This window comes from Salmo trutta, unplaced genomic scaffold (genome assembly GCF_901001165.1).
Source record: "Salmo trutta unplaced genomic scaffold, fSalTru1.1, whole genome shotgun sequence".
In the NCBI taxonomy this organism is placed as follows: Eukaryota; Metazoa; Chordata; class Actinopteri; order Salmoniformes; family Salmonidae; genus Salmo; species Salmo trutta.
In genome coordinates, this window is record NW_021822993.1 from 1 (window position 1) to 70,798 (window position 70,798).

The window sequence follows — 70,798 nt, forward strand, 5'->3', positions numbered from 1 at the left end:
GGAACCTCAAACTGAAGCTCCACTCTTTCGAATCGCACAAGGATGAAATCTTCCAGGTAATACTCCATAAATAGTAAACAATCTCAATCCCTCTGAATCAAGAGTTGGGAGTCTGGATAAGTTACCAGGCTTTGTTGGTGTCCCATTCAACTTGTTTTTATTTAACCAGGGTAGTCGCATTGATTTACATCTCTTTTTCAAGTGTTGGTGTCCCTCGTAGACGTTGTGCTGAGCTGGAGTTTATTGCACTGACAGTGCTTTACTGACTTCTTGGCAGGTGCAATGGTCCCCTCACAACGAAACCATTCTGGCTTCCAGCGGCACAGATAGAAGGCTCAACGTATGGGATCTCAGGTAAAGACTGACGAATGCAGAGCACGTTAACTGGACTAGCCTTTTTGGTTAGTTTGCTCATCTGAATTGCGAATTGCCGGGGGGGTTCCTCAACACTGTAGTCTGATAGGATGATAATGTTGTAGTTGAAATGGTTTTGTCTTGTTGGTCCCCAGTAAAATCGGAGAGGAACAGTCTGCTGAAGATGCAGAGGACGGACCTCCAGAACTCCTGGTGAGGGATAGACACATCATCCACAATTATAACCTTTATGTCCTTAGTAAAGTTGCAAAAATCTGTCAACTTTCCTGAAAATTACCTGGATTTCCAGCCTATTCTTTCAGAATTCCAGGAATCTTCCAACTGGGATTTCTGGGAAACCCGGGACATTTTTGGGAAAGTTGAGTTTTGCAACCCTACCCCTAAGCTTTTAAATAAACAGCAATAGGAGAGTAGCCAATGGGACAGGTGGCCTGTAGGGAGGTTATATTTTGGCATATTACTCATCCTGCGGACTTGTTTTATCTTGTCAGTTCATCCATGGAGGACACACAGCGAAGATTTCTGATTTCACATGGAACCCCAACGAGCCATGGGTCATCTGCTCCGTCTCCGAGGATAACATCATGCAGGTTTGGCAAATGGTGCGTACGCTGTCGTCGAGAAATAAAGTACCACGTTTGCTTCAGCACTAACAAAACTTAACCCTGGTGGTTTTATAACTTTTGTCTACCTTTTTTTGTTGAAAGCTAATTCAATAAGTCTGTGTTGATCCCATTAATCAGTTAGTAATTGTAAATCCTTTAACTGTGAACTGATGTAACAATTTCCTTCTCTAGGCTGAGAACATCTATAATGATGAGGAGCCTGACACCCCTGCTTCAGAGCTGGAGGGTCAAGGGTCGTAACTGCCTACTCCACCCCACCTTACCCCGGCCCAACTCACCACCTGGTGTCTCTCCTCTTGTACAGTATTTCACATTGTAGCCTCCATCTCTACCTGACAGACATTCTGTTTCCCATATAGAAGCTTTCTTCTGGGTTTGGTATATTGATCAAGCAGCCCTTACAGGTACAAAGGGCTGGTTTCCTGAACAGATTAAGCGTAGTCCTGAACTTAAAACATGTTCAATGGATGTGCTTCTTGGTCCAAGACTAGGCACTCTTTGTCCAGGAAACTGGCCCAAAGTGTATAGAAGTTGTTTATAAAAGGATAATCTGAGTGACATGCCACTGAACCATGCAGGTGGACAGTCTTCAACAAATGCACTTGGTAAAGCAGGGGATCTTTTCCACCTGTCTAAATAAGGATTTCCTTTGGTATTGTTTCTGCTTTGATTGAGGCAAGTGACTAAATCATTTTGAACCTTGGATTTTTGTTTTGTGCATAAATTGCAATAAAGTACTTTTGTAACTTTTAAATTAAGTGCGTTAATTTGTTTTCTATAATCGCCTAAAATGTCAACCCATTTACGGTGTATATTTGCCTGACCAACTGAATTATTCCACTGTGCTGTTCACTACATACGTCAGTCTGAGACGACGTCAAAGTTAGCGATTAGATCGTCAATGACTTTTTAAAACGCCACTTTACTGTATTCTGGCTCTGGTTCCAGGAACCAATGGGCTGGACCAATGAGAACGGTTAGAATGTGTCTGCATTACTCAGCCACTCATTGTGGAGAAAACTAATGTGTTTGGCCAGAGCAAGGAGGAGTCTGGGAAGCCACGCAAGGTTGTGTGTGTATACTGCCTAGAAATTAATTTAAACACTTCACAATACAGAACAATTTAAACATAGCAAACTAGGAAATGTAAAATGACAACCAAGTTAGAAATTCTACAAATAGTTTATTGAAAAGCGAGAGACGGGACTATAAGAACATTTCACAATCTTGTAAAGGGGAATGTGGGCTCAAAGCTTTCTGAACATTAACTAGCTCTGCTTTCACAGTTCTCACCTGCAGAGGTAGATGTCTTTACATAACCTGAGTTTAACTGACGGGCATCCACAATAGCCTGAGTGCCAGTCTGTGCTTTTTGCCTACTTCATTGCTGTCAGTCAAGCCAAACATTAGCATGACAATGAGTTGGCATAATAGCCCAAGCAGATGGACTCAGGCTACATCCAACTGGCCTGGACCACATCAATCCTATAGCGTCACAGATTACACAGTAAAGTATTGAACTTGATTTAGACTTGAGGGGGTTAAGATACAGAACCCACCCCCAAACTGTGGCTTGGCCCCATCTTAACATTCACATTTACAACTTCAGGGGCTATGCTCTGAATTAAATCCTTATGACATACCAAGTTCACAAGAAAACAAGTGTGAGCTGGTGATATGTGAGGTTTCTAGATAGGTGATCGGGCCAGTAGGGGAACCTGGGTAGTGTTTTAGGGCATGCATCTGATCACAGATTAAATATTTTGCAGCTGGAAACAGTTTCTTATTGGAGCAGGTTTAAGTTATTGAACCCAGTTTAAATTTGTTTTCTTGTTTGATGCCTAATGAACACAACCCTGACCTGGTGCCCAAAACCACCACCATTCTCATTACAAGAGATTGGCAACATGGGTGACATTCAGGTACATTATCTACATTCATAGTACTCCACACATTTTCACATTGTCGGCAAGTATCTCCGATGCCAAATAAGTTCTTATTGAACGTTCGCATCGTGTTGTAATGTTTGAATTACATACGTTCCATTTGTAAAAAAATTTAGCAAATCACGTTTTTCCAGTATAAAGTATTTAAGATGACAAGGCACCTATAAATCCATGTATTTTTTTTGCTTCCAGAAATAAAACCAATGTCTGTCAAAAAACACCAGCATAAGGAATAGAAAGAAGCCTATTTGGAGCCCAAGGAACATTATGTCCCATATAAATGTATGTTCACTGGTCTGGAACACAACCCTAAGTTACCAAGCAGACACAGTTCCTGAAGGCCCACAGTGTCTGCAGTAAAGTGCCTCACTGACTTCTCCAACCAAATGATCACACAGAAGTAAAATGACATTGTGAGCCCTTAGCCATTGGGTAAATTGAACCGAATGACCTCTCTCCATCATGTGGAGGTATCAGTTTTAAGGTGAGCTGGAGAACCATTTGGCCCTTGGAGTATTGGACTGATAGCCTGGTCCCAGGTCTATTGTGCTGTTTGCCAACTCTTATGGTCAAGTTGGACCAGACAGCACACAGATCTAGGGCCAGGCTACTGGAATTACAAGCCTGTAGGTACAGCAGCATCAGAACCAGGGGTCCTCCTGCAGAAACGGGAACCTACAATGACTGAACGTGCCGTCTGTTGACTGGATAGCATCTTGGTCAAAGCTGAACGGATTTAACCCTTTAGACTTAGTCGCTTATGTTAAAAGGACAGGGATGTTCCTTTTCAATTCCCAGGTGCTTCAAAAAGGAGACTTGACTGAAACTAAACACCAGTGCTGAGGTATTAGAAAGCCAGGAGATTCCATCATGACAACCCAACCACTGAAATGGCCCAGCCATAGAAATACAAGTCAACCAATCATGTTACATTGACTTGAATGGGAATTCCCATTCTAGTAAATCTATGGACCCTGCTCTGAGATAAACATTGTATGTCTGCAACTCTTCTACTATACAATGCTCTGCTAGTTCTGTTCCTAGACAGAGACAAGATTCAGTTAGTCACAACGATGCAACAAGGCTACTTCAATATAGCAATATGCATATGATACAATTTAAATCCCACTACAATATCAGTTCAAAAGAGATTTCATCTGAACACTGTTAAGAGTTCCAAAAGAGATTTAATCTGACTACAATTCCACAGCTCCAAAATATAGATTTTTCAATGGAAGAAAACAGCAAAGAGACGGTGCCAGACTGTAGAGGAAATTGGGAGACGGGAGACAGAAAAAGTATAATTTTAGTCCAACTGGAAAGCTGCTGACCAACAGCCCTGTGACTGACCACGGGAAAGCTGCTGACCAACAGCCCTGTGACTGACCAACAGCCCTGTGACTGACCAACAGCCCTGGACTGACCACGGGAAAGCTGCTGACCAACAGCCCTGTGACTGACCAACAGCCCTGTGATGACCACAGGAAAGCTGCTGACCAACAGCCCTGTGACTGACCAACAGCCGTGACTGACCACGGGAAAGCTGCTGACCAACAGCCCTGTGACTGACCAACAGCCCTGTGACTGACCACAGGCAAGCTGCTGACCAACAGCCCTGTGACTGACCAACAGCCCTGTGACTGACCACGGGAAAGCTGCTGACCAACAGCCCTGTGACTGACCACGGGAAAGCTGCTGACCAACAGCCCTGTGACTGACCAACAGCCCTGTGACTGACCACGGGAAAGCTGCTGACCAACAGCCCTGTGACTGACCAACAGCCCTGTGACTGACCACGGGAAAGCTGCTGACCAACAGCCCTGTGACTGACCACGGGACAGCTGCTGACCAACAGCCCTGTGACTGACCAACAGCCCTGTGACTGACCACGGGAAAGCTGCTGACCAACAGCCCTGTGACTGACCACGGGAAAGCTGCTGACCAACAGCCCTGTGACTGACCAACAGCATGAAGACAATCATCTAAGAAAATACAAATGTGGTAGAAAAGGGGGGAGCCTAGTGCTCAACACAAAGCCCATTTTTACAATGTACAGTCAGGGCAAAAAGTATTATATTCATTGTTAATAATGCAGTCATTTAATCTTAATTATAACTTTAACACAAAAAAGATATACTGTATTCAAATATACCCCAAAAAGGCAGAGGGGGTTAGTGGCTCAGTTGTCAAGTTGCTCTGTGGTGGAGGACTCTATCTCCAGTTCAGGGGTAGTAGGGGGCTGCGTCTCTTCCCCCCTCCCAGGCGGAGCCATCTCATCCTGGGTAGACTCCTGGCTGGGGGGGGTCTGGAGGTCCCGTCCCCTCTTCCTCCTCGGGAGTTGACTGTAGGTCTCCCAGTTTGGTGGTGAGGTCGTCCCTCTCCTTCTGCAAAGCCCGGCACAGCTTCTCCAAGCACTCCAGCTTCCCATGCAGGCCCTTGTAATGTTTGTCCCGCAGTGTCTTCTGGAGAGGACAAACAGCAAACGACATTCAACATCAGATATTCTACAATTAAGTGACATCATTCATTGAGATACTTTGTGAAATTTTACAGTACAAAATATTCTTACATTTCTGCTACTATTAGTAAATGATAACGTAAGATGGCCCTTTGGAAGAGTTCTCATCTCACCTCCTCAGCCATCTGTAGCAGAGCCTGGTTGTTGGTCTCCCACTTCGTTCTCCACAGAGACGTCTCCTTCTCCAGCTTCTTGATCTTCTTGGTCATCTGGAGAACAGAAGATCAGAGCTATAGGTCTACAGACCTAAACCCTTCCAGCTAGAGAGGTCTACAGACCTAAACCCTTCCAGCTAGAGAGAGGTCTACAGACCTAAACCCTTCCAGCTAGAGGGAGGTCTACAGACCTAAACCCTTCCAGCTAGAGGGAGGTCTACAGACCTAAACCCTTCCAGCTAGAGGGAGGTCTACAGACCTAAACCCTTCCAGCTAGAGAGAGAGAGAGAGGTCTACAGACCTAAACCCTTCCAGCTAGAGAGAGAGAGAGAGATCTACAGACCTAAACCCTTCCAGCTAGAGAGAGAGAGAGAGAGAGAGGTCTACAGACCTAAACCCTTCCAGCTAGAGAGAGAGAGAGAGAGAGAGGTCTACAGACCTAAACCCTTCCAGCTAGAGAGAGAGAGAGAGAGAGAGAGAGGTCTACAGACCTAAACCCTTCCAGCTAGAGAGGAGAGAGAGAGAGAGAGAGGTCTACAGACCTAAACCCTTCCTAGAGAGAGAGAGAGAGAGGTCTACAGACCTAAACCCTTCCAGCTAGAGAGAGAGAGAGAGAGAGAGAGGTCTACAGACCTAAACCCTTCCAGCTAGAGGGAGGTCTACAGACCTAAACCCTTCCAGCTAGAGGGAGGTCTACAGACCTAAACCCTTCCAGCTAGAGAGAGGTCTACAGACCTAAACCCTTCCAGCTAGAGAGAGAGAGAGAGAGGTCTACAGACCTAAACCCTTCCAGCTAGAGAGAGAGAGAGAGAGAGAGGTCTACAGACCTAAACCCTTCCAGCTAGAGGGAGGTCTACAGACCTAAACCCTTCCAGCTAGAGAGAGAGAGGTCTACAGACCTAAACCCTTCCAGCTAGAGAGAGAGAGGTCTACAGACCTAAACCCTTCCAGCTAGAGAGAGAGAGGGCTACAGACCTAAACCCTTCCAGCTAGAGAGAGAGAGAGGTCTACAGACCTAAACCCTTCCAGCTAGAGAGAGAGAGAGGTCTACAGACCTAAACCCTTCCAGCTAGAGAGAGAGAGGTCTACAGACCTAAACCCTTCCAGCTAGAGAGAGAGAGAGGTCTACAGACCTAAACCCTTCCAGCTAGAGAGAGAGAGAGAGGTCTACAGACCTAAACCCTTCCAGCGAGAGAGAGAGAGAGGTCTACAGACCTAAACCCTTCCAGCTAGAGAGAGAGAGAGGTCTACAGACCTAAACCCTTCCAGCTAGAGAGAGAGAGGTCTACAGACCTAAACCCTTCCAGCTAGAGAGAGAGAGAGAGGTCTACAGACCTAAACCCTTCCAGCTAGAGAGAGAGAGAGGTCTACAGACCTAAACCCTTCCAGCTAGAGAGAGAGAGGTCTACAGACCTAAACCCTTCCAGCTAGAGAGAGAGAGAGAGAGGTCTACAGACCTAAACCCTTCCAGCTAGAGAGAGAGAGAGAGAGATCTACAGACCTAAACCCTTCCAGCTAGAGAGAGAGAGAGAGAGAGAGAGAGAGAGGTCTACAGACCTAAACCCTTCCAGCTATATACCAAAGAAACACGGGTGTTTCATGTTAAATGTTCAGTTCCAAACCTTCTCCATCTCCTGTCTGAAGGTAGGAACACCTCGTGCTTTAGCCAGAGTGGTCTGAAACTCCTCAAACTTGGTCCATGTACAAAGATAGCTAAAAATCACAAAACACATTAACATACAGTCACCCCTCCATATATAAACAACACATTAACATACAGTCACCCTCCATATATACACATAACATAGTCACCCTCCATATATAAAACACATTAACATACAGTCACCCTCCATATATAAACACACATTAACATACAGTCACCCTCCATATATCCACATTAACATACAGTCACCCTCCATAATATACACATTAACATACAGTCCACCCTCCCTATATACACATTAACCCTCCATTATATACACACACACACACACACACACATTAACTTAGTCACCCGCAACATATATATACACATTAACATACATAGTCACCCTCCACATAAACACACATTCACCCTCCATATAGAGGGTGAATGTATGTTTGTGTGTTTATATACACTCATCCCTTCACATATACACACATTAACGTAGTCACCCTCCACACACATTCACATACAGTCACCATCCATATACAGTTGAAGTCAGAAGTTTACATACACTTAGGTTGGAGTCATTAAAACTCGTTTTTCAACCACTCCCCAAATTCTTGTTAACAAACTATAGTTTTGGCAAGTCGGTTAGGACATCTACTTTGTGCATGACACAAGTAATTTTCCAACAGTTGTTGACAGACAGATTATTTCACTTATAATTCACTGTATCACAATTCCAGTGGGTCAGAAGTTTACATACACTAAGTTGACTGTGCCTTAAACATCTTGGAAAACTCCAGAAAATGATGTCATGGCTTTTGAAGCTTCTGATAGGCTAATTGACATCATTTGAGTCAATTGGAGGTGTACCTGGGATGTATTTCAAGGCCTACCTTCAAACTCAGTGCCTCTTTGCATGACATCATGGGAAAAATCAAAAGAAATCAGCCAAGACCTCAGAATTTTTTTTTGTAGGCCTCCAAAAGTCTGGTTCATCATTGGGAGCAATTTCCAAACGCCTGAAGGTACCACGTTCAGCTGTACAAAAAAATAGTACGCAAGATTAAACACCATGGGACCACGCAGCCATCATACCGCTCAGGAAGGAGACGCGTTCTGTCTCCTAGAGATGAATGCACTTTGTTGCGAAAAGTGCAAATCAATCCCAGAACAACTGCAAAGGACCTTGTTTCCTCCAACATCTTCACAGGTACAAAAGTATCTATATCCACAGTAAAACGAGTCCTATATCGACATAACCTGAAAGGCCTCTCAGCAAGGAAGAAGCCACTGCTCCAAAACCGCCATAAAAAAGCCAGACTACGGTTTGCAACTGCACATAGGGACAAAGATAGTACTTTTTGGAGAAATGTCCCCTGGTCTGATGAAACAAAAATAGAACCGTTTGGAGGAAAAGGGGGAAGCTTGCAAGCCGAAGAAACACCATCCCAACCATGAAGCACGGGGGTGGCAGCATCATGTTGTGGGGTGCTTTGCTGCAGGTGGGACTGGTGCACTTCACAAAATAGATGGAATCATGGAGGGAAAACTGTGTGTATATATATTGAAGCAACGTCTCAAGACATCAGTCAGGAAGTTAAAGCTTGGTCGCAAATGGGTTTACCAAATAGACAATGACCCAAGCATACTCCCAAAGTTGTGGCAAAATGGCTTAAGGACAACAAAGTCAAGGTATTAGAGTGGCCATCACAAAGCCCTGACCTCAATCCCATAGACAATTTGTGGGGCAGAACTGAAAAGCGTGTGCGAGCAAGGAGGCCTACAAACCTGACTCAGTTACAAACAGCTCTGTCAGGAGGAATGGGCCAAATTCACCCCAACTTATTGTGGGACGTTTGACCTAAGTTAAACAATTTAAAAGCAATGCTACCAAATACTAATTGAGTGTATGTAACTTCTGACCCACTGGGAATGTGATGAAAGAAATAAAAGCTTAAATAAATCCTTCTCTACTCTCTGACATTTCACATTCTTAAAATAAAGTGGTGATCCTAACTGACCTAAGACAGGGAATTTTTACTAGGATTAATTGTCAGGAATTGTGAAAAACTGAGTTTAAATGTATTTGGCTAAGGTGTATGTAATCTTCCAACTTCAACTGTATATACACATTCACCATACAGTCACCCTCCATATAAACATTCACATAGTCACCCTCCATATAAACACATTCACATAGTCACCCTCCATATAAACACATTCACATAGTCACCCTCCATATAAACACACATTCACCCTCCATATAAACACACATTCACATAGTCACCCTCCATATAAACACATTCACCCTCCATATAAACACATTCACCCTCCATATAAACACATTCACATACAGTCACCCTCCATATAAACACACATTAACATACAGTCACCCTCCATATAAACACACATTAACATACAGTCACCCTCCATATAAACACACATTAACCCTCCATATAAACACACATTAACATACAGTCACCCTCCATATAAACACATTAACATACAGTCACCCTCCATATAAACACATTCACATACAGTCACCCATATAAACACACATTCACATACAGTCACCCTCATATAAACACACATTCACATACAGTCACCCTCCATATAAACACACATTCACATACAGTCACCCTCCATATAAACACACATTCACATACAGTCACCCTCCATATAAACACACATTAACATACAGTCACCCTCCATATAAACACACATTAACATACAGTCACCCTCCATATAAACACACATTAACATACAGTCACCCTCCTATAAACACACATTAACCCTCCATAAACACACATTAACATACAGTCACCCTCCATATAAACACACATTCACATACAGTCACCCTCCATATAAACACACATTCACATACAGTCACCCTCCATATAAACACACATTAACCCTCCATATAAACACACATTAACATACAGTCACCCTCCATATAAACACACATTCACATACAGTCACCCTCCATATAAACACACATTCACATACAGTCACCCTCCATATAAACACACATTCATATACAGTCACCCTCCATATAAACACACATTCACCCTCCATATAAACACACATTCACCCTCCATATAAACACACATTCACATACAGTCACCCTCCATATAAACACATTCACCCTCCATATAAACACATTCACATACAGTCACCCTCCATATAAACACATTCACATACAGTCACCCTCCATAAACACATTCACCCTCCATATAAAACACATTCACCCTCCATATAAACACATTCACCCTCCATATAAACACATTCACCTCCCATTAATACAAACATTCACATACAGTCACCCCTCCATATAAACACATTCACATACAGTCACCCCTCCATATAAACACATTCACATTAACAGTCACACCTCCCATATAAACACATTCACATACAGCACCCTCCATATAAACACATTCACATACAGTCACCCTCCATAGTAAACACATTCACATACAGTCACCCTCCATATAAACACATTCACATACAGTCACCCTCCATATAAACACATTCAATACAGTCACCCTCCATATAAACACATTCACATACAGTCACCCTCCATATAAACCCATTCACATACAGTCACCCTCCATATAAAACACATTCACATACAGTCACCCCTCCATATAAAACACATTCACATTACAGTCACCCTCCATATAAACACATTCACATACAGTCACCCTCCATATAAACACATTCACATACAGGTCACCCTCCATATAACACATTCACATACAGTCACCCTCCATATAAACATTCCATACAGTCACCCTCCATATAACACAGTTCACATACAGTCACCCCCATAGAAACACATTCACATACAGTCAACCCTCCATATAAACACATTAACATACAGTCACCCTCCATATAAACACATTCACATACAGTCACCCTCCATCTAAACACATTCACATACAGTCACCCTCATTAAACACATTCACCCTCCATATAATACACATTCACTACAGTCACCCAGTCCATTATAAAAACACATTCACATACAGTCACCCTCCATATAACACATTAACATACAGTCACCCTCCATATAAACACATTACATACAGGTCACCCTCCATATAAACACATTAACATACAGTCACCCTCCATATAAACACATTCACAATACAGTCACCCTCCATATAAACACATTAACATACAGTCACCCTCCATAATAACCACATTCACCCTCCATATAAACACATTCACCCTCCATATACAGCTCACCCTCCATATAACACATTCACATACAGTCACCCTCCATATAAACACATTCATACATACAGTCACCCTCCATATAAACCATTCACATACAGTCACCCTCCATATAAACACATTAACATACAGTCACCCTCCATATAAACACATTCACATACAGTCACCCTCCATATAAACACATTCACATACAGTCACCCTCCATATAAACACATTCACATACAGTCACCCTCCATATAAACACATTCACCCTCCATATAAACACATTCACATACAGTCACCCTCCATATAAACACATTCACATACAGTCACCCTCCATATAAACACATTAACATACAGTCACCCTCCATATAAACACATTAACTACAGTCACCCTCCATATAAACACATTAACATACAGTCACCCTCCATATAAACACATTCACATACAGTCACCCTCCATATAAACACATTAACATACAGTCACCCTCCATATAAACACATTCACCCTCCATATAAACACATTCACCCTCCATATAAAACACATTCACCCTCCATATAAACACATTCACATACAGTCAACCCTCCATATAAACACATTCACATACAGTCACCCTCCATATAAACACATTAACATACAGTCCACCCCTCATATAAACACATTAACATACAGTCACCCTCCATATAAACACATTCACATACAGTCACCCTCCATATAAACACATTCACCCTCCATATAAACACATTCACATACAGTCACCCTCCATATAAACACATTCACCCTCCATATAAACACATTCACATACAGTCACCCTCCATATAAACACATTAACATACAGTCACCCTCCATATAAACACATTCACATACAGTCACCCTCCATATAAACACATTAACATACAGTCACCCTCCATATAAACACATTCACATACAGTCACCCTCCATATAAAACATTAACATACAGTCACCCTCCATATAAACTGACTGCCAGAACAGGGAAGGAAAAGGCAGCTAGTTACCTGCTGTTTGAGCTGAGTCTCCTGTTCCTTCAACAGCTCACACTCATGTCTCCACTCTGTGGCGTCTTTCAGGAGCTGAACAGGAGACGGAAATGGTCACAACTTCTGACAAACAAACAACCAATACAATCAATGAGTCAATGCAAACAGACAACGGTCACTCACTTCCAGTTATTACAGAGAGAAACAAATAGTGTCCTGGGTTGTGTTCATTAGGCACCTGGACCTCATTTTAAGTTGCAATGGGAAAATGTTTTCAGTTGTGTGCCCTATGGAACACAGCCCTCCAGTTATTTGTAGCTAGCTAGAGCAACAGAATAATAACCCATGGCCTTGGGACTCACAAAGTCTCTCTCTCTCTGCTGCTTCCCCTCCAACTCTCTCATCAGCTCAGCTGTCCCTCTGGAGCTTGGCATCCACCAACTGCTGCTGCTTCTCCTTGTGCTTGAACACCTTGTCAATGTGCTGGGAACAGAGACAGGACAGAGCAGAACACCTTGTCAATGTGCTGGGAACAGAGACAGGGCAGAGGCAGAACACCTTGTCAATGTGCTGGGAACAGAGACAGGGCAGAGCAGAACACCTTGTCAATGTGCTGGGAAACAGAGACAGGGCAGAGCAGAACACCTTGTCAATGTGCTGGGAACAGAGACAGGGCAGAGCAGAACACCTTGTCAATGTGCTGGGAACAGAGACAGGGCAGAACACCTTGTCAATGTGCTGGGAACAGAGACAGGGCAGAGCAGAACACCTTGTCAATGTGCTGGGAACAGAGACAGGGCAGAACACCTTGTCATGGTGCTGGGAACAGAGACAGGCAGAGCAGAACACCGTGTCAATGTGCTGGGAACAGAGACAGGGCAGAGCAGAACACCTTGTCAATGTGCTGGGAACAGAGACAGGACAGAGCAGAACACCCTTGTCAATGTGCTGGGAACAGAGACAGGGCAGAGCAGAACACCTTGTCAATGTGCTGGAACAGAGACAGGGCAGAGCAGAACACCTTGTCAATGTGCTGGGAACAGAGACAGGGCAGGAGCAGAACACCTTGTCAATGTGCTGGGAACAGAGACAGGGCAGAGCAGAACACCTTGTCAATGTGCTGGGAACAGAGACAGGGCAGAGCAGAACACCTTGTCAATGTGCTGGGAACAGAGACAGGGCAGAGCAGAACACCTTGTCAATGTGCTGGGAACAGAGACAGGGCAGAACACCTTGTCAATGTGCTGGGAACAGAGACAGGGCAGAGCAGAACACCTTGTCAATGTGCTGGGAACAGAGACAGGACGAACACCTTGTCAATGTGCTGGGAACAGAGACAGGGCAGAGCAGACACCTTGTCAATGTGCTGGGAACAGAGACAGGACAGAACACCATGTCAATGTGCTGGGAACAGAGACAGGACAGAACACCTTGTCAATGTGCTGGGAACAGAGGACAGGACAGAGCAGAACACCTTGCCAATGTGCTGGGAACAGAGGACAGGACAGACACCTTGTCAATGTGCTGGGAACAGAGACAGGACAGAGCAGAACACCTTGTCAATGTGCTGGGAACAGAGACAGGACAGAGCAGAACACCTTGTCAATGTGCTGGGAACAGAGACAAGACAGAACACCTTGTCAATGTGCTGGGAACAGAGACAGGACAGAGCAGAACACCTTGTCAATGTGCTGGGAACAGAGACAGGACAGAACACCTTGTCAATGTGCTGGGAACAGAGACAGGACAGAACACCTTGTCAATGTGCTGGGGAACAGAGACAGGACAGACACACCTTGTCAATGTGCTGGGAACAGAGACAGGACAGAGCAGAACACCTTGTCAATGTGCTGGGAACAGAGACAGGACAGAACACCTTGTCAATGTGCTGGGAACAGAGACAGGGCAGAGCAGAACACCTTGTCAATGTGCTGGGAACAGAGACAGGGCAGAGCAGAACACCATGTCAATGTGCTGGGAACAGAGACAGGACAGAACACCTTGTCAATGTGCTGGGAACAGAGACAGGGCAGAGCAGAACACCTTGTCAATGTGCTGGGAACAGAGGACAGGGCAGAGCAGAGGACAGACCAGAGATAAAGCTAGATGGAACTTTTTCTATGCGACAGTCAGATTTCCAGAGGCTCTTAAATGCATTTAACATGCTGAAAAATACACCTAGTAAAAAGATCCATCGGGGCAATTCCAAACTAAATCCCACTAAAAGTGTTGAAACATGCAGTAATCGTCTAATCAAAGTACCAATCAGACTGCTCCTACATGTTGTAGGTTGGCGTCTGCCATAGGCACCTGACTAAAGAGACCTCAGGGGTAGAGAGAGAGATAGAGGGTGGGGGGGTAGAGAGAGAGATAGAGGTGGGGGGGGTAGAGAGAGAGAGATAGAGGGTGGGGGGGGTAGAGAGAGAGAGAGATAGAGGGTGGGGGGGACAGAGAATGGGAAGAATAGACAGAGTGTGTGCATGTGAAGACAAAGACAGAGGGTAGAAAGAGGTACCCATCTCGTCCTCCTACCTCCTCCCTGAGCTCGTACTGTTTGATGAGCTTCTTGAGTTTCTGGGCCAGCTCCATGTTCTCCTGGCGCAGCTTGGAGTTGTGGGTGTTGTGCTGCTCCATCTGTACCTCGATCTGGTTCAGCGTCATCTGGAAGTGAAGGGTGGCCTCCTTCCGACGCTCCTCATACTCTCTGGACCGTTGCGTGTTGTCATCCTGACATGAGATACGCAAAACGTTCAATTCGCAAAAAAATGGTAACAGGGACAAGGTCAATTCTGTTTTCAATTCATGAATTCTATTGAAATTTAATTCATGAATAAAAAATATTTTCTATGAAGAGTTCACACTTCCGGAATTGACTGAATTTAAACCTAAATCGAACCCAACCCTGAAAGGTACTGGTACTCCCTGTATGTAGCTCCATTCTTGTGGATTCTATTATATCCTCGTGTTAGTTACCATTTTATTTTTGCAACTCTGCATCGTTGGGAAAGGTCCGTAAGCAAGCATTTCACTGTAAAGTCTACACCAGTTGTATTCAGCGCATGTGATGTATAAAATGTGATTTGATACAAGCATAGAGATCCTATGATTCTATATGTAGTTCAATGAGTACACAGGCTTACAGTAGCCACTAACTGATTTGCTGTGTGACAGACTCTCCTCACTACCTACCTTGAGGGTCTTATTGTGTCTCTGCAGTTCCCTACAGAGGCTCTCCAGCTTGCTGCGTGCCAGGATGGCCTTGCTGTGTTCACTCTGCAGGTGGATCTTCTCTTTGACCATCTGGGACTGCTTCTTCTGCAGCACCTTCACCTGCTTCTGCATACTGCGGCTCTCCTCCAGCTGTCAATCAATCAATCAATCAATCAATCAAGCTGTCACAGGACACAAAGGCATAGTAGTACTCAAAACACCATTTGAACAGGGATTCAAATGAGACCTGGTTAGTGTTCATTACGCATGAAATGGAAGAAAACTGAATTGGTGTAATTAGAAATTCTCGTTTTGCTTTCCGTTGCAAAATAGTTTTGCTACGGTGTGCCCTAATAAATACAACCCGGGGCATACAAACTCAAAACACAAACAGGGATGAACATGTTAGCTGATCAACTAGCAGTGGCCCACTGCAATTTATGAAATACTGTTAAGTCTTACATGAAAATAATCCCTTAAAGCAGCATAGACATGTGGAGGCTTCCAGCGCTTACCGAATCCGCATACTTCTTGCACAAAGCGGCCAGCTTCTCCTCTGGGGAGGCTAGTGTGGTCAGGGCTTGCATCAGTAGGAGAACCTCTTTTCCTGTTACAAAACAACACAAGTGAAGAGATCAGCCACTTGTCATGGTTGAAGAGGAAGGGACATTCTCAATAACTTGGCTAAAATCACCATGACAGCATGCAGTGGTTTCCATATATTACCTCACACGCTTTAGACAGGCAACGACAGTCTTGTGTTAACCTACCCAATCCCTTTTGGTCCTTGATCTTGCCACCACCACCGCCTGGGTCCAGCTCAGCATTGTTGGGGTCCAGGGGCAGTCCTCTCTCCCTGGAGTCTCCCCTCTCACCTCCTCACTGCAGCAGCTACTGACCAGCTCAAACATCCCCAGGTGCTCCTGGCTACCTGGGCTGTCCAGCTCTGGAGGGGAGCTGCTACCAGATCCCCCCACTAGCCCCCGAGTCGCCACCATCCATTCCACAGAACCCTGTGGCCTCCATGATATTGGTCCCAAACTGGAAAAGAGGAAAAGTTAACTCGGTGAAATAGCTGTGGTCGTATCCACCTGACTATTTGAGTACACCTGACCATGTGAGTAAGCATTGATTCAATTCGTTAACAGAAGCGGTTCATACTTGATCATTCACTGATCTTGTCAGTGGTGTGTAACGTATTTCAATAGCCTCAACAACACTTGTAAACATTGACAGTAATGAGACAGCAAGTTAGCAAACCACATGCTGTCCTCCGTTTTACATCTATGGTCTGGACTCTAGCAAGGCAAGACAGGTCCTCACCTTTAACTCTGATCTGACCAAGGGTCACTAAGTTCAGATCATTCTAATAACTAGGTAGCATTGGCAGTAGTGGTAACTATAGTTATTAATATATTAATGAAACACTGGACCACAGTTCCCTCAACAATCAAGAAGGGATGGAATCCTTTAAGAAGATAGTTGAGGATTACCACGTGCTAGACCTAACAGCACCAACAGAAGATAGTTGAGGATTACCACGTGCTAGACCTAACAGCACCAACAGAAGATAGTTGAGGATTACCACGTGCTAGACCTAACAGCACCAACAGAAGATAGTTGAGGATTACCACGTGCTAGACCTAACAGCACCAACAGAAGATAGTTGAGGATTACCACGTGCTAGACCTAACAGCACCAACAGAAGGACTCGCCATATAAATCAGCACAGAAACTCCTCAATTCCCTTGATTTAGTTAACTACCTAGATAACCCGGACACCGAAGATAAAATAATTATCCGACTGTCCACAGGTGAAGGATGTAGCTTAAACAACCGCTGTTGCAGTTACACTCGTACGTTAGTTCAATCAATTTAGACACCCAAACAAGTAAACTTGCCACACAGTAGTGGCAATAAAACTAGCTACCTAACGTTGGCTAGTTTTGATATATTATTAGCAGGCACTAGCTAGCCAATGTGTTAGCTAATAACCTCCAAACAATTTAAAGTGACTTTAACTACCTAGATAATAGCTATACTGAAAGTAAAACATTGCGCCAAGTATCGGCTACGCTAAAGCTAATGGATGTAGCTAGCGAGCCACATATCTAAATAATATAGTTAGCATAGCTATAACGTTAGTCACAGTAACCTTTGGTACGCTAGCTAGCTTTGACACGAGCTAGCTGTAGGTTAGCTTGTTAGCTGAGTACAAATCCAACGTTGACATTCAACTCAACAAAAATGGTGCACTAAAGTGTTACTATCAAGTATTGATTTGATGTATGGATTATTGAACGTAGTATAGAAAGCAAATACCACCAAGCAATAATTAGCAAACTGTTTGGGTTTGGCAGGTGCGTGAGTCCACACTGTGCTAACTTATGCTATGCTAACAACCTGTCACTGGCAAACTATGCTATGGACTTCCTTAGTAAATAAAACATGTTTTAACACTTGGCGTTCTCTTTTGTTTGACTGTAACATGTTACAATCATTTAGAAATACAGACATCACTTTTGTAGGGTCAGTGAAACACAGAAAAGGGCGTAAAAGTACCACACTGTACCTGTTTGTTTTTACTGTTTAAATCGACCCTGTCTCTGGCATCGGAGTGTGTCGCTATGATGTGACGCAATATATAATGACGGGGAGGGGCTGCTTGACCCTATTGTCATGTTGCATAAACAAGACCAAAACAAAACCCTTCCCTATACAGCCCTTTAGATATTACAATCTGTCTGTATTTTTCATCAAGGAAAGACATTTAGACAATGGGAAAGAAGTATATTATTAGGGAAAAACTGAAGACAGGATTTGAGAAGCACAGAAACAAGTATTATTTGGATAGATGTACACATCCCAACTGTGAAGGAATTCCAGAAAAAGAAAAGAGCAGAAAAGAGAAAAAATAACAATATGCAATATGTCAGTTGCCTCCTCGCCCATAAACGTTCACAGCTAAAATGTCAGCCAGCCACTAAACTGTACAGACAGAAAATTTATATTATACAGTATTTCAACACCTGACCACCTCCAGATCAGAATATACCCCATAGATGTACCCATTCTAGTGTGCTGAAACAAACAGTTTATGGTTTGTATGCAGCGGTTCCCTTCATTTCTATACCATTCTATTTCTATGGTCTAGACTAGACTAGACACTGTCATGGTTTCTGATCCTTCATGGTGCTCTCTCATATCAGAGATACTAGACTGAAGCAAGATGGGTCGGTCATCACTCTACTCATCCGACTGAAGCATCTTCTCGATCTCTTTATCCCAGTTGTCATCTCTGTTGTCTGCCTCCGTCACTACCTCATACTCCTGTAACTCTGCCTGGAGTTCCTTCTCCCAGTCCGCTGTCTCCTCTGAACAAATAACAGCATTATGAGAACAATGCTACAGACTGAAGAGAAAAGAGCTAAACATGTCATTCACTCTCCTCTAATTCAACATCCAGCTCTACCACCTGAGCCATTATATTAAATCCAAGCCCTTTCCAGGTTCCAGTGAAATCAACCAATAGAACTCTGGAGTTCTTGCTGGTTGTTTGTTACTCTAGATATGATCTAATAGTTCTAGAACTGACCCCCTGGAGTTCTTGCTGGTTGTTTGTTACTCTAGATATGATCTAATAGTTCTAGAACTGACCCTCTGGAGTTCTTGCTGGTTGTTTGTTACTCTAGATATGATCTAATAGTTCTAGAACTGACCCTCTGGAGTTCTTGCTGGTTGTTTGTTACTCTAGATATGATCTAATAGTTCTAGAACTGACCCTCTGGAGTTGCAGCGTCCTCCTTCTTGTCCAGCACCAGCTGTTCCATCTCCTTCCTCAGGTCTTCATGGTCGATGTTACAGGAGTCAAAGGCATCGCTCACAAACTCGGAGACCCCAGGGCTGGTGGAGATCTCATTCTCCTCTTCCTCCTGCTGTTTAACAACATTAAAAGAGAATCCAGACCATTTCATACATTTGACTTGATATTTACACAGTATTTCAGTGGTCTATATATAGACATGTACAGAATTATTCAAAGGGACTGACTTTTCTTCAGAAAAACAAAACATTGACTCACCTCTCCACTCTTGGGAATGTCACTAATGGATACTGGAGGTGTTTTTGGTCTGATGGTATTTTCTGCATGATAACAATAACATGAAACAGAAGTTAGGCTATAAACTGTTGCTTGACAGTAGTTCACCAATTGCTCTGCTTTGCCCATAACACCAATGCAATGTTTTTAGTTAAGGACTTGTCAGGATCACACAAACTGAATTCCGACCAACCATAGAACAGAATAGAGTACCTGTGAGGCTGACACCCTCCGGGCTGATGGTCTTCTGCTCCTCTCTGTTGTCTACAGCCTGCTGCTGTGCTGCCAGGGCAGTGAGCTGGGCCGACTGCTTTATCAGAGACACACGGTAGAAGTAGTTCCTCCAGAACACATCCTCCTTCACTCTAAACATACAGAGCATTGAATATGTAAGTAACATACACATATACTTAAGCCTGATTGAGCGATAGCTCACCATTCTTTTTCACTTGAACGCAGCAATCTGGCTGGTTCTAAGAGGCTTCTCAATGGACAGGACTGGCATCAACCAACATCAGCCAACAGGCCAACTTTATGCCTGCAATCTCTATCTGTAAATAACTCTGGGTTGAAGTGCAGTAATGGATTTGTAATGCATTAGATTTGTAATGGCTGTCTGCTGACTGTTTGGGGACCAGGTCGAAGCGCATCCTGTTCAGTAGCTCATCTTCCTGCAGCATCACCATGGCGATAGGATACATCTGCTCAGAGTCGAACTGGAACTGAACTCCAGCTGGTGGATCTCTCAGGAAGTTCCTCCTGTCCTGGAATAACAGATCAATAAAGTTGTTGAATTTAAATCAAATTGAAAAAGGTACAATCAACACAATGCACTCTGACAGTGATGAGATCCAATTGGATGGAATCAAATCACAAACTCTAAGTGCACTATGTGGACAGACAATGTTAGAAATGCTACTAACAGCGGACAAAGCCAGGATCTGTTGCTGAATGGTCTCCTCCTCACTGTAGCCAACCCATGGTGGTACAGCTGTGTCTGGAAGGGAACAAGAACAAACCACTTTAATTCCACCATGGATGGATGGATAACTATGATCATGTTTACTGGTATATCATCTCAAGATAGCTAAACAGACTGGCAACCAGACTAACGTTCTACTCTGTCATGTATCACCAGTATCCCTGCACATTGATATGGTGCTGGTACTGGCCTGTAGAGTACATTCTCCTGTGGGTTTTATTTATTGTGTTACCTGACCTGACTTAGCATCTGTTCTGTTCTCTTTTTTTTTTTAAGAACCTATTCTGGATTTGTCACTTTTCTATTTACCTTGATATTGAATAGGCATTGTTGAGAAAGAGCTTGTAAGTAAGTATTTCACTTGACTGTTTACACCTGTTGTGTCCTGTGCTTATAGTTTAACAAAACGAATCATGAAAACTATTTAGTAAACTGAAATAAAGGAATTAGCCAACCCGTTAGAAAAACTAAAGCTATAGTGAAATGATACTTTAAATGGCTGTAGCCATACTGAGTGGTAAGGCTAAAGCAAATGACTGTAGACGAAAGTCGAGGAGTGAAGTCGGGGTAGGTGCATCTGCGACAGCCAAAAGTCAGACACTAATGTGGTTTTCCAACAACAAGGCATGTCGGCGCTAGTCGGATAATTTCCCCCCCAGAATGACTAACAAAAGTGATCCGCTCTAACGCGGCCACTGAAATGAGCACGACGCAAGACTGGTCTCACACCGTCACCCAGAGTATCTGCGCTTCACACCGCTACAACACGGTAGCTACGGGACCAAAACAGCAGACTTTTAACCTCGCTTCAACTCTCCTGGTTGTTGCGGAAATTGACCCACTACTACTGTTTACTTTGTGCATCTACGTCAGGGGTGTCAAACTCATTCCATGGAGGGTCTAGTGTCTGCAGGCTTTTGGTTTTTCCTTTCAATTAAGACCTAGACAACCAGGTGAGGGGAGTTTCTTACTAAATCAGTGACCATAATTCATCAATCAAGTACAAGAGCGAAAACCCGCAGACACTCGGCCCTCCATGTGATGAGTTGGATACATATGATCTACGTCAGGCATTCCCAAACGGGGTACACCAAATAAAAACGTGGTTCACATTTTTTTTTAAGTGTTTTGTTGAATTGAACATATTTGAACAGTGAATGTATCTTTTCCAACGGAGCTAAACATATTGGTTAAGTTTTTCTCGCCCGAGTAGCCTCGTTTCACTGCCCAAAATAAAATTAAACCATCTAGTGTTCCGCGAAATAACAACAATGTCAAATAATTAACATCCTATCACATTAACCGTTACTCTCTCGCAGGAATTCCACTAACCTCCGTATGTAGCTGCTGCTCATTCCGTTTGCTCGAAAATGGATAAATGGTTAAAAAAGGTAATGCCCGCGTCCATAGAGACACTACCATCAGTACTACACAAGTTGTTCTGCTTCCACGAGCACGTCCAATGCTAGCATCAGTAATTCTACATGTTGTTAGACCAGCTGGCATGGACACTGATAGTTGTGAATCTGATGCAGCTGAAGAGCTACTGCCCTTATCCAGGAAAGCACCGGACAGGGACGTTGGACCATCGAAGAGACGCAAATATGATAACTACATTGATTTGGGGTTTACTTATATTGGGAGTAGTGCCTTTCCTCAGCCAAAGTGTGTTATATGTGCAAAAGTACTATCTCACAACTCATTGAAACCTTCACTCTTGCGCAGACATTTAGAAACAAAACAAGCCAATTTGAAAAATAAGCCACGGGAGTTTTTTTGAGCGGGAATTAAGACGACTTTCGAGTAGTAAGACATGTATAAAAGCAACAGATACCATTAATAAGAAGGGGCTAGAAGCATCTTATATGGTGAGCTACCGAGTGGCTAGGACAGGCAAGCCCCTTACTATTGTGGAGGACTTAATTCTTCCTGCTGCCGTGGATATGTCTGGGACAATGCTGGGTGAAAAGGCCCAAAAAACTATACAGACAATGTCTTCATCAAACAACACTGTTTCACGCATCAGTGCCATGGCAGGAGATGTTTTGAAACAATTACTGCTTTGCATACAAGCCAGTGAATTCAATGTGTTACAGCTGGATGAGTCAACAGACGTGACGGGCCTGGCACAGCTCCTGGTATATGTCCGTTACGTTTATGGGGGGTCAATTAAGGAAGACATCCTCTTCTGCAAACCACTGGAAACCAGGACAACAGGAGAGGATATTTGTAAAGTACTGGACAGCTTTGTGACATCAAATGGACTTTGGTGGTCAAGATGTGTTGTCATCTGTACTGATGGCGCAAAAGCCATGTCAGGGAGACATAGTTGAGTGGTAACGCACGTCCACCGAGAGGCTCTTGCTGCCAAGGGAATGCCTGACAGCGTGAAAGATGTTTTGGACACTACAGTGAAAATGGTTAACTTTGTTAAAGCAGGCCCCTGAACTCTTGTATTTTCTGCAATATGCAATGATATGGGCAGCGACCATGTAACACTTTTACAACATACAGAAGTGCGCTAGTTATCAAGGGGCAAAGTATTGACACATTTTAATAGAGAGACGAGCTTAAAGTTTTCTTTACTGACCATAATTTTCACTTGTCTGACCGCTTGCATGATGACGAGTTTCTCACACGACTGGCCTATCTGGGTGATGTTTTTTCTCACCTGAATCTAGGATTACAGGGACTCTCTGCAACTATATTCAATGTGCGGGACAAAATTGAGGCTATGATTAAGAAGTTGGAGCTCTTCTCTGTCTGCATTAACAAGGACAAAACACAGGTCTTTCCATCATTGTATGATTTTTTTGTGTGCAAATGAACTCAAGCTTACGGGACAATGTAAAATGTGATATAGCGAAGCACCTGAGTTGGGTGTGCAATTACACAGGTACTTTCCTGAAACGGACGACACAAACAACTGGATTCGTTATCCCTTTCATGCCCTGCCTCCAGTCCACTTACCGATATCTGAACAAGAACGTCATCGAAATTGGAACAAGCGGTTCTGTGAAAATGTAATTTAATCAGAAGCCACTGCCAGATTTCTGGTTTGGGCTGCGCTCAGAGTATCCTGCCTTGGCAAATTGTGCTGTTATGCCCTTTGCAACCACGTACCTATGTGAGAGTGGATTCTCGGCCTTCACTAGCATGAAAACTAAATACTGGCACAGACTGTGTTGAAAATGGTTAAAAACTAAGGCTCTCTCCAATACAACCCAACATTGCAGAGTTATGTGCATCCTTTCAAGCACATCCTTCTCATTAACCTGTGGTGAGTTATTCACAATTTCGATGAACAAATAAGGTTTTATATGTGAGATGGTTAGATAAAGAGCAACATTATTATTATTATTATTATTATATTATTATTTGTGCCCTGGTCCTATAAGAGCTCTTTGTCACTTCCCACGAGTCGGATTGTGACAAACTCACTCACACCCATTCTTATGTTTAATAAATGTATAGTGTGTGTGTGGCAGGCTTACAATGATGGCAAAAAACAACATTTGAGAGTGTGCTGACCCTGGTGCTAGAGGGGGTACGCAGCTGGAGGTTGAATGTTTGAAGGGGTACGGGACTATACAAAGTTTGGGAACCACTGATCTACGTCATCTCGCTGAGTCCTCCTTTAAACCTATTACTGCCCTCCCAGTGGCAGGAAGTGACATCCTCAAAATCAAAACAACTATACAACACATAAAAAGGCTACAAGCCTCCCATGCATAGGCTACTGTCTGTCCCTAACACTAAAACTAAATAATATGAAAACATAAAACATTAACCTAATAAAAATGAAACAAGTGGATCTGAAAACTTAAACTAAACCGAATGTCAAATAAAAATCTGAAAATGAATAGAAATAGAAACTAATATAAAAACACTAAACAATAATAACCTTGCTGTGCACGTGACAAATGTTGATCTGAGGACACAGAGTACAAGGAGTGGAAGGTAAGCTAATCTCTAGTGGGTATGATGTTATGTCTCCACACTGACCTGATTTCTTAGCTTTCTTTTCTTGGACAAATTTGTCCTGTTCTTTTTTGAAGTCCCCCAAAATAGTCTGGAAAACAGAAACACAGGCATGTGATGTTACAAGACAGAAACCTCAAAGCTTCCAGAAATCAGCGGTTTTGAGCGAACACCAGAGAGGGTGTTGTATAGCAACCTACACTAAAACATCCTCCTTGTCAAACAGAATTCAGGAAAGTGGAGCATGCCATGCACCTTGTCAAAAATTCCATCTATGTTCCCTTCTTCCACGCTCTTCTTGATGGTGTGTGCAGTCTCTGCCACAGAGTTGGAGATCTTCTTGGTGGCATTGCTGGCAAAGTTGAATATTAAGCCTGTATATGTAACAAGGATATAAAATCTGGATCACTTTCTCAGCTTCAGATGGCATTGTTTGCCTGCCAAAACTTGAATGACAATGTATTGTTGTCTCTTAGGCCTACATAATCATTATTAGTCTGTTAACCACTTCCACATGAATATAAATGAAAACCATCTATAATGTTCCTTACCACCGAATCCTTTAGCTTGCTGAGAGATGAGTTGGACGGTGTCTCCGTCCTCCTGCCCCAGTTCTTCTGTTGCTGGAGGTTCGTGTTGTTTGTTTACTTCATTTTGGTCTTGAACAATTTTCTCCTCCACAGCAACGTCAGCCACTTCGCTCTCCTCTGTCGTCGAGGTGTTCTCTATACCCAGCCACGTTCCCCATCCTTTGAACATTTTCTCCGATGTCTTTCGGGTGTAGCTATGATAGAAAATCGATTGTAAACAAAGTGCTTAGAATTGTACCTTCATGGTTCTGTGTTTACGTCACCAGGAAGCAGTGCTATTCTTGTTCTTTTTTCCACAATAAATACAAAACGAGCGCATTACTGCCGCCTGCTGTTACATCTGGGAAATGTTAGGGATATTGTTACAAAACGAGAGATGCTATCAGATCAAATGTGGGATTCGAACAACAGTGTGTTATTTAAGAAGAAACAAAATGGACCGCTTTGCCAGAGAACTATCCAAGCTGTCCCACTGTTTTTTGTTGTTGTATTTTATTCACTACTTCTCATTCCACACCAACAGGTAACAGTGATGTCCATTTTTATTGGTTAGTTAGACAGTGATACGAAACAAATTAGGAAGTATTGGTGCGTTCAACAAAACGTGGAACTCAGAAAAAACGATGTCAAATCATGAAGTCAGTGATCTTCAGGTCGGGGCTTGATTTGTTCTGGAGTTCGCGGTTGTCTTGAACCAGAGATATTAAAGAAAGGAGGAGATAGGAATTCCATTGGTCAATGAATAGAATGTCAACCAATCGCGGTCAAGTTGTCCTACTGCGTCACACGGTTGCTGGGCTAATCGTCAGGGTATTAGTCGAGAAACGTACCTATTTTCCTCAAAAGTACGTAATATCATGATTCCAAAGCTATATGATTTTACAGAGAACAAGTTAATTATCTCACATCTTGGAAAATAGTTGCATGTTGTACTTCTTTTTGACGAAATTCCTGCTACTGTTGGGGTTTTGAGCTAGCGCCCAATTAACTCCCATTCACTCTTTGAAGGAGAACTCTCCTTGTCCCAGAATCACCCAGAATGCACCACGCGGCACATTGAGGACGCATGGGCAACGAACACATTGGGCGTTCATACGGTTTTTCCATATCCTCACGAGCGGCTCAATAAAATCGTCTTTATAATTAAACCAAGATAGACCACAGCCTGTCGTTTCAAACGGGAACAAATGACTCTAGTGGGCAGAACAAGCAAGCTGGTAGGCAGAGCCAAGCACGAGATAGACGTTCTATTATTACCATTAAGGAACGCCTACTCTGTCAAGTGCACTTCTGCAATAACTCAATTAGCCTTCGCACTCCTTCTAAACAACGCGATTTTTAAAACTTTGGCAAAGGGTAAAGTCTACAAAACTTTGTCCACTCTGTTCGTAACAGATTCTAGTTTTGGGAACAGAAAACTGTATTGAGATCAAATGTTTAGTCGATGAGAAAATGTGCAGAATCTCGGCCAAAATCCCTGGAGTTCCATCTTCTCCCACTGCTGGCCACTGGGCTTCCTCTCACTACCAATTTAGTAGTGAGAGGAAACGCCAAGCGGATGCTTCACATTTATACATCCGGAGGAATATCTGTCTCATTGTTCTGTGGCTCAATGGTTCCCAGTTCCCAGTTGTTTCGAACGCGGCATGTCTCAAGTGTGTGTTTAAGATCCAACCGGCGATGTTGCGCATCTAAATTTACATTTGTGTAAACGGTGTAACAACAGTGTGAGGTAAGATCCTAAGTGAATACACACATTAATAAATAGATTATTTGACAAGCAGTGTACTGTTTAGAACGATGTAAAAGGAGCTAGCTACTGTACTTGGTGTGTAATAGATTGACTGTTAGCTAGCCAGTTCCTAGCTAGTCAGCAGTCAGTCCAAAGAACACTCTGTCATTCAGTAGCTAGCTAGATAGATACTGCTTGGTCACTAGCCTTTTTCACTTCCTGTTCAGTGTCTGTCTGCCTGCCCCCTCCCCAGTGGTGGGAAAAGTACCCAATTGTCATACTTTAGTAAAAGTAAAGATACCTTAATAGAAAATGACTCAATTAAAAGTGAAAGTCACCCAGTAAAATACCACTTGAGTAAAGGTCTGAAACTATTTGGTTTAAAATATACTTAAGTATCAAAAGTAAATGGAATTTCTAAAATATCCTTAACTATTAAAAGTATAAATCATTTCAAATTCCTTATAACCGAAAGGTTGCAAGATCGAATCCCCGAGCTGACAAGGTACAAATCTGTCGTTCTGCCCCTGAACAAGGCACTGTTCCTAGGCCGTCATTGAAAATAAGAATTTGTTCTTAACTGACTTGCCTAGTTAAATAAAGGTAAAAAAAAAATACTAAGCAAAGCAGACAACACCGTTAAAAATATATATATATTATTTAGTGAGTCCACCAGATCAGAGGCAGTAGGAATGACCAGGGATGTTCTCTTGATAAGTGTGTGAATTGGACCATTTCCTGTCAAAATGTAATGAGTACTTTTGGGTGTCAGGCAAAATGTATGGAGTAAAAAGTACATTATTTTCTTTAGGAATGTGGTGAAGTAAATGTAAATGTTACCAAAAATATAAATAGTAAAGTAAAGTACAGATACCCCAAAAAATGACTTAAGTAGTACTTTAAAGTATTTTACTAAAGTACTTTACACCACTGCCTCTCCCTGTCTCTCCTAGCTCTGTCTCTCTCCCCCTCTCACCCCTCTCTCTCTCTCTCTCTCTCTCTCTTTCTCTCTGTGTCTGGCTGCCTGTCCGTGTCTCTCCTAGCTCTGTCTCTCTCACCCCTCTCTCTCTCTCTCTCCCCCTCTCACCCCTCTCTCTCTCTCTCTCTCTCTCTCTCTCTCTCTCTCTCTCTCTCTCTCTCCCCCTCTCACCCCTCTCTCTCTCTCTCTCTCTCCCTCTCACCCCTCTCTCTCTCTCTCTCTCTCTCTCTCTGTCTGGCTGCCTGTCCGTGTCTCTTCTAACAAACCTATTCCACCACTGTTTTGCAGCAGAGGAGAATCATCATGAAGACTCTGCTGGTGTTTGACTTCGACCACACCTTGGTGGATGACAACAGCGACACCTGGGTCATTCAGTGTATCCCGGACCAATGCCTGCCAGACCTGGTCAAGAACTCCTACCAGAAGGGACGCTGGACAGAGTACATGGGCAGAGTCATGTCCTATATAGGAGATCAGGACATCAGCCCCGATACAATCCGAAGTGTGATGGAGACAATACCGTTTACAGATGGAATGATTGAACTGTTGACGTTCATTGTGAGTAACAAGAACGACATTGACTGCATCATTATCTCAGATTCAAACACAGTGTTCATCGACTGGATACTGCAAGTGGCTGGGGTTCAAGCCGCGGTCGACCAAGTCTTCACCAACCCGGCTACGTTTGACAAGCGTGGATACATGGAGATAGAATGCTACCATTCTCACCAGTGTAGCCAGTGCCCTGTCAATCTGTGTAAGAGGAAGGTGCTGGTTGATTTCCTAGCAGGGCAGTTGAAGGGAGGGGTAGACTATCAGAGAACCTTCTATGTAGGGGACGGAGGGAACGACCTTTGCCCTTCCAACAGTCTAAGGGAAGGAGATGTGGTGTTCCCTAGAAAGGGTTACACCTTGGAGAGGCTGCTCTCTAGGCAGAGTGCACAACAAGGAGAGGGTTCATCGAACCCAAGAGTCATAGGATGGACAAGCGGAAGAGAGATCCTGATGGAACTGAAAGCATGTGTTCCCCTGTAGGGATAGGGTACAGCTCTGTCTCATACTAAAATAAGTGTACTTGCAACGATAAAAACTGTACCAAATGCTTGGGAGGGAAGGATTGTGTCTTTGTCCTGGTTTGAAAAGTTTTTGAAGATCATATTTTAAATCTGTGGGACTGTATCACATCACTCTCTCAGGTTCAGATGCAAATGAATGTACATCTTTGTGCTTGTTTTTGTCTTTAGCAAATGTAGAGAGATACAGAACCCACTAGACAGAAAAGGAAAAAACCAATCACACCTGTAAATTACATGTTATAACTGTTTAGAATGAAATATATATTCTAGGATGTACAGTCAATAAAATACATTGGCATCACTTTTTACTAGGGCACTATCTATGTGAAAAATGTATCACCAGTCCAGTGTATTAACAGTCCAGTGTATTACCAGTGCAATTATTTGTTGTCTCTACTAGGCTCTATTCTGAGTGTTATTATATAAATTGACGGTTTCTGCTTCAGCAGTGCGGTTTCGTGGACCGTGACCCCGTCACCCTGCCTCCCAAGATACCCCTCTGTCTGTCCCTTGTTTTGTCAATACGCTGATAGTAGGACGAGGCGCGGTGAATGTGATTGGTCGAACGCTGCTATTTGCGGCTGGTAAGATTTTCTGCGGCGGAGACGCTCTGTCACATCAGCTGAGCGCCGGCCGCGTCAACCTAAATAGATAACGAAACCAAATAGCGGAATGTCCGTTTTTTTCTAAAGGACTGTCCGGGGTTTATTAGATTGGTTGGTTAACAAGGGAATTGCGTATAAATAAGGATCTACAACAGATGGCGTGTGATGCCTTTTGACTCGCTCTAAACACAGAGAATGCTTTAACAACAGGATAGTAAACCATGTCGAGCAGGTAAATGTGTGGCTATTGTTCAGTGAGCTGTGTTAAGGATCTTCACTCGGGACTATTTAGATTGAATAGTATTCTGTCAAGTGTATGTAGGCCTATGTGAATGCATTACATTGTGTTTAAATAAGACTAATAGATGACATGATCAGATACTCCCTGGATCCATTGTAAATCCATGTATGTTTACTATCTGTGCTCAGTTAATGTTTTTTTGCAAGGTGTTGCTGCTTACAGTATTGCACAATGTTCATTATGCAATGATTTATGTTTTAGCAATAAACCCAAGTTGATTCTATCAAGCTTCATTCATTGAAATGTCATGTTGAAACTAATTCCCATTGCGGTTTCCATTCTACAGACCATAGCCTGTCTTAACGTCAGTATAACCAGATGTGTAAAGGGACAGGGAAGTCAAACGTCATATGTCCTGTATTACTGATGTATAATGCATGGATGGGCCAAGTCAATGCCATACATTTTTAAAGGGTACATTAAGATATTTCATGTCTCGTGTTTCAGGAACACAATGTCATCTAAGGGACAGGAGACGCCGGAGTCCTTCTACACCTATGATTTCTGTGACCTAACCCATCCCACGGAGGTTCTAGAAGCCCTCAGAGAATACTACACAGAAGGCTTGTTCACTGACATAGCTCTACAGTGCTCTACAGGGGAGGTCTTCCACTGCCATAAAGTGGCTCTATGCTCCCGTAGTTCCTACTTCAGAGCCATGTTCACAGCAGATATGAGAGAGAGGTCCCACAGTGTCATCAGACTACCTGGGGTAGATGTGGAGGTGCTGACGACTCTGGTGGACTATGTATACACCTCCAAGGTAGTCTACACCTCTGAGACCATTTATGAGTGACTGTGTCCATTATATGAATGTAGTAGTCTAATATTAAAACATTTAATGTATTTTTTAAAATTTTTATTTAACCTTTATTTAGCTAGGCAAGTCAGTTAAGAACAAATTCTTATTTATAATGACGGCCTACCAAAAGGCAAAATCGTCTATGATTGCTTATGGTGTCTCAAAACTCATTTAGTTATCTTCAGTGTTGTTTTTACTTTGTATCATGTTTTATAGCATGTTTTGTAGCATGCTTTAATATTCAGATGTTCACATATAACTTCTTACTGCAGTGGGCTAAATCAGGGGCATACAGAGTGTTTCTTGGTAGTCTTAAACAAATCTACTTTGTAACAAAAGTATCCACCTCACACACATGGTTATGGGTTTAACATAAGAAGACACCTGTATCATGTCAGATATAGAGTTGAAATGTATTACATTTTGATTTTGCATCCCAATATTATACTTTATATACATTACAGAAGACTGAAATTTAACAAAACTGTTTGACATAGAAACACGAGATTTTCGTCTGTTAAAAAAAGGAATAATCTTTATCAATGATGAAATGATGAAACATATGAATAACATTCCACCCACGAGGCCAAAGAGGACACGTTTGGTCATTGACTGCAGCAAAGGGCTACATAATACCCTAGATGATCAAAAGTATGTGGACACCCGCTCGTCCAACATCTCATTCCTAAATCATGGGCATTAATATGGAGTTGGTCCCCCCTTTGCATTAGTGAGGTTGGGCACGGATGTTGGGCGGTTAGGCCTGGTTCGCAGTCGGCGTTCCAATTCATCCCAAAGGTGTTCGATGGGGTTGAGGTCAGGGCTCTGTGCAAGCCAGTCAAGTTTTTCCACATTTATCTCGACAAACCATTTCTGTATGGACCTTGCTTTGTGCATGAGGGCATTGTCATAATGAAACAGAAAAGGGCCTTCCCCAAAACTGTTGCCAAAAAACTTGGTAGCACATAATCGTCTAGAATGTCATTGTATGCTGTAGCGTTAAGATTTCCCGTCACTGGAACTAAGGTGCCAGAACCATGAAAAACAGCCCCAGACCATTATTCCTCCTCCACCAAACAGCTGGCACTGTGCATTGGGGCAGTTGGCGTTCTCTTGGCATCCGCCGAACCCAGATTCGTCCATTGGACTGCCAGGTGGTGAAGTGTAATTCATCACTCCAGAAAACGCGTTTCCAATAATCCAGAGTCCAATGTTGGCGAGCTTTACACCACTCCAGCCGACGCTTGGCATTGCGCATGGTGATCTTAGGCTGCTCGACCATGGAAACCCATTTCATGAAGCTCCTGACGAACAGTTCTTCTGCTGACGTTGCTTTCAGAGGCAGTTTCAGAGGCAGAGTGTTGCAACCGAGGACAGACAATCTTTACGATGTTTAGGACTCGCCGGTCCCATTCTGTGAGCTTGTATGGCCTACCACTTCCCGGCTGAGCCGTTGTTGCTCCTAGACGTTTACACTTCACAATAACAGCACTTACAGTTGACCGGGGAAGAAATTTGACAAACTGACTTGTTGGAAAGGTGGCATCCTATGACGGTGCCATGTTGAAAGTCACTGAGCTCTTCAAGTAAGGCCATTCAACTGCCAATGTTTGTCTATGGAAATTGCATGGCTGTGTGCTCGATTTTGTACACCCGTCAGCAACGGGTGTGGCTGAAATAGCCGAATCCACTAATTTGAAGGGGTGTTCACATACTTTCTATGTGCAGTTGAAGTCAGAAGTTTACATACACCTTAGCCAAATACATTTAAACTCAGTTGTTCACAATTCCTGACATTTAATCCTAGTAAAAATGCTCTGTCTTAGGTCAGTTAGGATCACCACTTTATTTTAAGAATGTGAAATGTCAGAATAATAGTAGAGAGAATGATTTATTTCAGCTTTTATTTCTTTCATCACATTCCCAGTGGGTCAGAAGTTTACATACACTCAATTAGTATTTGGTAGCATTGCCTTTAAATTGTTTAACTTGGGTCAAACGTTTCGGGTAGCCTTCCACAAACTTCCCACAATAAGTTGGGTGAATTTTGGCCCATTCCTCCTGACAGAGCTGGTGTAACTGAGTCAGGTTTGTAGGCCTCCTTGCTTGCACACACTTTTTCAGTTCTGCCCACAAATTTTCTATAGAATTGAGGTCAGGGCTTTGTGATGGCCACCCAATACCTTGACTTTGTTGTCCTTAAGCCATTTTGCCACAACTTTGGAAGTATGCTTTGTGTCATTGTCCATTTGGAAGACCCATTTGCGACCAAACTTTAACTTCCTGACTGAGGTCTTGAGATGTTGCTTCAATATATTCACATAATTTTCCTCCCTCATGATGCCATCTATTTTGTGAAGTGCACCAGTCCCACCTGCAGCAAAGCACCCCCACAACATGATGCTGCCACCACCGCGCTTCATGGTTGGGATGGTGTTCTTCGGCTTGCAAGCTTCCCCTTTTTTCCTCCAAACATAACGAAAGTCATTATGGCCAAACAGCTCTATTTTTGTTTGATCAGACCAGAGGACATTTCTCCAAAAAGTATGATCTTTGTCCCTATGTGCAGTTAGTAGTCTGGCTTTTTTTATGGCGGTTTTGGAGCAGTGGCTTCTTCTTTGCTGAGCGGCGTTTCAGTTTATGTCGATATAGGACTCGTTTTACTGTGGAAATAGATACTTTTGCACCTGTTTCCCCCAGCATCTTTACAAGGTCCTTTGCTGTTATTCTGGGATTGATTTGCACTTTTCGCACCAAAGTACGTTCATCTCTAGGAGACAGAATGCGTCTCCTTCCTGAGCGGTATGACGGCAGCGTGGTCCCATGGTGTTTATACTTGCGTACTATTGTTTGTACAGATGAACGTGGTACCTTCAGGCGTTTGGAAATTGCTCCCAATGATGAACCAGACGTGTGGAGGTCTCCAATGTTTTTCTGAGGTCTTGGCTGATTTCTTTTGATTTTCCCATGATGTCAAGCAATGAGGCACTGAGTTTGAAGGTAGGGCTTGAAATACATCCACAGGTACAACTCCAATTGACTCAAATGATGTCAATTAGCCTATCAGAAGCTTCTAAAGCCATGACATAATTTTATGGCATTTTCCAAGCTGTTCAAAGGCACAGTCAACATAGTGTATGCAAACTTCTGACCCACTGGAATTGTGATACAGTGAATTATAAGTGAAAAAGTCTGTCTGTAAACAATTGTTGGAAAATGACTTGTGTCATGCACAAAGTAGATGTCCTGACCGACTTGCCAAAACTATAGTCTGTTAACAAGACATTTGTGGAGTGGTTGAAAAACAAGTTTTAACGACTCCAACCTAAGTGTATGTAAACTTCTGACTTCAACTGTATAGTGTATGTTATTTCCTGCATCCCAAATGGCAACCAATTCCCATACAGTGAAATAGGGGCCCTACTGGCGCTGGTCAAAAGTAGTGCAGAATAGAGTGCTTTTTGGGACGCAACTCTAAACTCTCTCCCTCCCAGGTCTCCATTACCCAGTGGAATGTAGAGTCTCTGCTGGAGGCTGCAGACCTGCTGCAGTTCGGAGCCGTGAAAACGGCCTGTGAGAACTTCCTGATTCGTTTCCTCGACGTCGACAACTGTCTGGGCATGCTCAGTTTCGCCCAGCTCCATGTGTGTCTGTCCCTGGAGAAGGAGGCACGCAGGGTGCTGCTCTGCCGCTTCCACGAGGTATAGGTTCAGGTTCAGGTTTTGGATTATTCCTACACCGTGGTACATATACAGAAACACACAACAAATATGATGTAATTCAATATATATATAAAAACTCAGCAGATATGTATTCTACTAAATCAATAGATGGGTTTATTAAATGTCTTTAGTGATTTGAGAGTGTCGTTTTCTCAGGTGGTGAGAGAGGAGGAGTTCCAAGAGCTGGGGGTGGAGAAGGTGAGGAGCCTCCTGCAGGAGGAGAACCTGGCGGAGGTGTTGAAAGAGGCGGTGCTGGTGGAGGGGGTGGTGAGGTGGCTGGCCCACGATACTCTTGCCCGCAGGGGACACTTCCAGGAGCTTCTTCACTCCGCCCACTTAGACCTGAAGGAAGAGTACCTCAGGACTGCCTTGGAGCTTCATAGAGAGTGTCTGGAGACTGCTGCTGAAGACATCCACTCTCTATTTGTCCAAGCTCTGAAAACTGCTTTTAATATCAGTAAAAGCCCTTCGGGACACTGCAGAAGGAGCAGGAGACTGACCTCCAGGATGTTTGTGATAGGAGGGTACCACTGGCACCCTCTGTCTGAGGTCCAGACCTGGGACCCGGTCACGGACCAGTGGCAGCAGGGGGAGGATATGCCAGACCACACCAGGGAGAGTTATGGAGTTACCCTCCTGGGCTCCAACATCTACATTAGCGGCGGCTACAGGACAGACACTACAGAGGCTCTAGATACAGTGTGGGTTTACAGCAGTGATACTGATAAGTGGACACAGGGGCAGCCCATGCTGACAGCGAGGTACTACCACTGTTCTGTGGCTCTGCATGGGTGTGTCTACGTCATAGGAGGGTACAGAGGAGGGGCGCCCATGGGGGAAACGGAATTCTATGACCCCCTGAAAAGGAAGTGGATTCCCGTAGTTAATATGGTACAAGGTAGGTTGGTCTATGAAGGTTTGGAATAGGACACAGTTGTGTAACTTGACAGATTATTTTTTGTTGTAAGTTTTGTCATATAGTAAATGTATTTGTTTCATGGGAGTTTCATGGTAGTTTTAAGGTTGGAAGCCTTTTAGTGACAATTCCTTCCTTCCTTCCTTCCTTCCTTCCTTCTCTTGTCACAGGTGTGGGGAACGCTACGGCCTGTGTTCTGAGAGACACAATATATGTGGCAGGCGGTCACTATGGTTACAAGGGAAGCTGCACCTATGATAAGATTCAGACCTACAGGGCAGACGTCAATGAATGGAGCATAACAACGACCTGTCCTCATCCAGGTACCACAACACACCTCAGTTATATCAGCCCTGGTTCTATAGAGCTACAGAGAGATACACTCTGTTATATCAGCCCTGGTTCTATAGAGCTACAGAGAGATCAACTCTGTTATATCAGCCCTGGTTCTATAGAGCTACAGAGAGATAAACTCTGTTATATCAGCCCTGGTTCTATAGAGCTACAGAGAGATCAACTCTGTTATATCAGCCCTGGTTCTATAGAGCTACAGAGAGATAAACTCTGTTATATCAGCCCTGGTTCTATAGAGCTACAGAGAGATACACTCTGTTATATCAGCCCTGGTTCTATAGAGCTACAGAGAGATACACTCTGTTATATCAGCCCTGGTTCTATAGAGCTACAGAGAGATCAACTCTGTTATATCAGCCCTGGTTCTATAGAGCTACAGAGAGATACACTCTGTTATATCAGCCCTGGTTCTATAGAGCTACAGAGAGATAAACTCTGTTATATCAGCCCTGGTTCTATAGAGCTACAGAGAGATAAACTCTGTTATATCAGCCCTGGTTCTATAGAGCTACAGAGAGATCAACTCTGTTATATCAGCCCTGGTTCTATAGAGCTACAGAGAGATAAACTCTGTTATATCAGCCCTGGTTCTATAGAGCTACAGAGAGATAAACTCTGTTATATCAGCCCTGGTTCTATAGAGCTACAGAGAGATCAACTCTGTTATATCAGCCCTGGTTCTATAGAGCTACAGAGAGATAAACTCTGTTATATCAGCCCTGGTTCTATAGAGCTACAGAGAGATCAACTCTGTTATATCAGCCCTGGTTCTATAGAGCTACAGAGAGATCAACTCTGTTATATCAGCCCTGGTTCTATAGAGCTACAGAGAGATAAACTCTGTTATATCAGCCCTGGTTCTATAGAGCTACAGAGAGATACACTCTGTTATATCAGCCCTGGTTCTATAGAGCTACAGAGAGAAAATGGGACAGTGCATTAAAATCCAAAGGTTCTGGTGCGGCTCAACCACATGAGGAACTCCGTTAATAACTAACTTACCCCAGGCTTGAAGGAATTATGAAAAACAAATAGTTATGTTGTAGTGCAGCATTCAAACTAGACAAAAATATGAATGCAGAGAAGTCTACTCTCTTGAAGCAAAAGTGAAATCATAGGATGCAAACACCATGTAAAGTGATGCACATAAGTAGTAGTCATCCTTCCTGTATTTGAGCAAAGATCATTTATTTGACCTCTGTGCATCAGAACAAAATCCATGAAAGAATCTGTCTTGACCGTCCCTTAGAGTACGGCCTGTGCCTGGTGTCACTGCCCCCCAAGCTGTACCTGGTGGGTGGTCAGACCACCATCACAGACTGTTACGAACCGGACAGAGATGAGTGGAGCCAGCTGGCCAGGACCAAGGAGAGGAGGATGGAGTGTGGCGCCGTGGCCATGAACGGGTCCCTGTACGTCACCGGGGGCTACTCCTACTCCAAGGGTACCTACCTGCAGAGTGTGGAGAGGTACGACCCCGAACAGGACACCTGGGAGATCGTGGGGAATTTACCTGGAGCGGCACGGTCACATGGATGTGTCTGTGTTTACGGTGTTTAGAGAGAGAGAGAGAGAGAGAGAGAGAGAGAGAGACGGAGAGAGAGAGAGAGAGAGAGAGAGAGAGAGAGAGAGAGAGAGAGAGAGAGAGAGACGGAGAGAGAGAGAGAGAGAGAGAGAGAGAGAGAGAGAGAGAGAGAGAGAGAGAGAGACTGGGTGCGTTCCAGGTTGTCAGTAATGCAGTTGTGGATGTGTGTGTGTGTGTGTGTGTGTGTGTGTGTGTGTGTGTGTGTGTGTGTGTGTGTGTGTGTGTGTGTGTGTGTGTGTGTGTGTGTGTGTGTGTGTTTATAGTGTTTAGAGGCAGAGTGGGGGGTCTTTATTGCTGTTGTACTGCACATCTCAGAAAATAGTTTTCGTAAACTATATATTGTATTACTGTTGTTTAACACTTAACCAGGCGTTGTGAGATCCTGTGACTGCCTTTGAGACAACCTGGAACGTGTCCTTTGTTACGGCTCCATTCAGAGGACATTTTCAGACAACTGATGGCATCTGATCTACCTCATCCTGTTATCCTGCTATAGACACGGGAATATTTATTGTGTCCGATGAAGAGATTTTTGTGCGTGGAATGTTCCCCTATGCTGGAAGTGGGGGCCTGAGTGAAAAGGTTTAGGAACCCCTGAATTAGATAAGTAACGGTGTTGTTTACAATGATTTGTTTTATACATTGTATTGTAAAACTTCAGATTGTGACGTAACCATTTTGAATGGCAGCAGCTGACACACATTGCAAAGCACCACTAGGGGATTTATACTAAAAGATTTCTTAATATTTATTTACTTTATTTGAACAGGAAAAAAGAGGAGTTGATACCATACAAATGAATGTACAACTTTGCATAGTTTTCTTTCTTTTAAATATAATTTTAAAAGAATCACCGGCAGTAGCCTTTCCTGCAGGAAAACGACCAAATCGACCTCTAGTGGCCTCATGGGTGGAATGTTATTAAGGTTTTTCATAATTGTATAATTAATAAACCTTTTTGTGGGGTGGGAGGTGCAGAAAATCAGTTTTTCTATGTCAAACGACTTTGTTATATTTCAGTCTTCTGTGATGTATATAAATTATAATATTGGGATGAAACCTCAAAATGTAATACATTTCAACTCTATATCTGACATGGTACAGGTGTCTTCTTATGTTAAGCCCATAACCATGTGTGTACTTTTGAAGAACAGAAACTCAACTACATTGAGAAGAACAACATAGGCAGGTCAAGAAACACTCTGTGGAAGGTAAAAGGTTAAAACAAATTTGGAAAAGATAATTAAATTGAATGAGTCATCATTTCCATAGTGTCTGTAAAGTAATTGCTGTTCACACCAACTCCACTGGGTAAAAACTGGTTGAATCAACGTTGTTGCCATGTCATTTCCACAACAAAAATGGAATGTGATGACGTTGAATCAACGTGAAAAACTGGATTTGCAAAAAGTCATCAATGTAAGGGAATTTTGTCTTTTGTTCACCCAAGTTTTAACCTAAATCCGATGACAGGGTGACATTTTTTGTTGAATTCACGTTGAAATCACGTTAGTTGACAACTCAACCAAATGTAAATCAAAACTAGACGTTGAACTGGTGTCTGTGCCCAGTGGGACATTTGTGGTTCTGGTGAGTTCCGACAGAGTAGACCATTACATCCTGACTATACAGGAGAAACGTGTGAAAATACCTCTCATAGTCCCAGTGAGCGTTCCCAGCTGTCCCCCAGTACCACCTCCCAGTGAGCGCTCCCAGCTGTCCCCCAGTACCACCTCCTAGTGAGCGCTCCCAGCTGTCCCCCAGTACCACCTCCCAGTGAGCGCTCCCAGCTGTCCCCCAGTACCACCTCCCAGTGAGCGCTCCCAGCTGTCCCCCAGTACCACCTCCTAGTGAGCGCTCCCAGCTGTCCCCCAGTACCACCTCCTAGTGAGCGCTCCCAGCTGTCCCCCAGTACCACCTCCCAGTGAGCGCTCCCAGCTGTCCCCCAGTACCACCTCCCAGTGAGCGCTCCCAGCTGTCCCCAGTACCACCTCCCAGTGAGCGCTCCCAGCTGTCCCCCAGTACCACCTCCTAGTGAGCGCTCCCAGCTGTCCCCCAGTACCACCTCCTAGTGAGTGCTCCCAGCTGTCCCCCAGTACCACCTCCCAGTGAGCGCTCCCAGCTGTCCCCCAGTACCACCTCTTAGTGAGCGCTCCCAGCTGTCCCCCAGTACCACCTCCTAGTGAGCGCTCCCAGCTGTCCCCCAGTACCACCTCCTAGTGAGCGCTCCCAGCTGTCCCCCAGTACCACCTCCCAGTGAGCGCTCCCAGCTGTCCCCCAGTACCACCTCCCAGTGAGCGCTCCCAGCTGTCCCCCAGTACCACCTCCCAGTGAGCGCTCCCAGCTGTCCCCCAGTACCACCTCCCAGTGAGCGCTCCCAGCTGTCCGCCAGTACCACCTCCCAGTGAGCGCTCCCAGCTGTCCCCCAGTACCACCTCCCAGTGAGCGCTCCCAGCTGTCCCCCAGTACCACCTCCCAGTGAGCGCTCCCAGCTGTCCCCCAGTACCACCTCCCAGTGAGCGCTCCCAGCTGTCCCCCAGTACCACCTCCTAGTGAGCGCTCCCAGCTGTCTGCCAGTACCACCTCCCAGTGAGCGCTCCCAGCTGTCTGCCAGTACCACCTCCTAGTGAGCGCTCCCAGCTGTCCCCCAGTACCACCTCCCAGCGAGCGCTCCCAGCTGTCCCCCAGTACCACCTCCTAGTGAGCGCTCCCAGCTGTCTGCCAGTACCACCTCCCAGTGAGCGCTCCCAGCTGTTTGCCAGTACCACCTCCCAGTGAGCGCTCCCAGCTGTCCCCCAGTACCACCTCCCAGTGAGCGCTCCCAGCTGTCTGCCAGTACCACCTCCCAGTGAGCGCTCCCAGCTGTCTGCCAGTACCACCTCCCAGTGAGCGCTCCCAGCTGTCCCCCAGTACCACCTCCTAGTGAGCGCTCCCAGCTGTCCCCCAGTACCACCTCCCAGTGAGCGCTCCCAGCTGTCCCCCAGTACCACCTCCTAGTGAGTGCTCCCAGCTGTCCCACAGTACCACCTCCCAGTGAGCGCTCCCAGCTGTCCCCCAGTACCACCTCCTAGTGAGCGCTCCCAGCTGTCCCCCAGTACCACCTCCCAGTGAGCGCTCCCAGCTGTCCCCCAGTACCACCTCCTAGTGAGCGCTCCCAGCTGTCCCACAGTACCACCTCCCAGTGAGCGCTCCCAGCTGTCCCCCAGTACCACATGCTGTCTGGCTGCTACTGGGGGTTCAACAATAGCTCAGTCCCACTGCCCCAGAGACCACAGCCGAGCAGGGTAGAGCACAGATAAGCAGAGAGAGACCATGTTGGGATAGGATCTACTCTGTTACAAGATTCCTCTGAGACCCAGAGTAGAGCAGAACAGAGTAGAACAGACTAGAGAAGAGTAGAGAAGAGAAGAGCAGAGTAAAACAGAGAAGAGAACAGAGCCGGTTAGAGGACTCTGAAAGTTTAGCCAACTGCTGTTTGGTTGACAACACAGCCCAGGTTAGAAAGATAGAAACAGTCATAGAGAATATAAACCGTCATATTACTTAACAGATGTTTTATTTGAAGGTACACACTCTTCTTGTTGGGATTCTGGTTGTTTTAGCAGGTAAGTTGTAACTTTTTGGCATGCTTTACCTATACCTTTTTACCTATACCAGTTTTTCTGATGTGTGTTTGATTGTAGTTGTTATTGATCAGAAACACTTTTGAAATGAATCACTTGTTATTCAACCCAAACTGGATAAACATATCAACGTTGCAGAGTCAGGTTTGAGTCAGTCTTATGTTAAACCAGAGAGGACATGATTGACAGGTACAAGTGCAAAGTCCCTCCTTCCATTTATAGCTGTGTGTAAATCTCAGCGTGTCTGGTTTTTTGCAACCAGAATGCAGAGCATGTTTTGAAGTGAGTCACGAAGTTACTTAAATGTATTCAGTTGTGTGGATATATATGGTATGGCACTGATCTCTATAGGATCATTTTCAATGGTAGAAGAGAGTGTAGCCAGTTAGTGATAATGAGGTATATGATGTGTGATAATGAGGTATATAGTGTGGGATGATGAGGTATATAATGTGGGGTATATAATGAGGTATATAATGTGTGATAATGAGGTATATGATGTGTGATAATGAGGTATATAATGTGGGATAATGAGGTATATAATGTGGGGTATATAATGAGCTATATAACGTGGGGTATATAATGAGGTATATGATGTGTGATAATGAGGTATATAATGTGGGATGATGAGGTATATAACGTGGGGTATATAATGAGGTATATAATGTGTGATAATATCACCTTCCTAGTCTATAAATCTTGTGATAATTCAGAACAAGTCCTAACTAACAGCATGGTCTCTAAAAATAGGAATAGTCATGGTGGATCCTCTTTCCCAGCCTGATAAATGCTTGGTGTCTGTGTCATGAATTCCTGCTAGTCCACGTTGACTCAGCTGCTGTCTGCATCGTTGCTTTAGCCCCATCAGCGCTAAGCCGACACTACAACAAGTAGGCTTAAAGTATGCCCACTTACTTTAGAGAACTTATAAAGTATGGTCATTCACTTAAGATAATGAAATGAAGAGATAATGCTTCTATACCTGGGTTCTCATGAGTTCCCCATGCGCTTTCTCAGATATCAAATATATATTTGAGTGTGTGCGTGTGTCTATATTAGATTTAGCCTTGACTATTCATCGTTGGTGTGTGTGTGTGTGTGTGTGTGTGTGTGTGTGTGTGTGTGTGTGTGTGTGTGTGTGTGTGTGTGTGTGTGTGTGTGTGTGTGTGTGTGTGTGTGTGTGTGTGTGTTCCCTGTAGGTTCAGCCAGGTGTTCAGAAGATGAGACACGTCTGGTTAAAACCCTGTTCACCGGCTATAACAAGGTGGTCCGGCCTGTCAATCACTTCAGAGATCCGGTGGTGGTGACCGTAGGCTTGCAGCTCATCCAGCTCATTAGTGTGGTGAGGAATACATGACTGCTTAGGACTGGACATGGTTCCTTCTTCTTCTTTTTCTTCTTCTTCTTCTTATACAAAGTCTCTTCCCTTGTCTTTGTCAGGATGAAGTCAATCAAATTGTGACCAGTAATGTGCGGCTGAAACAGGTATGATTTCTCACTGACCTGCGTGTGTCGTTCTTCTCAATGTAGTTTTTGTTCTTCAATTTAAACCACACTTTTTTTGTGGTTGTGTTGTATTCAGATTTGGGAGGTTCTGTTGTATTCAGATATGGGAGGTTCTGTTGTATTCAGATTTGGGAGGTTCTGTTGTATTCAGATATGGGAGGTTCTGTTGTATTCAGATATGTCAGGTTGTGTTGTATTCAGATATGGGATGTTCTGTTGTATTCAGATATGGGAGGTTCTGTTGTATTCAGATATGGGAGGTTCTGTTGTATTCAGATATGGGAGGTTCTGTTGTATTCAGATATGGGAGGTTGTGTTGTATTCAGATATGGGAGGTTCTGTTGTATTCAGATATGTCAGGTTGTGTTGTATTCAGATATGGGAGGTTCTGTTGTATTCAGATATGGGAGGTTCTGTTGTATTCAGATATGGGAGGTTCTGTTGTATTCAGATATGGGAGGTTGTGTTGTATTCAGATATAGGAGGTTGTGTTGTATTCAGATATGTCAGGTTCTGTTGTATTCAGATATGGGAGGTTCTGTTGTATTCAGATATGGGAGGTTCTGTTGTATTCAGATATGGGAGGTTGTGTTGTATTCAGATATGGGAGGTTGTGTTGTATTCAGATATGGGAGGTTCTGTTGTATTCAGATATGGGAGGTTGTGTTGTATTCAGATATGTCAGGTTGTGTTGTATTCAGATATGTCAGGTTGTGTTGTATTCAGATATGGGAGGTTCTGTTGTATTCAGATATGGGAGGTTCTGTTGTATTCAGATATGGGAGGACGTGAATCTGAAGTGGAACCCTGATGATTATAGTGGAATTAAGAAGATCAGAATCCCTTCCACAGACATCTGGCGTCCTGACCTCGTGCTCTATAACAAGTAAGAACAAGTCCATGCTTTTACCTTGACCGATATACAGTATTCATTGACTTGATAAGGCCTATTAGATAAGATCTTTTCAGAAGCTAGTCTATTCCTGAAGGGCAGTTAGTGATAGAGACCAAAGGGGATTACATTTAAATGTTTTATTTGTTTAACCTTTATTTAACTGGGCAAGTCAGTTAAGAACAAATTCTTATTTACAATGACGGCCTACCCCGGCCAAACCCAAACCCGGACGACCCTGGGCCCATTGTGCGCCGCCCTATGGGACTCCCAATCACGGCCAGTTGTGATACAGCAAGGAATCGAACCAGGATGTCTGTAGCGACGCCTCTAACACTGATATGCAGTAACTTAGACAGCTGCGCCTTTAACCCCAAACAGCAAGCAATGCAGATGTAGATGCACGGTGGCTAGGAAAAACTCCCTAGAAAGGGAGGGACCTAGGAAGAAACCTAGAGAGGCACTAGGCTCTGAGGGGTGGCCAGTTCTCTTCTGGCTGTGCCGGGTGGAGATTATAACAGTACATGGCCAAGATGTTCAAACGTTCCTAGATGACCAGCAGGGTCAAGGTCACAGTGGTTGTAGAGGGTGCAACAGGTCAGCCCCTCAGGAGTAAATGTCAGTTGGCTTTAAATAGCCGAACATTCAGAGTTAGAGACAGCAGGTGCGGTAGAGAGAGAGAGTCATAGGTGAAATATTATTGTTAGTGGTTTTATCATTTGATTATGCTATGTTTAGAAAGCATATGTCATTTCAAGCCTTATTCATACAGTTTTGTTGAATAGGAAATACATCATATAAAATATTTCATATTTTTTATAATATTTGTATCATATTTGTACTGTGTACTTATGTCCTCCAAAGTGACTACACCTCAGCAATTTCTAACTATTTCTACCAGAAAGGTGAGATTTTAGCCTTTGAGTATGCAGCATTACTAGTTATTGTTTATGGGCCTCTCATGAAATAATATATTTTGGGAATTACGTAGATGACATTTTTGATGACATTTAGTTACATTTAACTGGTTGTGTCAGGAACTCTATAAATGCAGGAGGGGTGAAGTCAGGCGCAGGAGACCAAGGTACGTGAAAACACGTTTAATAGACACCAGTCCAAAATGCCGAACACAAGGCAGGGAACAAGGAATCCAACAATAGGCAAAAATACCCAAACCGAGTCAGGACACAGCCCAGGAAACCCGTATACAAAATGAATGAAAGGCAGAGAAAACCAATCCCCCAACCCGACGATAGTAGACACAAATAACCCCGCACAACCCTAAACCTAAACAGACAGACTAAATACCCCCACTAACGAACTAACTCAAAACAGGTGCTAACATAAAACAGACATCACCGAATGAAAATGAAAAGGAGATCGGTGGCAGCTAGTAGGCCGGTGACGACGAGCGCCGACCGCCCGCCCGAACGGGGAGAGGCGCCACCTTCTGTAGACGTTGTGACAGGTTGTCTTTAAGATACCTCAACTTTTGTCTATCACCCATGAAACACCAATTTTTGGCATAATTGAGTTATTTTCAGCATTCCCTGATTACCTAATCAGGCTAACACAATTCCCCATAGGAATCTATTGATTCTGATGCTAATGTGTGTAATAGAAAAATTACATACTTACCTAATTTGTTTGATATTAATAGTAAACGATTATATATTTAACAAAGAGTAAGACTGGCCTGCTAAAGCTGAGATTTCATGGTGTCCACTCTAGCTTCCTGCAGCTAGTCTGGGCACTGAGAACATGGGTTATACTAGAGGGTGAGACATCTTTACTGAAGAAGATGTATTCCATGGACATGATGTGGGGTGGTTGTAACTGAGATAGCCTGGAGGAACAGAACAAAGGCCTCAGTATTTCTAATTATCCTGGCATCTGGGAGACAGCAGATGACCAGAGGATGAACCCAAAAGTGGATTATGGTGCCCCCAATCTATATGGGAGGCGTGGAACAAAGTATTCTGGATATAAGCTATATAAACTGTGCATTGTCTGTAAATGGAAGGCTCTCAGTCCAACAGTCAAGACTGTTGGGCTGATGGTTTCATTATTGCAATAATTAATCAATATTAAATAAAGATAATTGTTTGAAGAAATGACCAAGTCTCTCTCAGTACTGAATTTCCACGACATTTGTCAATTTATCCCTGTAGTGCAGATGGAGACTTTGGTTAGCTTAACAGGCTAACGCAAGAGCCCATAGGAATCCATTGACTCCGATGCTAACGGGTCAATCCTCTCCACTTCCTGCAGTGCAGATGGAGACTTTGCAATCGTCCATGAGACCAAGGTGCTGCTGGAGCACACAGGTCTGATCACCTGGAACCCTCCGGCCATCTTTAAGAGCTACTGTGAGATCATTGTGCTTCACTTCCCCTTCGACCTGCAGAACTGCAGTATGAAGCTGGGGACATGGACCTACGACGGCAACCTGGTAGTGGTCAACCCGGTAAGAAGTTTGAAAAGCACAAATATCCAAAAAGCACATCTGAAAATGTTCCAGGTCCAGGGTGCAAAATAGAAACAATCCCACGAAAAGGTGTAAAATAGTAACAATCCCATGAAAATGAGTAGAAATAGAAGCAATCCCATGAAAAAGAGTAGAAATAGAAACAATCCCATGAAAAGGAGTAGATATAGTAACAATCCCATAAAAAGGAGTAGATATAGTAACAATCCCATGAAAATGAGTCAAAATAGTAACAATCCCATGAAAATGAGTAGAAATAGAAACAATCCCATAAAAAAGAGTAGAAATAGTAACAATCCCATGAAAAGGAGTAGATATAGTAACAATCCCATGAAAAAGAGTAGATATAGTAACAATCCCATAAAAAGGAGTAGATATAGTAACAATCCCATGAAAATGAGTCAAAATAGTAACAATCCCATGAAAAGGAACAGAAATAGCCGCACCCTGTTGTATGCTCCCACATAGTTTAAACCAGCCTCTCCAACATAATATGTATTTGTGTATATTGGAGGGGATGTAAAAAAATTATTGTCATCCCATATGGACTAATAAAGTATATCTTATCTTAATTTAACCAGTAAAGTATTGATCCTAGCCCTGTACCCGTCCCCTGTCCCCCCTTTAGGACAACGACCGGCCTGACCTGAGTAACTTCATGGAGAGTGGTGAGTGGGTGATGCAGGACTATCGGAGCTGGAAGCACTGGGTGTACTATGCCTGCTGCCCTGACACGCCCTACCTGGACATCACCTACCACTTCCTGATGCTGAGGCTGCCTCTCTACTTTATCGTCAACGTCATCATCCCCTGCATGCTGTTCTCCTTCCTGACTGGACTGGTCTTCTACCTCCCCACTGACTCTGGTAGGCCTGCTGTTCTCCTTCCTGACTAGACTGGTCTTCTACCTCCTGACTGACTCTGGTAGGCCTGCTGTTCTCCTTCCTGACTAGACTGGTCTTCTATCTCCCCACTGACTCTGGTAGGCCTGCTGTTCTCCTTCCTGACTAGACTGGTCTTCTAATTCCTGACTGACTCTGGTAGGCCTGCTGTTCTCCTTCCTGACTAGACTGGTCTTCTAATTCCTGACTGACTCTGGTAGACCTGCTGTTCTCCTTCCTGACTAGACTGGTCTTCTAATTCCTGACTGACTCTGGTAGGCCTGCTGTTCTCCTTCCTGACTAGACTGGTCTTCTACCTCCTGACTGACTCTGGTCGGCCTGCTGTTCTCCTTCCTGACTGGACTGGTCTTCTATCTCCCCACTGACTCTGGTAGGCCTGCTGTTCTCCTTCCTGACTAGACTGGTCTTCTACCTCCTGACTGACTCTGGTAGGCCTGCTGTTCTCCTTCCTGACTAGACTGGTCTTCTACCTCCTGACTGACTCTGGTAGGCCTGCTGTTCTCCTTCCTGACTGGACTGGTCTTCTAATTCCTGACTGACTCTGGTAGACCTGCTGTTCTCCTTCCTGACTGGACTGGTCTTCTAATTCCTGACTGACTCTGGTAGGCCTTCTGTTCTCCTTCCTGACTGGACTGGTCTTCTACCTCCTGACTGACTCTGGTAGACCTGCTGTTCTCCTTCCTGACTGGACTGGTCTTCTACCTCCTGACTGACTCTGGTAGGCCTGCTGTTCTCCTTCCTGACTGGACTGGTCTTCTAATTCCTGACTGACTCTGGTAGACCTGCTGTTCTCCTTCCTGACTAGACTGGTCTTCTACCTCCTGACTGACTATGGTAGGCCTGCTGTTCTCCTTCCTGACTGGACTGGTCTTCTACCTCCTGACTGACTATGGAAGACCTGCTGAAAATTCAAATTCACAAATTTCCCCACATTTACATATAATGGAAATGTGTATTTTCTTGGCTCACTCACGTACAGTACAATACATTTAAAACAACAATCCCCACAAGCCGTGGACCAAATGCTCGTGGGTCTGTTGAACGTTTGCACAAAGGCAATAACAGTTTCTCAATAAATAGTCCTGAGAGTGTTACCAGCTGTTTGAATAGATGAAATATGTCAATGGTTTTAGAGTAGTTATGCTGCAGTGTATTGTTGTGTTTGACTCCTCTAACCATGTCTCTGTATGTAAGAGGATGACCCTGTCTATCTGTCCTGCTGTCTCCGACTGTGGTCTTGTTGTTGTTAATGTTGTTGTTGTTGTTGTTGATGTTGTTGTTGATGTTCTTGATGATGTTGTTGTTGTTGTTGACTCCAGTGGCTCTGTTCCATACAGGTGAGAAGATGACCATGTCTATCTGTCCTGCTGTCTCCGACTGTGGTCTTGTTGTTGTTAATGTTGTTGTTGTTGTTGTTGATGTTGTTGTTGATGTTCTTGATGATGTTGTTGTTGTTGTTGACTCCAGTGGCTCTGTTCCATACAGGTGAGAAGATGACCATGTCTATCTGTCCTGCTGTCTCCGACTGTGGTCTTGTTGTTGTTAATGTTGTTGTTGTTGTTGTTGTTGTTGATGTTCTTGATGATGTTGTTGTTGTTGTTGTTGACTCCAGTGGCTCTGTTCCATACAGGTGAGAAGATGACTCTGTCTATCTCTGTCCTGCTGTCTCTCACTGTGTTTCTGCTGGTCATCGTGGAGCTCATCCCCTCCACCTCCAGTGCGGTGCCTCTCATTGGAAAGTACATGCTCTTCACCATGGTCTTCGTCATAGCCTCCATCGTCATCACCGTCATCGTCATCAACACACACCACCGCTCTCCCAGTACACACACAATGCCCCAGTGGGTCCGCAAGGTAGGTCAACAGACCGACCGACCAATCGATCAATAAATCAATCAGTCAGTCAATCAAGGTAGGTCAGCAGACCGACCGACCGATCGATCAATAAATCAGTCAGTCAGTCAGTCAATCAAGGTAGGTCAGCAGACTGACCGACCGATCGATCAATAAATCAGTCAGTCAGTCAATCAAGGTAGGTCAGCAGACCGACCGACTGACCGACCAATTGATCAATAATTCAATCAGTCAGTCAATCAAGGTAGGTCAACTGACCGATCAACCGATCGATAAATCAATCAATCAGTCAGTCAGTCAATAAATCAGACTGACTGATTGATTTACTGACTGATTGACTGATTTATTGACTGACTGACTGACTGATTTATTTATTTACTGACTGACTGACTGATTTATTTATTGACTAATCAATCAGTCAGTCTGTCAGTCAATAAGTCAATCAGTCAGTAAATCAATCAGTCAGTTAGTCAATGAATCAATCAGTCAGTCAGTAAATACATCAATCAGTCAGTCAGTCAGTCAATAAATCAGTCAGTCAGTCAATAAATCAGTCAATCAGTCAATAAATCAATCAGTCAGTCAGTCAGTCAATAAATCAATAAATCAGTCAGTCAGTCAGTAAGTAAATAAATCAATCGGTCAGTCAGTCAGTCAATAAATCTGTCAGTCAGTCAATAAGTCAGTCAGTCAATAAATCAGTCAGTCAGTCAATAAATCTGTCAGTCAGTCAATAAGTCAGTCAGTCAATAAATCAGTCAGTCAGTCAGTCAATAAATCAATCAGTCAGTCAGTGAATAAATCAGTCAGTCAGTCAGTCAGTCAATAAATAAATAAATCAGTCAGTCAGTAAATAAATAAATAAATCAGTCAGTCAATAAATCAATCAATCAGTCAGTCAGTCAGTCAATAAATCAATTTGTCAGTCAGTCAATAAATCAATAAATCAATCAGTCAGTCAGTCAATAAATAAATAAATCAGTCAGTCAATAAATCAATCAGTCAGTCAGTCAGTCAATAAATCAATAAATGATTCAGTCAGTCAGTCAATAAATAAATAAATCAGTCAGTCAGTCAGTCAGTCAGTCAATAAATCAATCAATCAGTCAGTCAGTCAATAAATAAATCAGTCAGTCAGTCAATAAATCAGTCAGTCAATCAATCAGTCAGTCAGTCAATAAATAAATCAGTCAGTCAATCAGTCAATAAATCAGTCAGTCAGTCAATAAATCAGTCAGTCAGTCAATAAATCAGTCAGTCAGTCAGTCAGTCAATAAATCAGTCAGTCAGTCAGTCAATAAATCAGTCAGTCAGTCATTTAGTCAGTCAGCCAGTCAATAAATCAATCAGTCAGTCAATCAGTAAATCAATCAGCCAGTCAGTCAATCACTCAGTCAGTCAGCCAGTCAATTAATAAATCAGTCAGTCAGTGAGTCAGTCAGTCAATCAATAAATCAATCAGTCAGTCAATCAGTCAGTCAGTCAATCAATAAATCAGTCAGTCAGTCAGCCAATCAATAAATCAATCAGTCAGTCAATCAATAAATCAATCAGCCAATCACTCAGTCAGCCAGTCAATCAATAAATCAATCAGTCAGTCAGTCAGTCAATAAATCAATCAGTCAGTCAGTCAGTCAGTCAGTCAATCAATCAATCAATCAATCAATCAGTCAGTCAGTCAGTCAATAAATCAATCAGTCAGTCAGTCAGTCAGTCAATAAATCAGAAAGTCAATCACTCAATAAATCAATCAGTCAGTCAGTCAATCAATCAATCAATCAAGAAGGTAGCCTAGGTACAATGGACAAAGTGAATGTCAGCACATCTCATTCCTAATTTAGCGATGTCAGTACAACATCTAGTGGTGTCCTAGTTTTCAGACCCCTTGGTGTGATGGCTGTGACGTTGGATTGTCAGGCTTCCCCCCAAATTCTCTGTGTATTCCGTTGGGCTTTTGGGGTTTTCCCTTGGCTGCACTGCCACCTGGTGGTACTAATGCAGTATGTCATGTATTTTGTCAGGCGTTAGTGACGTTCTGCTTTAGGCCATTTAGAACAGTGGTTCCCAACCTTTTTGGGTTACTGTTCCACCAACGGAATTCTGCTCTGCCCGGAGTACCCCTGAAGTACCCCCTCATGAGCATTTTACCAGTAAGCCTGTGGGTTCATAAGTCTTCTCAGGAACCCTATGTGGAAAGGCCAAGTACCCAGGGGTCCTAGTACCCCTGGTTGGGAACCACTGATTTAGAACCCCTCAGCTCTCAGCAGCCTCTCTAGCAGGGCTCTGCTTGAGAGACAGGAAGTAGTTAAGAACAGTCTGTCTGTATGTCTGTCTGTCCTATTGCTGACTTTAGCTGAGTCATTTGAGTAATAGCATGTCAGGTTAGTCAGTTTATTCATTGAGTACTCATGGTTTTATGGTTGATGTCCGTGATCTTGACTATCATGAAAAATATGTTAGTCCCCCAACATAGTATTATGTGCTTTACAGTACTTTGTCTTACTCATTACAATGTATTTATAGTAATTAATGTACTGTATATAACTTGTGTTACTCATTACAATGTATTTACAGTAATTAATGTACTGTATATAACTTGTGTTACTCATTTCAATGTATTTACAGTAATTTATTTACTGTACATTACTTTGTGTTTCTCACTACAATGTACTTACAGTAATTGATGTACTGTACAGTACTTTGTGTTACTCATTACAATGTATTTACAGTAATTGATGTACTGTACAGTACTTTGTGTTACTCATTACAATGTATTTACAGTAATTTATGTACTGTACATTACTTTGTGTTATTCGTTACAATGTTTTTACAGTAATTGATTTACTTTACATGACTTCTTGTTACTCATTACAATGTATTTTCCTGTATTTCAGATTTTCATCGACACCATCCCCAATTTCATGTTCTTCTCGACTATGAACCGTCCATCCAGGGACAGGCAGGAGAAGAGGATCCACCCGGCTGACTTTGACATCTCCGACATCTCGGGCAAGCCTGCCCCTGCCTCTGTCACCTTCCAGTCCCCCATCACCAAGAACCCGGACGTCCGCAGCGCCATCGAGGGGGTCAAGTACATCGCAGAGACCATGAAGTCTGATGAAGAGTCCAACAATGTAAGAATAAGATCTCAGGAAGAATTTATGGAACTCATGTCTGTGTCTGTCTTTGTGTCTGAGTCTGTCTGTCTTTGTATCTGAGTCTGTCTGTCTTTGTGTCTGAGTCTGTCTGTCTTTGTGTCTGAGTCTGTCTGTCTTTGTGTCTGAGTCTGTCTGTCTTTGAGTCTGTCTGTCTTTGTGGTGAGTCAGTCTGTCTGTCTTTGTATCCGAGTCTGTCTGTCTTTGTGTCTGAGTCTGTCTGTCTTTGTGTCTGAGTCTGTCTGTCTTTGTGTCTGAGTCTGTCTGTCTTTGAGTCTGTCTGTCTTTGTGGTGAGTCAGTCTGTCTGTCTTTGTATCTGAGTCTGTCTGTCTTTGTATCTGAGTCTGTCTGTCTTTGAGTCTGTCTGTCTGTGGTGAGTCTGTCTGTCTTTGAGTCTGAGTCTGTCTGTGGTGAGTCTGTCTGTCTTTGAGTCTGAGTCTGTCTGTCTTTGTATCTGAGTCTGTCTGTCTGTCTTTGTAACTGAGTCTGTCTGTCTTTGTATCTGAGTCTGTCTGTCTTTGAGTCTGTCTGTCTTTGAGTCTGTCTGTCTTTGTGTCTGTCTGTCTTTGTGTCTGAGTCTGTCTGTCTTTGAGTCTGTCTGTCTTTGTGGTGAGTCTGTCTGTCTGTCTTTGTATCTGAGTCTGTCTGTCTTTGTGTCTGAGTCTGTCTGTCTGTGGTGAGTCTGTCTGTCTTTGAGTCTGAGTCTGTCTGTCTTTGAGTCTGTCTGTCTTTGTGGTGAGTCTATCTGTCTTTGAGTCTGAGTCTGTCTGTCTGTGTATCTGAGTCTGTGTGTCATTGTATCTGAGTCTGTCTGTCTTTGTGTCTGAGTCTGTCTGTCTTTGAGTCTGTCTGTCTTTGTGGTGAGTCTGTCTGTCTTTGAGTCTGTCTGTCTGTCTTTGTATCTGAGTCTGTCTGTCTTTGAGTCTGTCTGTCTTTGTGGTGAGTCTATCTGTCTATCTTTGTATATGAGTCTGTCTGTCTTTGTGGTGAGTCTGTCTGTCTTTATGTCTGAGTCTGTCTGTCTGAGTATGTCTGTCTGTCTATCTTTCGAGCTTTCATGTTTTAATGTTGTGGGGCTAATACAAAAACGAATTGTCTTGAAAATGTTAATGACTCAGTTTTGACTCAATTCTCTCTCTACTCTCTCCTCACATCACCTCTCTCTCGCTCTCTCTCTTTCTCTCTCTCTCTCTCTCTCTCTCTCTCCTCACCCCCTCTCTCTCTCATCTCTCCTCTCTCTCCCTCTTTCTCTCTCCTCACCTTTCACACCCTCCTCTCTCTTCCCTCCTCTCTCTTCCCTCCTCTCTCTTCCCTCCTCTCTCAGGCTGCTGAGGAGTGGAAGTTTGTAGCCATGGTCCTGGATCACATCTTGCTGTGTGTGTTCATGGCTGTGTGTATCATCGGCACCATGGGAGTGTTCGCTGGACGTCTCATTGAGCTGAGCATGCAGGGCTAAAGGAGAGACCTAGCTGTAGTCATCCTGGTCTGGCCACACCCTGGTTCTCCTGCTCGCTCTGACACCTGTCTGCTATGCCTCTACCCCGAGTCATCTGGAAATGACAATCAATTGATTGATTGGTTGGTTGGATTGTTGATTGAATGTAATTGGTCCAGTGAGGTGTTTTTATTGTCAGCTTCTTTTCTGCATGGAGATTACAGTTGAAAATATGGACATTCATGGCACTCAGTGTTGATAAGGTGTCCTGCTGTCAGCTGTCTGTGGCTTGATGGATTGTGTTTAACGAACGATGGTTAACCTACCTAACGAGGTGATTTCTTTATTTCTAACCATCGTTCCTCATGTGGAATGAAGGATGCAGAGTATATTGGTTTAACAAACTCTGCATAATGGCTCTGATTGTGAGCACTCTGGAACTCTTATGGCACTGTGGATGAGGGAGGACACATTATGGCACTGTGGATGAGGGAGGTCACATTATGGCACTGTGGATGAGGGAGGTCACATTATGGCACTGTGGATGAGGGAGGTCACATTATGGCACTGTGGATGAGGGAGATCACATTATGGCACTGTGGATGAGGGAGAACACATTATGGCACTGTGGATGAGGGAGGTCACATTATGGCACTGTGGATGAGGGAGATCACATTATGGCACTGTGGATGAGGGAGGTCACATTATGGCACTGTGGATGAGGGAGATCACATTATGGCACTGTGGATGAGGGAGGTCACATTATGGCACTGTGGATGAGGGAGGTCACATTATGGCACTGTGGATGAGGGAGGTCACATTATGGCACTCTGGATGAGGGAGGTCACATTATGGCACTGTGGATGAGGGAGGTCACATTATGGCACTGTGGATGAGGGAGGTCACATTATGGCACTGTGGATGAGGGAGAACATATTATGGCACTGTGGATGAGGGAGGTCACATTATGGCACTGTGGATGAGGGAGGTCACATTATGGCACTGTGGATGAGGGAGGTCACATTATGGCACTGTGGATGAGGGAGGTCACATTATGGCACTGTGGATGAGGGAGAACATATTATGGCACTGTGGATGAGGGAGGTCACAAGCAGCTGGTACTGCATCTCATCGTTGTTGCATGATCATTATTGACGATCAGAAGATCAGTTTGAATGAGTTTCTCAACGTTGATTTAGAAGTGGTCCATTCTTGTGGGCTGTTGCTTATTCAATAAAGATGACAGTGCAGGGGCTGCTGGGAAACTACATGATGTTTTATCTTGTCCGATGTCAGGGTTTTTTCTCCTCCTTCTGCCAAATGTCATCATGGTTCTATTTTTAGATTTGGTTAGATGTGGAAAGAATTGGGTGAATAAAAATAACATCTACTTCCAGATAAGCCTGTCTTTTTGTATTTGTTTTACATTGACAGGGACTGCATCAACTTTGGTTAGTAAAATAGTTGTGCATGTCATTTTCTCCATTAAGAAGATAAACAGTGTGCTGGGTCCTCTTTCTGTTGAATAAATGATTAAATTACCTTATTTGACCTTATTATTTTAGATTTTCCAGTAGTCAACACGTCTCTGTTCTGTTCTCCTCTCATCAGTAAAGGTCTTTATTCACAGCACCAACTGTTCAAACTTGGACAAGTTGCACATCTGGAAATATTGCATCACTGCGAAGGCCCCGGATTGGAGAGAGAGAAGCGTTCACTTCTCCCAGTCGGTTTTACGAAAACAGTCTTTCGAGCGACATGACAAATACAACGCTCGAAGATTTGGACAGAAACATAAGTTATTGAGGGATGGCAGATTGATAAAACGTCAAATCGCACTCTTGATTGTATGTATATAATTTAAAAGTTCCGGGTACAATGTGGATATCCCGATGAAGCGGAAATCCTGAGCTAAAGTTGTGTTTACGGCGAAGGAGTGGCTCATACTGTCTCCAGAAGTAAGTCGATGTTTATGTTATGTTGAACTTGAGTTCTAGATCGATTTTTCAAAGTTTTAGGCTTCTCAATTATAATTACGCAAATAACTGCATTTCAAAACATGTTTGCAATGGATGTGATGGCAGCACCTTGAGTGTTCACATCTGTTGCGACACCCTTGCTTTTAAAACATTTTTTGAGGACAAATGGAAACATGATAGCGTTATGTTACGATATTTCTGTTTTTATTTTTGTATTCCGTTTGTTTTGAGTTGTATCAGATGACATCATGCGTTATTCTCTGCTTGGTGGTTATGTAGTCTGCGTTGGCATGGATACTTGCATGATGAGTAAAAAAGCCTCAACTGAGTTTTTAAAGTCATTGAGTCATTGCTATACAGTAGCTTTCATTATGTAACCTGTGCTCGTGGATTTTATGCAGCTCACACAGTCAGTCAGTAAAGCTCATGTACACACACACACACACACTACCGTAGAGTACAGTAAACCAATATCTGTTTATTCTGTACCAAATTTTGGCCCTGCATGGTTAGTGCTTTACGATTCACATCACAGACAGCTTTTTATGGAGTCACTCATCACTGTAGCCAAGGAATGTAGACTTTCCCACAGCTCTGAATGTCATCTGAGGCATTAACTCATTAACACGCAGACGTACGTGGTACGCAGGCAGACGTACGTGGTACGCAGGCAGACGTACGTGGTACGCAGGCAGACGTACGTGGTACGCAGGCAGACGTACGTGGTACGCGGTACAAACAAACGGCCCACTATTCCCAATATAGTGCACAAACCTTTTTTTCCCAATATTTATTTTTTTGTAACATTTTTGAAATTTTACCCCTTTTTCTCCCTGATTTCATTGTATCCAATTGGTAGTTACAGTCTTGTCTCATCGCTGCAACTCCTGTAAGACTCAGGAGAGGTGAAGGCTGAGAGTCGTGCGTCCTCTGAAACACAACCCAGCCAAGCTGCACTGCTTCTTGACTGGCGACTGTGTCAGCGTGCACTGCGCCTGGCCCGCCGCAGGAATCGCTAGTGCGCAATGGGACAAGGACATCCCTGCCGGCCAAACCCTCCCAGACGGCGCTGGGCCAATTGTGCGCGGCCGACTGCGATAGAGCCTGGACTCGAACCCAGAATCTCTAGTGGCACAGCTAGCACTGTGATGCACTGCCTTAGACCACTGAGCCACTCGGGAGGCCCATAGTGCACTACCTTTCACCAGGCCCATAGGGCACTACCTTTCACCAGGCCCATAGGGCACTACCTTTCACCAGGCCCATAGGGCACTACCTTTCACCAGGCCCATAGTGCACTACCTTTCACCAGGCCCATAGGGCACTACCTTTCACCAGGCCCATAGGGCACTACCTTTCACCAGGCCCATAGTGCACTACCTTTCACCAGGCCCATAGGGCACTACCTTTCACCAGGCCCATAGTGCACTACCTTTCACCAGGCCCATAGGGCACTACCTTTCACCAGGCCCATAGGGCACTACCTTTCACCAGGCCCATAGGGCACTACCTTTCACCAGGCCCATAGGGCACTACCTTTCACCAGGCCCATAGGGCACTACCTTTCACCAGGCCCATAGGGCTCTGATCAAAGGTAGTGCACTATGTAGTCGACGTACTATAGTTCAAACTATGGGCGTTTGGCCAAAAGTAGTGCACTATGTAGGGAATTGGGTTCCATTTGGGACTGCTCATTCTCCTGGCTACTGTAGTTATGGTGTTGAATGGGATGGGACTAGTTAAGGTCCTCCATTATCTGTCAATACACATGCTCGTACAGTAAACTCACTCACTCCACTCACTCACTCACTCACTCACTCCACTCACTCATGTCAATACACATGCACGTACAGTAAACTCACTCCACTCACTCACTCACTCACTCACTCACTCACTCACTCACTCACTCACTCACTCAAATCATTCAAACCTGGAATCCTAAACAAATTTTGTTGAAGTGTGGTCTTAGTATTAACATTCCACAGTGGTAAAGTGGAAAACATTGACCAGGCCTTGTGTTCTCTCGTTGCCTGAGGAACCTGGCTCAGAGTTATGTGTTCCCTAGAGTCTTCCCTGGTCTGTTCCAGTACTACCATTCCTCAGACCAGGAGGTAAGCAGCCAAACTGGTCTGAACATTGTGGATGAATAGCTGGAGGGTAACTGCATGTTTCAGAGATCTACTGTAAATGGCAAGATGTTTGTCTCCAGAGCTATAACACAGTTTTAAAATGTTTTCATGTAGTCTCTGGCTATGAGAGCAAGCCTCTCATCCTGCAATAGACAGGTCTGCAGAGAAGAGAGGAAGCTTCCTTCACTTCCTGTGTAACCAACCCACGTGACCATCTCAGCTCAAGCACATGGCGGCGAGGATGTTTGTGGGCGCTGTTCGTATTCACTTCAGCTTCCTGATAGTCTGAACAAGGAGGCAGTAACATTAATACTCACAAGGCATACTGGTACACTGAGCATACAAAACGTTAAGAACGTGACAGATTGACCAAGTGAATCCAAGCTATGACCCCTTATTGATGTCACTTGTTAAATCCACCAATCAGTGTAGATGAAGGGGAGGAGACAGGTTAAACAAGGATTTTTTTTAAAGCCTTGAGACAGTTGAGACATGGACTGTGTATGTGTGCCATTCAGAGGGTGAATGGGCAAGGCAAAAGATTTGTGTCTTTGAACGGGGTATGGTAGTAGGTGCCAGGAGCACCGGTTTGTATCAAGAACTGCAACGCTGCTGGGGTTTTCACACTCAACAGTTTCCTGTGTGTATAAAGAATGGTCCACCACCCAAAGGACATCCTGCCAACTTGACACAACTGTGGGAAGCATTGGAGTCAATATGGTTCAGCCTCCCCGTGGAACGCTTTCTACACCTGTTTTGAGGGCAAAAGGGGGGGGTGCAACTCAGTATTCGTAAGGTGTTCTTAATGTTTGGTATAGTCAGTATTAGTAAGGTGTTCTTAATGTTTGGTATAGTCAGTATTAGTAAGGTGTTTTAATGTTTGGTATAGTCAGTATTAGTAAGGTGTTCTTAATGTTTGGTATAGTCAGTATTAGTAAGGTGTTTTAATGTTTGGTATAGTCAGTATTAGTAAGGTGTTTTAATGTTTGGTATAGTCAGTATTAGTAAGGTGTTCTTAATGTTTGGTATAGTCAGTATTAGTAAGGTGTTTTAATGTTTGGTATAGTCAGTATTAGTAAGGTGTTTTAATGTTTGGTATAGTCAGTATTAGTAAGGTGTTCTTAATGTTTGGTATAGTCAGTATTAGTAAGGTGTTTTAATGTTTGGTATAGTCAGTATTAGTAAGGTGTTTTAATGTTTGGTATAGTCAGTATTAGTAAGGTGTTCTTAATGTTTGGTATAGTCAGTATTAGTAAGGTGTTCTTAATGTTTGGTATAGTCAGTATTAGTAAGGTGTTCTTAATGTTTGGTATAGTCAGTATTATTAGTAAGGTGTTCTTAATGTTTGGTATAGTCAGTATTAGTAAGGTGTTCTTAATGTTTGGTATAGTCAGCATTAGTAAGGTGTTCTTAATGTTTGGTATAGTCAGTATTAGTAAGGTGTTCTTAATGTTTGGTATAGTCAGTATTAGTAAGGTGTTCTTAATGTTTGGTATAGTCAGTATTAGTAAGGTGTTCTTAATGTTTGGTATAGTCAGTATTAGTAAGGTGTTTTAATGTTTGGTATAGTCAGTATTAGTAAGGTGTTCTTAATGTTTGGTATAGTCAGTATTAGTAAGGTGTTTTAATGTTTGGTATAGTCAGTATTAGTAAGGTGTTTTAATGTTTGGTATAGTCAGTATTAGTAAGGTGTTCTTAATGTTTGGTATAGTCAGTATTAGTAAGGTCTTCCTAATGTTTGCTATAGTCTTTGCAGCATACTTGTATAGTACAGACTTTTGCGCATTGTTGGATGGAGAAGTAGATGAAGAGAGTACAGTATCTGGAGCTGAAGAGAGTACAGTATCTGGAGATGAAGAGAGTACAGTATCTGGAGATGAAGAGAGTACAGTATCTGGAGCTGAAGAGAGTACAGTATCTGGAGCTGAAGAGAGTACAGTATCTGGAGATGAAGAGAGTACAGTACCTGGAGCTGAAGAGAGTACAGTATCTGGAGATGAAGAGAGTACAGTACCTGGAGCTGAAGAGAGTACAGTATCTGGAGCTGAAGAGAGTACAGTACCTGGAGCTGAAGAGAGTACAGTATCTGGAGATGAAGAGAGTACAGTATCTGGAGCTGAAGAGAGTACAGTACCTGGAGCTGAAGAGAGTACAGTATCTGGAGCTGAAGAGAGTACAGTATCTGGAGATGAAGAGAGTACAGTATCTGGAGATGAAGAGAGTACAGTATCTGGAGCTGAAGAGAGTACAGTATCTGGAGCTGAAGAGAGTACAGTATCTGGAGCTGAAGAGAGTACAGTATCTGGAGATGAAGAGAGTACAGTATCTGGAGCTGAAGAGAGTACAGTATCTGGAGCTGAAGAGAGTACAGTATCTGGAGATGAAGAGAGTACAGTATCTGGAGCTGAAGAGAGTACAGTACCTGGAGCTGAAGAGAGTACAGTATCTGGAGCTGAAGAGAGTACAGTATCTGGAGCTGAAGAGAGTACAGTATCTGGAGCTGAAGAGAGTACAGTATCTGGAGCTGAAGAGAGTACAGTATCTGGAGATGAAGAGAGTACAGTATCTGGAGCTGAAGAGAGTACAGTATCTGGAGCTGAAGAGAGTACAGTATCTGTGTGTCTAGGAGTTGTTTGGACTGTGACTGTATCTGCAAACTGTATCAAATTGGCATCTGAGTCAAAGCATTAGCCTTCACAATGCAAAGGGAGGGGGGGTCGCGTGTGTGTGTGTGTGACAGAGCGAGCGTGAGCGTGTGTGTGTAAGGCTGCTGACTGAGTTGAAAGAGAGGAAGTATGACTGAAAGCTGAACACAGGAAGTGGCTCTGACTCTGAGTAAAGCTATTTTAGCAGGAGAGGAGAGCTCTCTCTTGACAGCAGCTCTCTGAGGAGAGGAGGGTCTTCAATCTGCATCAGAGGACAGACTTCAGTGGGAGAGAGGAGCGAAGAAGAAGAAGCCCTGTGATGCTCACATGACAGTGTGACTGAGAGCCCTAGATGAGAGGTGAGGTTTTGACTTTCACAGGAGAGGACAAACTGAAGAGGGGGGAGAGGGAGAGAGAGAGAAACTGCTACTCAGCTCAGACTGTGTGACTGTGAGAGAGAGCCTAGATGAGAGGTTTTGTAGCTTTCACACTGCTGCCCCTCTCCCCCCCGTCAGTTCATGACACAGCAAGTTGAGGAAGTGAAATACAGTAACATGGGGGTGGACTAAATGTGGAACTGTGACTTCTCTAATGTGTAAAGGGTGCTAGGAAGGGAACCAGATTAAGGAAGCTACCACCTATCGCTGTAACTGTGTACCATTTCTTTGCCTGTTTTTTGGAAGAATGATTTTGAGAGCTACCTAAGAGAGTGAATTTGTTGTCACCTTTTTGGGCACAACTTCCGTGAGTAGATGTAATAACTGTTTAATATATTGTGGTAATCCATTTGATACATTCATACAATATATGTTTCCATAGTCCTAGCTCAGCTCCTGCTCTTTCTCTTCTGACAGTTGAGATTTCTCCTCCGATTTCTCCTCGGTGTTGGTGTTCTGTTTGACAGCTGTTTAATGGAGGAAAAGGGAACCATTGTAGTGTGAATTTGACTTGCGACTTTATTTCCTGTCTTCCTGGGGAACATTAGTGTCTGCACTTTGCCAGAAATGCTGTTGATGTTGGCAGAACTGTCTTTAAAGGGAGGTCCTTTATCTCCTTCCCCAGAGTCAGTTCATGTATGTAGTTCTGTCCTTGAGCTGTTCTGTTGTCTAATGATGTTCTGTATTATGTCATTCTGTATTATGTGTCATGTTTTATGTGGACCCCAGGAAGAGTAGCTGCTGCTTTTGCAACAGCTAACGGGCATCCTAATAAATACCTAGATGAACTTGTGGAGACCATTTTTATGTCTCTGCGTTCAGTTGGAAGGAAGCTGCTAACTTGCAATTGCTTCTGATTTTATTAGGATCCCCATTAGCCGACGCCAATGGTGACAGCTAGTCTTCCTGGGGTCTGACACATAACGACAAAGACATTACAGACAAAAATACTTTACAATTTAAAACAGTTTTCTATATGGAAAAATTCACTACGACTAAAGACAAATGTATACTTTAAAAAAAAACAATACAACTAAAGAATAATTGTGTGTGTGTGTGTGTGTGTGTGTGTGTGTGTGTGTGTGTGTGTGTGTGTGTGTGTGTGTGTGCGCACGCGTGCATATGTGGATCTATCACTTACACGTCAGTACATACACACACATTTGGTCACATGGGGTAGAGGCGTTGCTTTATTTGTTTTTTGAAAGCAGGTTTGCTGTTAACTTGCTCTGTGAGATGGAAGGGGGTTCCAGGCACTCATGTCTATGTACAATACTGTATGTTTTATTGAATTTGTTCTGGACCTGGGAACTGTGAAGTGCAATGACTGGAAGTCAATGGGAACAGCTATCATGCTCGCGAAACTACCTTTACTTCCTTCATACTCGACGCAGAAACATAAAAATGGTATCCACGAGTTCATCTGACTCTGGGGAAGAAATCCCAAACTATCCCTGTTTTCAATCGTTAGACCAGTGGTCACCAGCCGGTGGATCTCCAAGGCATTCCTAGTTGATCACCAAACATTTCTGTAAAACAATCAACAACGATGAAGCCCTGCGTTCCTATTTTTGTTTGTATTCGTTTTGCGCTGTTGTCATTAGGTGCACTTGATTCATCAGCCCTAGCACCAGGATGATGAATCAAGTGCACCTTGATTGCCTCCCCATTTTGAACCATTTCATGTGTCTGAAGGTAGAACTCTGCCTACCTGGCAGGCCCAGAGAGAAAATCAAGTGCACCTTTTGGCCTACCGCTGGCCAATCAGATAGCTCAGATCACCGTGTCTAAACAGTTTCCTCGAGCCATAGACACTTTGTTCAACACTTTTATAAGCCATAAAATGCGTCTTCTCCCTACTTCCACTCAAGCTACAACCAGCACTGAAGCTGCAATGAATGAGTATAGCAAAGTGTTTCCATAAGCTGCGTTATTATTAGTGGCTTGTCTATCTTTTCATATCAAGGGATATTTTACTTTCTCTGGTCGTTGGAGTAACAACAGGAACTGGTGCAGGAGGCAGAAATAATGAGACTCAGAGCTGCAATATGTCACCTTTTAGGTGACCTGACCAAATTCACATAGAAATGTGTTTATATAGATCTGTAATTCTCATTGAAAGCAAGTCTAAGAAGCGGTAGATCTATTCTATGTGCTCTATTTCTATACTTCCCATTCTTAAGTTTAGTTTTTTTGCGTCTTTTACTTTCGGTTTTGTACACCAGCTTCAAACAGCTGACAATACAATATTTTTGTTTATTGAAAATATATTTCACAGCGGTTTAGATGGTACAATGATTCTCTACACTATACTTGCTTGTTTTGTCACAAACTGAAAGAACTATTAGAATTTTAACAACCAGGAAATGGCAGCGTGATTTCTGCATAGTGCATCTTTAAGTTTCATCATCCGCAGGAAGCCTGCCTTTTCTCAGAGGAGAGAGGGTGAGTCAGGTGAGAGGCAGCCTTACTGCAGCTCCCTCAGACTGACCATCAGATGCAGGCCATCAGTCCAGTAAAAAAAAGGAAGTAAATGATTACGCTCACTCAGCTGTGCCTCACAAGTAATACAACACATGATCTATTACCAGTGTGGTCGTATACAGTACCTCAAATGTTGAAATAGAATTTCTAAATGGAACAACAACATTGGTAGGGCAAATCAAGCATAGCCAATATGCAGTGATAATGTATTGGGCCTATAGCCTACTGAACAAACCTCATTGCTACAGAACTGTTTTAACTGCTTCATGTTGCACAGGCTTATGTTTTAGAAGTTATGTTTAAGAAAAAATCAGAGCGGTAGATCCCTGAGCGGTAGATCCCTGCGCGGTAGATCCCTGAGCGGTAGATCCCTGCGCGGTAGATCTCTGAGCGGTAGATCTCTCAGCGGTAGATCTCTCAGCGGTAGATCCCTGGGCGGTAGATCCCTGAGCGGTAGATCCCTGAGCGGTAGATTCCCTGAGCGGTAGATCCCTGAGCGGTAGATCCCTGCGCGGTAGATCCCTGAGCGGTAGATCCCTGCGCGGTAGATCTCTGAGCGGTAGATCTCTGAGCGTAGATCCTGAGCGGTAGATCCCGGAGCGGTAGAATCCCTGAGCGGTAGATCCCTGAGCGGTAGATCCTGAGCGGTAGATCTCTGAGCGGTAGATCTCTGAGCGGTAGATCCCTGAGCGGTAGATCCCTAGCGGTAGATACCCTGAGCGGTAGATCCTGAGCGGTAGATCTCTGAGCGGTAGATCCCTGAGCGGTAGATCTCTGAGCGGTAGATCTCTGAGCGGTAGAGTTCCCTGGCGGTAGATCCCTGCGCGGTAGATCCCTGAGCGTTAGATCCTGAGCGGTAGATCTACTGAGCGGTAGATCCCTGAGCGTAGATCTCTGAGCGGTAGATCTCTGAGCGGTAGATCCTGAGCGGTAGATCCCTGAGCGGTAGATCCCTGAGCGTAGATCTCTCAGCGGTAGATCTCTCGAGCGGTAGATCTCTGAGCGGTAGATCCTGAGCGGTAGATCTCTGAGCGGTAGGATCTCTGAGCGGTAGATCCCTGAGCGGTAGATTCCCTGAGCGGTAGATCTCTGAGCGGTAGATCCCTGAGGCGGTAGATCCCTGCGCGGTAGATCTCTGAGCGGTAGATCTCCTGAGCGGTAGATCCCTGAGCGGAGAATCCTGAGCGTAGATCTCTGAGCGGTAGATCTCTGAGGCGGTAGATCTCTGAGCGGTAGAATCTCTGCAGCGGTAGATCTCCTGAGCGGTAGATCTCTGAGCGGTAGATCTCTCAGCGGTAGATCTCTGAGCGGTAGATCTCTGAGCGGTAGATCTCTCAGCGGTAGATCTCTCGAGCGGTAGATCTCTCGAGCGGTAGATCTCTGAGCGGTAGATCTCTGAGCGGTAGATCTCTGAGCGGTTAGATCCTCTGAGCGGTAGATCTCCTGAGCGGTAGATCTCTCTGAGCGGTAGATCTCTGAGCGGTAGATCTCTGAGCGTAGATCTCATGAGCGGTAGATCCCTGAGCGGTAGATCCCTGAGCGGTAGATCTCCTGAGCGGTAGATCCCTGAGCGTAGATCTCTGAGCGGTAGATCTCTGAGCGGTAGATCCCTGAGCGGTAGATCCCTGAGCGGTAGATCTCTGAGCGGTAGATCCCTGAGCGGTAGATCCCTGAGCGGTAGATCCCTGAGCGGTAGATCCCTGAGCGGTAGATCCCTGAGCGGTAGATCCCTAAGCGGTAGATCCCTGAGCGGTAGATCCCTGAGCGGTAGATCCCTGAGCGGTAGATCTCTGAGCGGTAGATCCCTGAGCGGTAGATCTCTGAGCGGTAGATCTCTGAGCGGTAGATCCCTGGGCGGTAGATCTCTGAGCGGTAGATCTCTGAGCGGTAGATCCCTGAGCGGTAGATCCCTGAGCGGTAGATCCCTGAGCGGTAGATCTCTGAGCGGTAGATCCCTGAGCGGTAGATCCCTGAGCGGTAGATCTCTGAGCGGTAGATCTCGGCTTGCATTATGACTCAAAGTGATCTTGAGGTTGATGACCTCTACCTTAGACTAATTACCTCAGTGTGGAAGTTGTGGGAAGTGGACTTCCTCTTCCCTTATTCTAGGAACGTCTGGTAATGTACTGGAGGGTTTTATTTAAAGTCTCCCCTGTGTGGGTCAGTATTGCCACATAACTCTACTCTAGCTAACGTCCCATACAGGATGTTAGCTTAGCTACTCAGCACGGTTTCTCTCTGCCCAGACACACACATACACATGCCAAATGCACACACGCATGCACAAACACGCACACTCGCACACAGACATGCACACACTCGAACACACACACACACTGGAACACACGCACACACTCGAACACACGCACACACTCGAACACACGCACACACTCGAAACACATGCACACACTGGAACACACACACTCCTGTATTATACTGTCCAGTTCTGTGAGAGAAGCATCCAGCATTCTACCTAATCCCACCCACATCCCTTTTAGGTACAACAGGGCCCGGGGGTGGGGGGGGGTCAGGGGTTTGGGATGTTTTTGGCAATGCCACCGGATGTCCTCTACTCTGCACCGCCACTATGGTCTCTCTCTCAAGTATTGCTGTTCCTTTAACAACTGTTGTCATAAAAGTTTTGAGAATACTTTTGCTGAATTGAAGTAGAACCATAATGGCATGTGTGAACAGTGGTGTTGTCTCCAGTCAGTTTATTCACCTCTATAACTGCTAGCGTGGTGTTGTCTCCAGTCAGTTTATTCACCTCTATAACTGCTAGCGTGGTGTTGTCTCCAGTCAGTTTATTCACCTCTATAACTGCTAGCGTGGTGTTGTCTCCAGTCAGTTTAATTCACCTCTATAACTGCTAGCGTGGTGTTGTCTCCAGTCAGTTTATTCACCTCTATAACTGCTAGCGTGGTGTTGTCTCCAGTCAGTTTATTCGCCTCTATAACTGCTAGCGTGGTGTTGTCTCCAGTCAGTTTATTCACCTCTATAACTGCTAGCGTGGTGTTGTCTCCAGTCAGTTTATTCGCCTCTATAACTGCTAGCGTGGTGTTGTCTCCAGTCAGTTTATTTGCCTCTATAACTGCTAGCGTGGTGTTGTCTCCAGTCAGTTTATTTGCCTCTATAACTGCTAGCGTGGTGTGTTTTTACTAAGTGTCTCTGCTGCTAACCTGATGACGGTACCTCGGCGCGGGGGGTTGTCGGGAGGATCAAAGAGCAGCAGCCCATTTTAACAGTGTCTAAACTGAAGCAGTGTGTCCTACTTGTGCTACTTCAAAAGTGTCCACAGTCCCACAGGAGGAGTAATGTGTCGCTAGCAGCAGCCCACCCCAACCCTGACCAGGCTCCAGCCCAACCCCAACCCTGACCAGGCTCCAGTCCAAACCCCAACCCAACCCTGACCAGGCTCCAGCCCAACCCAACCCTGACCAGGCTCCAGCCAACCCCACCCACCCTGACCAGGCTCCAGTCCAACCCCAACCCAACCCTGACCAGGCTCCAGTCCAACCCCCAACCCTGACCAGGCTCCAGTCCACCTCACCCAACCCTGACCAGGCTTCCCAGTCCAACCCCAACCCAACCCTGACCAGGCCTCAGTCCAACCCCAACCCAACCCTGACCAGGCTCCAGTCCAACCCCAACCCTGACCAGGCTCCAGTCCAACCCCAACCCAACCCTGACCAGGCTCCAGTCCAACCCCAACCCTGACCAGGCTTCAGTCCAACCCCAACCCTGACCAGGCTCCAGTCCAACCCCAACCCAACCCTGACCAGGCTCCAGTCCAACCCCAACCCAACCCAGACCAGGCTCCAGTCCAACCCCAACCCAACCCTGACCAGGCTCCAGTCCAACCCCAACCCAACCCTGACCAGGCTCCAGTCCAACCCCAACCCAACCCTGACCAGGCTCCAGTCCAACCCCAACCCTGACCAGGCTCCAGCCCAACCCCAACCCAACCCTGACCAGGCTCCAGTCCAACCCCAACCCAACCCTGACCAGGCTCCAGTCCAACCCCAACCCAACCCTGACCAGGCTCCAGTCCAACCCCAACCCTGACCAGGCTCCAGTCCAACCCCAACCCAACCCTGACCAGGCTCCAGTCCAACCCCAACCCAACCCTGACCAGGCTCCAGTCCAACCCCAACCCAACCCTGACCAGGCTCCAGTCCAACCCCAACCCTGACCAGGCTCCAGTCCAACCCCAACCCAACCCTGACCAGGCTCCAGTCCAACCCCAACCCAACCCTGACCAGGCTCCAGTCCAACCCCAACCCTGACCAGGCTCCAGTCCAACCCCAACCCAACCCTGACCAGGCTCCAGTCCAACCCCAACCCAACCCTGACCAGGCTTCAGTCCAACCCCAACCCTGACCAGGCTCCAGTCCAACCCCAACCCTGACCAGGCTCCAGTCCAACCCCAACCCAACCCTGACCAGGCTCCAGTCCAACCCCAACCCAACCCTGACCAGGCTCCAGTCCAACCCCAACCCAACCCTGACCAGGCTCCAGTCCAACCCCAACCCTGACCAGGCTCCAGTCCAACCCCAACCCAACCCTGACCAGGCTCCAGTCCAACCCCAACCCTGACCAGGCTCCAGTCCAACCCCAACCCAACCCTGACCAGGCTCCAGTCCAACCCCAACCCTGACCAGGCTCCAGTCCAACCCCAACCCCAACCCTGACCAGGCTCCAGTCCAACCCCAACCCAACCCTGACCAGCTCAGTCCAACCCCAACCCTGACCAGGCTCCAGTCCAACCCCAACCCTGACCAGGCTCCAGTCCAACCCCAACCCAACCCTGACCAGGCTCCAGTCCAACCCCAACCCAACCCTGACCAGGCTCCAGTCCAACCCCAACCCAACCCTGACCAGGCTCCAGTCCAACCCCAACCCTGACCAGGCTCCAGTCCAACCCCAACCCAACCCTGACCAGGCTCCAGTCCAACCCCAACCCAACCCTGACCAGGCTCCAGTCCAACCCAACCCTGACCAGGCTCCAGTCCAACCCAACCCAACCCTGACCAGGCTCCAGCCCAACCCAACCCTGACCAGGCTCCAGTCCAACCCAACCCAACCCTGACCAGGCTCCAGTCCAACCCAACCCTGACCAGTGCTCCAGTCCAAACCCCAACCCTGACCAGGCTTCAGTCCAACCCAACCCTGACCAGGCTCCAGTTCAACCCCAACCCTGACCTAGGCTCCAGTCCAACCCAACCCTGACCAGTGCTTCAGTCCAACCCCAACAACCTGACCATGGCTCCAGGGTCCACACCCACCCCAACCCACCCTGACCAGGCTTCCAGTCCACCCCAACCCATACCCTGACCAGGCTCCAGTCCCAACCCCACCCTGACCAGGCTCCAGCCCAACCCCAACCCCAACCCGACCAGGCTCCAGCCCAACCCAACCCAACCCTGACCAGCTCCAGTCCAACCCACCCAACCCTGACCAGGCTCCAGTCAAACCCAACCCTGACCAGGCTCCAGTCCAACCCAAACCTTTGCCCAGGCTCCAGTCCAACCCAACCCTGACCAGGCTCCAGTCCAACCCCAAACCCAACCCTGGACCAGGCTCCAGTCCAAACCCAACCCTGACCAGGCTCCAGCCCAAACCCCTAACCCAACCCTGACCAGGCTCCAGTCCAACCCAACCCTGACCAGGCTCCAGCCCAACCCCAACCCAACCCTGACCAGGCTCCAGCCCAACCCCAACCCCAACCCTGACCAGGCTCCAGCCCAACCCCAACCCCAACCCTGACCAGGCTCCAGTCCAACCCAACCCTGACCAGGCTCCAGTCCAACCCAACCCTGACCAGGCTCCAGTCCAACCCAACCCTGACCAGGCTCCAGTCCAACCCCAACCCAACCCTGACCAGGCTCCAGTCCAACCCAACCCTGACCAGGCTCCAGCCCAACCCCAACCCAACCCTGACCAGGCTCCAGTCCAACCCAACCCTGACCAGGCTCCAGTCCAACCCCAACCCAACCCTGACCAGGCTCCAGTCCAACCCAACCCTGACCAGGCTCCAGTCCAACCCAACCCTGACCAGGCTCCAGTCCACCCCAACCCTGACCAGGCTCCAGTCCAACCCAATCCTGACCAGGCTCCAGTCCAACCCAATCCTGACCAGGCTCCAGTCCAACCCCAACCCAACCCTGACCAGGCTCCAGTACAACCCCAACCCAACCCTGACCAGGCTCCAGTCCAACCCCAACCCAACCCTGACCAGGCTTCAGTCCAACCCCAACCCTGACCAGGCTCCAGTCCAACCCCAACCCCAACCCTGACCAGGCTCCAGTCCAACCCCAACCCAACCCTGACCAGGCTCCAGTCCAACCCCAACCCAACCCTGACCAGGCTCCAGTCCAACCCCAACCCTGACCAGGCTCCAGTCCAACCCAACCCTGACCAGGCTCCAGTCCAACCCAATCCTGACCAGGCTCCAGTCCAACCCCAACCCAACCCTGACCAGGCTCCAGTCCAACCCCAACCCAACCCTGACCAGGCTCCAGTCCAACCCAACCCTGACCAGGCTCCAGTCCAACCCCAACCCAACCCTGACCAGGCTCCAGTCCAACCCCAACCCAACCCTGACCAGGCTCCAGTCCAACCCAACCCACCCTGACCAGGCTCCAGTCACAACCCCAACCCTGACCAGCTCCAGTCCAACCCAACCCAACCCTGACCAGGCTCCAGTCCAACCCCAACCCTGACCAGCTCCAGTCCAACCCCAACCCAACCCTGACCAGGCTCCAGTCCAACCCCAACCCTGACCAGGCTCCAGTCCAACCCCAACCCAACCCTGACCAGGCTCCAGTCCAACCCCAACCCAACCCTGACCAGGCTCCAGTCCAACCCCAACCCAACCCTGACCAGGCTCCCAGTCCAACCCCAACCCCAACCCTGACCAGGCTCCAGTCCAACCCACCCTGACCAGGCTCCAGTCCAACCCCAACCCTGACCAGGCTCCAGTCCAACCCAACCCTGACCATGCTCCAGTCCAACCCAACCCAACCCTGACCAGGCTCCAGTCCCAACCCAACCCTGACCAGGCTCCAGTCCAAACCCAACCCTGACCATGCTCTAGTCCAACCCCCAACCCTGACCAGGATCCGGCCCAACCCCAACCCTGGACGCAATGTTTACTCTCCAGACAGTTTATGTCTCTCTGGGTTCAACCCCTTCAGCAGGAGAAACCTTAGCCTGGATTCCCTCTGACGATCTCTCAGCAGGAGAAACCTTAGCCTGGATTCCCTCTGACGATCTCTCAGCAGGAGAAATCTTAGCCTGGATTCCCTTCTGACGATCTCTCAGCAGGAGAAATCTTAGCCTGGATTCCCTCTGAAGATGTCTCAGCAGGAGAAACCTTAGCCTGGAATCCCCTCTGAAGATGTCTCAGCAGGAGAAACCTTACACATGTAGATATGGTTAAAGTGACTGCATATATGATGAACAGAGAGTAGCAGTAGCATAAAGAGGGGTTGGCAGTTTTCCAGGCTAGCAGAAACCAGGGCTGCAGGGTAGAGTCCACCAGAATGAAAACAGAGTAGTCCGGTCCAGTAGTTGTTCCAGAGAAACAACATGTAAACAAACATGGGGTTGTTACTGTGAGAACGGCTGAGTAGCCAGCAGTAGCCATGTGGTTCTCTGTACACCGCTGAAATCATCTAGCTCCTTCCTTTGTGCCTGGGAGCAGATTCTCTGGGTTTTTTCTCTCTCTCTCTCTCTCTCTCTCTTCTCTCCACTCTCTCCTCTCTCCTCTCTCTCTTCTCTCTCTCTCTCTGTGTGTGTGATCTCTGCTTGCATCGCTGCTTCAGTCCTGTAAATGCTGGTGATG

At 45.0% G+C, this 70,798-nt stretch overlaps 5 protein-coding genes and 1 pseudogene across 9 annotated transcripts; 4 read left to right on the plus strand and 2 right to left on the minus strand.

Moving 5' to 3' along the window:
• Positions 1–5: 5 nt before the first annotated feature.
• Positions 6–1,755, plus strand: LOC115187962 (histone-binding protein RBBP7-like; the record flags this gene model as incomplete). Its single annotated transcript, XM_029747053.1, has 5 exons — positions 6–56; positions 278–354; positions 510–567; positions 867–977; positions 1,173–1,755. Coding segments are annotated over 5 exons (366 nt in total), but the record flags the coding sequence as incomplete, so codon positions are not given.
• Positions 1,756–5,220: 3,465 nt separating this feature from the next.
• On the minus strand, positions 5,221–16,688 carry LOC115187966 (gamma-taxilin-like; annotated as a pseudogene).
• Positions 16,689–18,517: 1,829 nt separating this feature from the next.
• Positions 18,518–25,661, minus strand: LOC115187964 (synapse-associated protein 1). The gene is made up of 9 exons (XM_029747055.1): positions 25,312–25,661; positions 25,016–25,134; positions 24,785–24,851; positions 20,721–20,794; positions 20,422–20,561; positions 20,011–20,162; positions 19,780–19,841; positions 19,480–19,633; positions 18,518–19,072 (listed from the first exon to the last, which is right to left on the minus strand). The coding sequence occupies exons 1-9, from the start codon at positions 25,517–25,519 to the stop codon at positions 18,945–18,947; spliced, it is 1,104 nt and encodes a 367-aa protein (XP_029602915.1). The 5' UTR covers positions 25,520–25,661; the 3' UTR covers positions 18,518–18,944.
• Positions 25,662–25,686: 25 nt separating this feature from the next.
• Positions 25,687–30,270, plus strand: LOC115187965 (pyridoxal phosphate phosphatase PHOSPHO2-like). 2 transcript variants are annotated; one of them, XM_029747056.1, is made up of 2 exons: positions 25,687–25,873; positions 28,350–30,270. In XM_029747056.1, the coding sequence occupies exons 1-2, from the start codon at positions 25,727–25,729 to the stop codon at positions 29,094–29,096; spliced, it is 894 nt and encodes a 297-aa protein (XP_029602916.1). In that variant the 5' UTR covers positions 25,687–25,726; the 3' UTR covers positions 29,097–30,270. The 2 variants fall into 2 exon arrangements, with proteins under 2 accessions (XP_029602916.1, XP_029602917.1); XM_029747057.1 differs by lacking the exon at positions 25,687–25,873 and adding an exon at positions 26,932–27,082.
• Positions 30,271–30,372: 102 nt separating this feature from the next.
• LOC115187963 (kelch-like protein 23) lies at positions 30,373–37,440 on the plus strand. Its single transcript, XM_029747054.1, has 5 exons — positions 30,373–30,806; positions 34,340–34,546; positions 34,724–35,465; positions 35,654–35,806; positions 37,087–37,440. The coding sequence occupies exons 1-5, from the start codon at positions 30,417–30,419 to the stop codon at positions 37,395–37,397; spliced, it is 1,803 nt and encodes a 600-aa protein (XP_029602914.1). The 5' UTR covers positions 30,373–30,416; the 3' UTR covers positions 37,398–37,440.
• A 3,209-nt stretch (positions 37,441–40,649) lies between these two features.
• On the plus strand, positions 40,650–54,679 carry LOC115187961 (acetylcholine receptor subunit alpha). 4 transcript variants are annotated; one of them, XR_003876178.1, is made up of 10 exons: positions 40,650–41,027; positions 42,245–42,387; positions 42,486–42,530; positions 43,328–43,437; positions 45,715–45,910; positions 46,560–46,797; positions 48,464–48,687; positions 51,582–51,821; positions 53,168–54,324; positions 54,383–54,679. XR_003876178.1 is itself a non-coding variant. In XM_029747051.1 (9 exons), exons 1-9 carry the CDS (start codon positions 40,973–40,975, stop codon positions 53,297–53,299), a joined length of 1,383 nt encoding a protein of 460 aa, XP_029602911.1. In that variant the 5' UTR covers positions 40,650–40,972; the 3' UTR covers positions 53,300–54,679. The 4 variants fall into 4 exon arrangements, 1 of the variants encoding a protein (XP_029602911.1); XR_003876179.1 differs by having other exon boundaries at positions 53,168–54,295; XR_003876180.1 differs by having other exon boundaries at positions 53,168–54,237.
• The last annotated feature ends 16,119 nt before the right edge of the window (positions 54,680–70,798 follow it).

What these genes read in the sequence shown, in the direction of transcription:
- LOC115187964 (XM_029747055.1), bottom strand. Translation starts at nt 25,519, where the DNA reads ATGTTCAAAGGATGGGGAACGTGGCTGGGTATAGAGAACACCTCGACG. An exon ending in AAAGAAAGCTAAGAAATCAG is followed by an intron (nt 20,795 to 24,784) that starts GTCAGTGTGGAG and finishes GTTCCCTTCCAG; the next exon opens with ACACAGCTGTACCACCATGG. An exon ending in GGAGGGTGTCAGCCTCACAG is followed by an intron (nt 19,842 to 20,010) that starts GTACTCTATTCT and finishes GTTATCATGCAG; the next exon opens with AAAATACCATCAGACCAAAA.
- LOC115187965 (XM_029747056.1), top strand. Translation starts at nt 25,727, where the DNA reads ATGCTATCAGATCAAATGTGGGATTCGAACAACAGTGTGTTATTTAAG. An exon ending in TTCTCATTCCACACCAACAG is followed by an intron (nt 25,874 to 28,349) that starts GTAACAGTGATG and finishes ACTGTTTTGCAG; the next exon opens with CAGAGGAGAATCATCATGAA.
- LOC115187963 (XM_029747054.1), top strand. Translation starts at nt 30,417, where the DNA reads ATGCATGGATGGGCCAAGTCAATGCCATACATTTTTAAAGGGTACATT. An exon ending in ACTATGTATACACCTCCAAG is followed by an intron (nt 30,807 to 34,339) that starts GTAGTCTACACC and finishes TCTCCCTCCCAG; the next exon opens with GTCTCCATTACCCAGTGGAA. An exon ending in TGCTCTGCCGCTTCCACGAG is followed by an intron (nt 34,547 to 34,723) that starts GTATAGGTTCAG and finishes TCGTTTTCTCAG; the next exon opens with GTGGTGAGAGAGGAGGAGTT.
- LOC115187961 (XM_029747051.1), top strand. Translation starts at nt 40,973, where the DNA reads ATGTTTTATTTGAAGGTACACACTCTTCTTGTTGGGATTCTGGTTGTT. An exon ending in ACCTGGTAGTGGTCAACCCG is followed by an intron (nt 45,911 to 46,559) that starts GTAAGAAGTTTG and finishes TCCCCCCTTTAG; the next exon opens with GACAACGACCGGCCTGACCT. An exon ending in CTACCTCCCCACTGACTCTG is followed by an intron (nt 46,798 to 48,463) that starts GTAGGCCTGCTG and finishes TGTTCCATACAG; the next exon opens with GTGAGAAGATGACTCTGTCT.